A 72089-nucleotide genomic window follows, 5' to 3' on the forward strand; every position below is an offset into this window, starting at 1 on the left:
TGCTGGTCTAAATCTTCGTTTAAAATCTTACACGGCTACCTAAGCACAAAATAACTATCATACGCACAGCCCCTTAGTCACGCTAAACAGACGGATGGCCTTATTTTGATCTCACGGTCTCTCGTTCCAAATCCATTTGAAATAAACTGCATGTTTCATACACACACAAGCACACGCCGCTGCTGATCCGTTGTCTCAGTGCTCCTGGGGGTTTGTACTCATGTCCAGGATTAGTGGAGACACTAAAGAGGCTTAGCGCTCCTGCCAGTGAGAGCCACAGCAGACCTCAAACCGTTTCCTTCCTGCCCTCCTCTGCTGCCTTCGGCACACAGGATCTGGCCGGCAGGTCAGGACTGGGTCAATCCCGGGTTCACAGAGGTCAGGTGATGCCTAGACAGAGATTAGGATCACAGATCAGTCCTACATCCATTATGGCCTCTTCCTCATCCATCTCTACTTCTACACTTTGGTAATCCATGTCTCTCAGACAACACTCTTTATCCTTATTAAAATCTGGATAAAACTTATTTATTATTATTAATTAAGGTTGATTACAGTAAGGATTTCTTGAATCAAGCACCAATCGATTGTGCCTTCAGAATACCATCTGTTGGGTGAGTGGTGGCTTCTAGTGCTGTAATAGTCCTGTCTTCTCAATAAAAGAGCCGTTCAGCAATTGATAAAGTCATCACATCACTGAAGCTCAGACGCGCGCTTAGGACTATATGTTCACGTTGGTTTGCGTGGACTGAAAATACGCTTTTTAAACACTTATCATATGAAACAACATTCCTGGGACAGTTGCTGTCAGATTTCATTGCTGATTTTTATATATGAAATTTAATCATACGTTTGGTGAACAGTTTTGAAGAATTAGTTTCCCTGTTCAAAGAGATAGATGGGAGATGCACAAGAATGCCCGAGAGGCATATCAGTTTATTCTCATGGCAAAAGCTGGATTTTCAGCAGCTATTACTTTTTCCTCTCAATGGGCCATATGCTGCAGCCCCTAATCCGGTGGAATTACCCAGATGCCCCTCTGTTGCCAGAGCATTCTTCACACCTTGTGATGATATTGAGCTTCATTCCTGTGGCTTTCAGGGCCTGACCAACAGCGGCACTGAGCAGAGCGAGGAAAAGAGGCCTTCTGATTGTGGACTGGTGTGACTTTTGTCATGGGTTTGTTATCACTGAATCAGCTCTCCAGGTGAGACGGCTGTCGGTCTGTACAAAGGGTCCCTTCGCTCAGGAATCATGGGATATTTGGCTACTGATGTAAACACATTTTGTGAGGCAGTGTAGAGCTACTGCTTTGTTTTCAGCTGAATTTTGCTACATTTTTTATGAAGCCTGTGCAAAGTCAATTTAAATGTAATGCTTTTATTATACAACTGTTTGGGTTTTGAAACCATGCAAGCGAAATTGCTGCCCACTGAAAAAGGAAATGTGCAAGCAGCAGCACTCAACTTCATGTATCGTGTGTACAGCAGTGACTGACCTGCTGATACTGGTCCAGGAAGAAGCGTTTCATCTGCGTCTACCACAATGACCTCCAACAATGACCTCCAGAAGATCAGAGCTGGCATGAATAAAACATCCGATGAATGAGAGCGCCTCTGTAGGAGATCAGGCCTCTGGGCAGCGCATTAGAAAACCATTTCGACTCGCTCGGCGAGCACATGTTCTGTCACACATCTGCCATGCTCACCTTTTCCTTTATTATCTTTTCATAGCCGAGACCGAGTGTGAGAGGGACATGTCCTTTCAGCATGCGGGACGTGTCCTTGGGCACACGCTTTCGGTGAAATGACACGGAGTGTTTTTAGATGGCATCCGCTGGACAGACCTGTCAAAAGCACACATACTAAAAGCTTCCCCTCTGTGTCCTGACTTTTTCCACTGAAAGCCTTTGGGATTATTGTTTCTACACCAGAGAGGGACAAAATTTTTACTGGTATGCTTGTTTTTAAAATGGTAGCATGACTAGGGCACATTAAGATACCGTTCATGTGTAGTTTAGATAATCATACAAACATAGCACCAATCATAGTGATCACAATGCATCACTTATAAGTCAGTATTAGTTTTTTTTTTTGTTGGCTACATTTGGGGTATTTAATTCTGTATATTCTTCCCCTTTATTACGACTACCATAGTTAGCATTGAACGCTTATTTGGTCTTTAAAAATACAGATTTAATAAAAAATCATTAATCTTTAGCAATCTTTGTTGTTGTTTTTTCTACTGTAAATTGTAATGATTCAAATCACTTGTAGTATTATGTATCTAGTAACTGATTGCATGTAATCTAGATTAAGTAATCAGATTGCAAAAAATGTTATATATAAATATATATATATATATATATATATATATATATATATATATATATATATATATATATATATAATTAAAAAATGCAGATTACAGTGACTTTTTATTGATAACATTATTCATAATTTATTGATTCTCCCTGATTCTTATTTTTTCCTTTTAAATTTTTCCTTTCTAAACATCCTACTGTGTGTCATACCAGTTGCTTTGAGTATATTCACAAAGCCAGGAAAGAAGGAAATATTCCAATGAATATATTTTCTTTCTCTTTGCTTTTTTCAATATCAATATGATACATTTAATGGTAAATTTAAAGCAAATTTGTCTATCTAAAAGTAATCTAAAAAAGTAGTCCGAATACATTTACCTTAAAATAAGTAACCTAAATTGCTCTCATTAGTTTTCATCATGTAATGTGATCAGTAATTTAGCACAATTTGTAATTAATCTACACAGCTCTGTATTTATCCCTTTTAGTAACCTGTGAATGTGAATTTTATCAAATGTATTGACCTAATTTGTCAGGTATAAATCTGCAGCACAGAGTAATTCCTCTCATTTCGTGTTGACACTGAAGCGCTGGACCCATTGTGTTCCCGCTCAGCCCAGTCTGTGAATCCTGCAGAGCGCCGCTGATAACCCACGTGCCCAGCGGCAGTCACGAGTGAAGCTTTCACGGTTTAATCCTCAGCCAGAGAGCCGTGGTCGCAGCACAGCAGCTCAAATCCCTTTCACAAGCCCGCGCAATCACACTTGGGCGTCTGCTCTCTGATCTTTTGTGGCTTCGGCTGCATCTTTCCTGCCTTTGCCCTGTACGTTTGTGACCTAGGCCTGACTCTCTGCCCTCGAGAGTCTGACCAAGCAGTAATTAAGATCAGGAGAATAATGTAATGAATCTCTCTTTGGAAGCCCTTCGCTCGAGTATTATGTGGGTTAAGCCCTGCTGGGTATTAGCCAATGGGAACCTCTGGGCACTTCAACTGAGAGATAATACCCAGCAGCCTTAATACAGCCAAATCTAAACCGAGCTCAGCCAGCCACGTGTGTGTGTGTGAGAGAGAGAGCTGTATCTATGCCATGGTTGATTATTCGTGTTTTCATGTTTGTGTACAGTGACGATACGCATAATGCTGAATGGATGAATATCTGGTGAATCATTAGTGTTTTGAAATAACAGTTCTTCCTCAGTCTTGTCGACTTCTGTGGGCTGGTGTTAATTTGCTTCCAGCTATAGTAAACCTCTGTGTCTTGCTTGTCTCCTCAGGGCTTTTTTCCGAAGGAGCATTCAGAAGAACATGCTGTACACCTGCCACAGAGAGAAGAGCTGTATCATCAACAAGGTCACCCGAAACCGCTGCCAGTACTGCCGGCTGCAGAAGTGCCTGGAAGTGGGCATGTCTAAAGAATGTAAGTGTCTACATACACTAAAAGTCCCTTAATCATGAACGACTGGACAAGTCACGGAAGCTCATTTGTCAAAGGCTGATCTAGTGTACAGCAACAATACAGGTACCATGGTACCCCAAACATGATGGTCCACTTGCGAGAAACCTCCTTTCTAACGTATAAAGGCACCTATACAGTCGTCGGAGGCAAGAACACAGGTTGTAAGTTTAAGGATAACTTCGATGAAAGGTTTTGATCCATTTCAGATGTTGACAAGTGTGTACATTCTTCTGTAAAGGCACATTTAAAGTGTAAAAAATATATATTTTTAAATATTATCTGTACTTTACAGTACAGTATTTAAAGTACTGCACCCTTATATTTTTGTAATATCGCTATATTAATCAGCACAACTGTCTTCATTGTTTCTAAGAAATGTTTTGTGAGCAGTAAATCATCATATAAGAATGCATTCTGAAGGATCATGTGACACTGAAGAAAATGTATTGCAAACATTTTTAAAAATGTATTCAAGTAGTTATTTTAAATAGTAGTAATGGTATTTCACAGTATTGCTGTTTTCACTATGTTTGCTCAAATAAATGCAGCATATGTTTAATGCACTGTGCCAGGGAGACCTCTTGTCAGACATCTGTCTCTCTGGTCCTGCTGTCTCCATCTACTGGACCCAGTGCTCAAGTGCTCTGCACCATGACCACAGACAGGACATTTGCCAGTGTTATTTAACGCATTTATAGTAATGTCTGTGTGACAGGCTTGTGTACAAGCATTTAATAAGGAGTTGTGCTGCTTTGTGTTTTTGTGCTAGGACAAATGAACGTCATGATGAATACCTGCTATATTTTTAATTAATAGTTTTTTAATCTGTTTTACTGTAGTGCATTATTATTGCTTTATCTGATGTATCTGTTGCAGTAGTACACCATTTAGTTGCTTTCGCCTTTAAGTATGAATATGGATTTGTATGTACCTTTTGTTCTGTTATTAGCATGAAAGTGCAGATACTTTTCTTTCTGTGCTGTACTGAACTATAGTTTGCGTTTTCTATCACGAAACCTCTGCCCCAGATTTGTTATTTTACATATTTCATTCTCTCCTCCCGGATATGATGGCGCGCTCTTGTCATCATAAAGTTGTTTGCAAGCAGGTTTCGTCTTCTCGCACATGTCGTGTCGTGAAAGATTACCTCCCTGCGTTAATAGTTCTTTAATGGCTCCATTAGATTGTGTTTTCCGAGCCCACGCTGGCACCCAGCTCCCTCTGGAGAAATGAATATGTGGCTGTGGGGAGAAGTGAGGGAGAATCATCCTTTACCACCCTCTCTCTCTCTCTCGCTCGCTCGCTCTCTCGCTCCCCTGCGTGTATGTGGAGGAGGGAGAAGAAGAGCGAGGAGTTATCTTTAGACAAAGGAAGGAGTCCTAACCGAAAACAGCAAGAAAACATGAGATAAAGGAGTGATTGAGGCTGTGAGGACAAGAAAACCCAGAGATTGTGAGGTTCCAGGAAGAAGGGAAGAAGGGAAGGAGGGAGGAATGCAGGCGCAGAGGGAGAGCACGTTTAAAGCGGGCTGAGATTTGTCATGTGACGTGATTAGATTAGGCTGGATTTTAGTGAACGCAGAGGTCGTTTGTCACCGTTATTAACAACCACCAACATTCATTTCTCATCTCTGCACGCTGCACACCATCAGCACATCTGTGTGTGTGTGTGTGTGTGTGTGTGTGTGTGTGATGAAACACAATGAGTGCATTTACATGCACCATCTTACAGTCATTATTTTTTCCAGTGAAGTTTGCAATTCTTCAGTGTCATTAATATTTTCTCATCCCAGTTTAATGTGCAAAAACAACTAATTAAACCACGCACGGATTTCCCTGAAAAGTGTAAATACTGGGATGTGATCAAAAGATTGATTGATTCTGCAGCCCGAACACCTCGATACAGAAATGTGGATTCGACCGATGGCATGAGATATTAACATGGAGCTATGTTTTTGGCCCCTCAACGGCACAAGTGGGGCTTTATCGTCCTACATTTGGTTGCAGTTGGTGCTGAAATGACACACTTCATCTTTGAAAACAAACACTGCTGATCAGGAAGATATTTTAAAACACATCTGTACATGTTTTCAAAGTCTCATGCTCACCAAGGTTACATTTAATAATAGAGTAAAAACAATACATATTAATACGTCAATAATGACATCAATTTAATATGCTTGATTTGCTGCTCAAGAAACGTATTAATGTTGAAAATGCTTGTTTTAGGACTCTTTGAATAGAAATTTCAAATTGATTCATCTGAATTTAAACCTTTTAAGTTATAAATGGCATTACTGTCAGCTTTTTTCGATGTATTGTGTTTTTGCTAAATTAAGGTGCTCATTTCTAATTGATTTTTTGAATAGTGTTGTTGAATGGCTAAAACGGTCTCGTTCAGGAGTAGGTCACTGTTGGTTTTATGCAAAACCTAATTTTCCAGTTATCCTCATTTTGCTCCGCATGTAAACACTGTTAATGGCATTTTGGCGTATTGTTCACATTTATGTTTACATTGACGTCAAAGCCAAAAGGAAAAAGGCGTTTTCAAAATCTTGCTGTAAACACTTCTCTTGCATTGGTGTGTGTGTGTATAATGAGCTCGTCTGTGTGTTGTTGTGAAACACGTGTATATCGGATGCATGTATAATGCCCCTAAATATTCACAGCGGTTTTTTTTCTTCTCTATTATTGTGTAGTTTACTCTGTGTTTTTAAGGCAGTTGAATACACATTTTCAGTGTCACAGAAAGAGAAGGGAAGACCTCAGAGAATCCCATCCTTGGAGTTTTCCCTCTTTTTCTGCTTGTTTAGCGATTGAGACTCTCTTACCTAAAGCTCTTTTTGAACTGTCACATCAAAGCACTTGGTTTTTAATTCAGCTCTTTAACCCTGTGGAAATACTGCAAGAAATGTATTTCTATATGCATGTTCCTTTTCTCTCTCTTTCTCTATCTATCTATATATATATATGTGCTCTGATTGACCTACTTAATCCGTCTCCTCCTCTTTCATTCGTTGTTGTTTTGAAGTAGATTAGCTGCCAAAATGATTGAATCGCAAGAAGAACATGCATCTAAGGTTTAACGGTGTATGATCTACTGTTTTCTCTGGACTTTTACTGCCATCTTGTGGCACATGTGCATGATCAGTTAGATATTTCTTTCTTATTGCCACTTCTGGTATAAAGCATAGAAATCTACTTATATGTTTATGTATGATATTAATGAGTGGAGTGAGTAAATCTGATGGTTTGACCTGTTTTCTTCCTGTCGTCACAGCTGTTCGGAACGACCGGAACAAGAGGAAGAAGGAAGAGAAGAAGCAGGAGTGTTCGGAGAGTTACGTGTTAAGTCCTGATACGGTGCAGATGATCGAGCGGGTCAGGAAGGCCCATCAGGAAACCTTCCCCTCTCTGTGCCAGCTGGGCAAATACACCACCGTAAGTCAGACGCAAAGCAGCTTCTCGTTTTGGAATTGTGGGTAAATAAATTGCAAGCTAAGCAAACATTGTCTCTGTCCTCGACCAGAACAACAGTGCAGACCACAGGGTCGCTCTGGATGTGGACCTGTGGGATAAGTTCAGTGAACTCTCCACCAAATGCATTATTAAGACGGTGGAGTTCGCCAAGCAGCTGCCGGGCTTCACCACACTCACTATCGCGGATCAGATCACCCTGTTAAAGGCCGCCTGTCTCGACATCCTGGTAAGAGCACAACACACTTACATCTGTTCTTGTGTCTAAACAGTGCATGAATGAACACTGCAGCAGTGTCACCTTTCCTGTGTCTTTCGTTCTGGTCTACAGATTCTGCGAATATGTACACGCTACACACCGGATCAGGACACCATGACGTTTTCAGACGGTCTGACACTGAACCGCACGCAGATGCACAACGCCGGCTTCGGTCCACTGACGGATCTGGTTTTCGCTTTCGCCAACCAGCTCCTGCCTCTGGAGATGGATGATGCAGAGACGGGGCTCCTCAGCGCCATCTGTCTGCTGTGTGGAGGTACTGCAGCTCTTGAACCAAATCCAGTCAGAGACACTTACTGCCATATTTTGGTTTGTGAATGTCTTTACATAAATGTTTCACTTACTCAGTTCTCACATATAATTTTTTTTGTTTTGTATTTTATCTGTCAGTCCTTCTCTTGGGCTTTTACATCTCTTGTATTAGGGTTGTCAAAATGGCTGAAAAACTAAATTCAAACTTTGCACTTTAAATATTATCAATATTCAGATTATATCTTAATTTAAACGTTATAATTTCAGTTGGGGGGGGGGGTGTTTTGTCTTCTCTCCTGAGGCCACAAGAGAGCGCGTCAAGCTAAATATTACTAATGCACTTTTATTAAGTTCAACGTACACACATTTTATGCTTTTGAAGCATAAAACTCGCATTGTTGATAGAAGCCCCTTTAGAAAATGTGGAAATATGTGTTCTTTGTGAAAGGCTTAGTTTTAGTTTTGACTTAACATCATCTCCGTGTGGATGTCCTCTTTTTACAGTGTTTTTAATGAACATTGCAGCAGAGAGGGTTCAACTGGAAAGGCTTACAAAACATTAAAAAGCAACGACACTTGCATCGTCACTGCGTTTCGTGTTTAATTAAATTGCATTCAGTTTTTCAGGTGTCCATCAGGCAGCCTTATCAGTGGCACAAGAAATGTGTTTTGTTAGCCTATTTAATGTTTTGATAGTCTAAGATTTTTTTCTTAAATTTGGCGAATATTCAAATTTTTATTTGACAGCTCTAACTTGTATACCAAATTATATCGTCCAATTTTGACTGTTTAATAATGTTGGTTTTATTTTTTTATTTTTATTTTTTTTTTAATTGTGGGTTCATCTGCCTTTTCAAATTATATTTAACAACACATTTTTTTTATTCACAACAATTCATATTATTATAAATAATATTTTTATTCAATAAATATTTTAATAATATAATTTCTCCTAATTATAATTTGCCAACCTGAATTATAATTTAATAGTATTAAATCATTTTAAATCATTATCATTTTCTTCCATTTCGGAAGTCTTTTGAATGGAGTTAAAAAAAAAATTATTTCTTTATGAGTTCTAGAGCATTGATGCTCGTGTCATTCTCTGTGAGCTGATGTTATTAAACCCTGTGCACTTGTGCTCAGACCGGCAGGATCTGGAGCAGTCGGATAAGGTGGATGTGCTTCAGGAGCCACTGCTGGAGGCCCTGAAGATCTACGTGAGAAAGAGGAGGCCTCATAAACCACACATGTTCCCCAAGATGCTGATGAAGATCACAGACCTGAGGAGCATCAGCGCTAAAGGTGAGACTCACAGTCACTCTTTGAACATCAAGCTTGACTCATCCAGAATCCATTCTAACATTATTTTCTGTGTTTCTCCATCAGGAGCCGAGCGAGTAATAACTCTGAAAATGGAGATTCCCGGCTCCATGCCTCCACTCATTCAGGAGATGCTGGAGAATTCGGAGGGTCTGGAGGGCGGCGGGGCGAGAGGAGGAGGAGGAAAAGGAGCGCCACCAGGAAGCTGCAGCCCCAGTTTGTCTCCGAGCTCAACACACAGCAGCCCCTCAGCTCACTCCCCCTGAGTCTCACCTCCAGACAGGGCTCCGTACGGAACAAACTGGTTCCAAACCAGAAATAAGCCACAGCCGACCCGCGCCAGAAACCAGAATTCCGGTAGACTTTGATCCGGGATGACCGGACCCGAACAGTTAATCTGGCCGGCTTTCATTAGCTGAAGACCAATTGAGCTCCACACAGGCCGAGCCTGCTCAAAACTCACACCGTCAATAAAAGCAGCAGTGATTCAGTGACTAGCAGAGTCCTGCAGCTGTCCACATGGCTGTGATCTGTGGAGACGTCCTGTGTGTGCAGAAGCGGCTCTTTTCTGTGTCTTCCCAGCTCCGCTCCCATCACACAAACTGTGAAGGCCCAGATGAAGCTCTCTTTGTCTTGAGCCTGCGACTTTATTTTATAAATTTTAATCTCTTAAGAGCAAGCTAAAGGACATTAGGACTTCAAATGTCCGCAAGTCAGGGACATTTTGAACTTTCCAGCCGTTTTGGTTCGGTTTCTTTTGTTTTCTTACAAAAAGATATATGAATATATGAAATCTATATTGACAGAAAAATGAGATTTGAATCTTGTGTCTTAGGTGGAATGCAGAACAGTTCTTATCTTCTCTCTCTCTCACTTATCTCTCGAGGGTTAAACACGTTTCTGGTCGACCCACTGTCATACACAAGGGAACTGAAAATCACACTAGCACTGAAAATCATCTGATGGGGTTAAAACACAATTTTGTTCATGATTTCGAGACTTATTCACAATGATCAACTTGGCAGTTGTGGCAAAGAAATGAAGGATCTCATGTCAACAGCTTGTGATTATGACGATGTGTATGAGATCTCAGAGTGGGAAATGCCTTTGTGTAGCTTTTTAATATTGTTTCTTAATTTACTCTTAATTTTTGTAATTGTCAGCTGTCGAAAGACAGAGACGACCTCTACACAGTATTAGCAGATTACAAAATAAAAAAAGAGATTTCCAAACATAATGACTCACAAAGAATACAAAGTGTATTTTTAGTGCTCGAAGAAAAACGTGCCATTTCAAAAGTATTGAGAATGTTGTAACAGAACGTCATGCCTTTTTTTCTTTTTTTTACACCTCAGTTTGTGGTAGATTTGTTTCTAATCATCTGTCACGTGTCTCTTCTGTACCTTACACAACATCTCTGCCTCTGCTCTCCTGCAACAATCATTGAACAGTTGTGAACAACAACACTGCCTCTGTGTGACAATCACTTTAAGTAAAGCTCACAAACAACTCTGCCTCTGTAACACACACTGATCCGCGCCAGACCTCTGGGTTTATGACACCACTAGCCTTGTTTTTTTAGGTCTAAAAGCATCAAATAAGTACTGATTTCACAATTAGAGTTTCCTAGAAATGCTTTATTAAGAGCAAGATCTTGCATTGACGTTTCTGATAATGTAGCATTCTTTTGTTTTAAATGAAATTAAGTCTTATCTGAACCACCAGAGACATTTTGTCTTTATTTACTCATTTTATTCCAAATCATAGTGTGTGTGTGTGTGTATGTTCGTTCGTTCTGCAAAAGATAGTCATACAGGTTTTTTTTTTTTTTTTAGGTTTTTTTTTTTTTTTTTGACAGAAGTGTCCCTTTTAAACAAAACAATAGCTTGTTAAATGAATAGGATTAGTAGGCACCATACAACCCAGTTCTGGTGGATCAGTGTCAGCATATCATGATTTGTACCAGTTTACAACAGCTCTGCCTCTGCATCACATCTGCTGAACCTGGTGTCATGAAAGTTTGAACAGTGTGGTGGGTCGAAATGACTTCCTCTTTAACATGTTCCTCTGAGGGTGGAGTGTGAATTGCTTCACTGCAACTATGCACACAACATGCACAGAGCTACAGTCTATTCACTTCTGTCTACCTGTTTGAGAAAAAAAATCACAAGACTCTTCCACTGTCCGTTTCATTTGATTCTGCATTTGAAGGTTCACTGCTTTTGAGACGTACTGCATCACAGACCTCGACGGGCCTCTTCTCTCACTCGAAGTATGACAAACAGAGATCTACACGATGTACAGCACAAACCCTGTACTGCTTTAACAGTTGTTATACAGTCAACCGCACAAAATGTTTCTGTTGTGTCAGGTGATCATAATAAAGACTTCTGTTTTGTGTGTTTTTGAACATGCTGGGTTTTTGTGAAATTTATATATATATATATATATATATATATATATATATATATATATATATATATATATATATGTATATATGTATATAAAGGGTGTAACGGTACGTGTATTCGTTCCGCACCGTTTCGGTACAGGGCTTTCGGTACGGTGTACATGTGTACCGAATGCAATATTTTGTGTGTGGAACATGGGTACATTTTCGTGTTTCCAAACAAACATATTAAATGGCAGAAGTCTCCACGTTCAGCGCAAATCCCACCCTGCAGCTGATTCTAAGGCCGGTGACACACTGGCTGCGTGGAGTGAGCGTGGCGTTTCTGCTGTGTGTCAGTTGCGTGACGGCTGCTTCGCATTTTCGTGCCTGACGCGGCGCTGGTGCGCTGCTGCTACAGTTGGTGACATAGAGGGAGGCCGCCGACAGACCAGGATCTTGTCTTCACGACAACAATATCATGTTGAGCATAAATATAAAGAAATGTATTCTCAGGGTCTGGCCACATCAACACAGTTTGTTTAGATGTCACACAATTATTTATATTGCATATCACAAAATATAGTGTTTCTGTTTATTACATTACATTTAGTCATTTAGCAGATGATTTTATCCAAAGCAACTTACAAATGAAGACAGTGGAAGCAATCAAAAACAACAAAAGAGCAATGATATTTAAGTGCTATAACAAGTCTCAGTTAGGTTAACACAGTACAAGTAGCAAGAGCTTTTAAATAATATAATAAAAAGAAAACCGATAGACTAGAAAAAGAATAGAGCAAGTTAGTGTTAGAGGTCTTTTTTTTTATAATTGTAAAATAAATGAAAAGAAAATGGAACACAAATCGATTTAGAAAGGTAATTCGATTATTATTATTATTTTTAAAAATAGAATTTAGAATAGTGAGTGCTAAAGTTACAGGGTCAAATAAAGATGGAAGAGATGGGTTTTAAGTCAATTCTTGAAGATGGCTAAGGACTTAGCTGCTCAGATTGAGTTGGGGACGTCATTTCACCAGGAGGGAACATTTAATTTAAAAGTAGGCCTATGTAAAAGTGACTGTGCATCTTTGAGATGGCACAATCAAGCAACGTTCACTTGCAGAATGCAAGCTCCTAGAGGGCACATAAGTCTAAAAATAATACTTTTAGGTAAATGGGTGCAGAGCCAGTGGTGGTTTTGTAGGCAAACATCAATATTTTGAATTTTATGCGAGCATTTATTGGTAGCCAGTGCAAATTGATAAACAGATGTGTGACTTGTATTTTTTTTTTTTTTTTTGGCTCATTAAAAATGAATCTTGCTGCTGCATTCTGGATTAATTGTAATGGTTTAATAGAACTGTCAGGAAGACCTGCCAAGAGAGCATTGCTATAGTCCATTCTGGACAGAACAAGAGCTTGAACAAGGAGTTTGTGCAGCATGTTGCGAAAGAAAGGGCTTGATCTTCTTGATGTTGAATAAAGCAAATCTGCAGGACCGGACAGTTTTAGCAATGTGGTCTGAGAAAGTCAGCTGATCATCAATCATAAGGTTTCTGGCTGTTTTTGAAGGAGTCATGGTTGGTGTGCCAAACTTGACTGTGAAATTGTGATGAAACGATTGGTTTGCTGGAACCACGAGCAGTTCTGTCTTGGCAAGGTTCAGTTGAAGATGATGGTTCTTCATCGAGCAAGAAAGGTCTTTTAGACAAGCTGAGATGTGAATAGCTACTGACGGATCATCAGGATGGAATGAGAGGTAGAGTTGAGTGTCATCAGCATAGCAGTGGTATGAAAAGCCATGTTTCTGAATGAAAGAATGATGCCATGCAGACAGAGAAGAGAAGTGGTCCAAGAACTGAGCCCAGAGGCACCCCAGTTCTCAGATGTTGGACACCTCACCTCCCCAAGTTACTTTGAAGGACTTATCTGATAGGTGAGACTCAAACCACTGAAGTGCGGTTCATGAGATGCCCTTTGCCAGTAGGGTTGACAGGAGGATCTGGTGGTTAACCATCTCAAAAGAAGTGGACAGATCAAGCAGGATAAGTATTGAAGATTTGGATTCTGCTCTTGCCAGTTTTAGGGCTTCAACAACTGAAAGCAAGGCAGTCTCAGTTGAATGTCCACTTCTGAAGCCAGATTGGTTGTTGTCAAGGAGGTTGTTCTGTGTGAGAAATGCAGAGACTTAGTTGAACACAGCTCGTTGAAGTGTTTTGGCAATGAAAGGAAGAAGGGAAACTGCTCTGTAGTTCTCTAAAAGAGATGTGTTGAGAGTGGGTTTCTTAATTAGTGGAGTTATACGAGAAAAACACCAGTGTGGAGGGAAGTGTTGATGATCTGAGTGAGTGCAGGTACAATTGCAGGAGAAATGGCTTAAAGGAGATGAGATGGAATAGGATCAAGCAGGCAAGTTGTAGGGTGATTAGAAAGGATGAGTTTGGAGACTTCTGCCTCAGAGAGTGAAGAGAAGGATGTGAATGAGTGTATGTTTGCTGGTGATATGAGTTTGACGGATTGTGGTGTGGAAAATTTTGCACTGATGTTTTTAATTTTATTAATGAAAAATGTGGCAAAGTCGTCAACTATAAGGGATGAAGCAGGAGGGGGAGAAGGAGGACAAAGGAGTGAGGAAAATGTTTAATAAAGCATGCAAGAATTCTTAAAGGTCCCATGACATGGATTATTTCCTAAATGCTTTTTGATGTTTCCTTAGGTGTACTTATATTGTAAGTATGATTTTTACATTTAAAATTTAGAAATAAAAAGCATTTTTAGATCCTGATATTAGCCCTCTGGCTTGAATGCTCTGTTTGAAGGGGCGTGTCTGCTGTGAGACTCCGATACGAAATGCGTTCATGTGGAACCCCTCTCAAATATATATATATATATATATTTTTTTTTTTTTTTTTTACTATTACAGCTGTCGAGATTAATGAATCATGGAAGTGTTGATTATATAATTATTTTTTCGATCTTTTCCCATCACATGAAAGGCTGCAGTGATGAGCATTGAGTAGACAGAGTCTGTTTATCGCGTGGATGCAGTGATCTCGTCATTATTGCAACACGTTATCTCACAAAATGCTCTCACCACAGCTAACAGCAAAGACCTTTAACTTTGATGTGGTAGTATGTCATTTTAGCAGTGGAGAGATTAGCAGCTGTTAGCATCCAAAGATACAAATCGATAGACAAATACAAAATGTATTTTAAGAGGGCAAGTAACAGTAACTGAATGAGATTCAAAGGAGCTGTTGATACCCAAAGATGGTAAAGGATTACATTTACAATCATTAGAGATGAGCAGACCAGTACCTCTTCCAGTCAAACGGGGGGAGTGGTAAAATGAGAAATGATTGGAGAGTGCTGCAGTTGTACCAGTGTCCTTTGGTTTGATCCAGGTCTCTGTCAGGGCCATGAGATTAAGCTTTGAATGACTAATAATAGAAGTAATGAAATCGCCTTTGTTTACAGCAGACTGGCAATTCCAGAGACCAATAGAAAGAGAAAGTAGTGTTACAACCAAATTTAGTACAGTTATGAGTAATATTATAGGATAGACTGTTATTTCTTTTTTAGCTTTGTTGTAATCAGTTCCTAAAGCTAGATAAAATAAATGCATAAAATGACTAATAATGAACAGCTCTTCAACTAATTAATAATATACACTGTGTGGCCTACGCTAATTTGTGTGGTAGTAGTCTGGTTCAAACACATTTGTGGCTTGATTGATAATCTAGTTCATGAACATAAGGTGGAAAATTTCCAGTGGCTTTGTGGGCATTTTAAAAAATGGGAGAAATGTGAATAAATATGTCATATAACATATCTTGGTACACTAAAATTATCTTCTAATGATAACATCTTCCTGTTCTTCCTGTCTGCTTCCTTCCTTTCTGACACCCAAGTGTAAGATCACCTGCAGTCTTGTGTTGTTCAGCACTGAAGTATAACTCTTTTGGAAGTAAAGAGCAGACCAATGCTTCACTGGTAAATGTAACTATGGTGCATCTTTCACTTCTCTAATGTGCTCACCATAATACTGGCAACACTGTCAGTCTGTTGCTTTGTATCCTTGTCATTGCCTGGACAGGTCAGTGGATGACCTTTGTCTTCGTGTGTCTCTTGATACTGAAAGCATTTTTCCATTCCCACGTAAATTTAAGAAAAGGAAACATTGCAAATTGCAACCAGATAAGCAAAAAATGTGCAGCAACACATTATGAGCACAAGACCTTGAGGACATTTCAAGTGCATTTTCAGAAACCACTCGTGTAAACAAGGCCAAAGTCAGCTGACAGACAGCACTTTTTTAATTTAATTTAATTTATTTTTTTTATTTTTTTGCACAAATAAAAGTTTAGTGCTAACTGACTTGCATGTTAAAGTTTATTTCAGTGTGCAGAATGCTGAAAGGTTAAACTAAAAAAAGGGCTGTGTTATTGGTACAGGAGGTATTTTTAGTGCTTTTAGTCATCGCACACTGAGCATTATTAAAAAAAAAAAGTAATAAAATTCCCTGTTATTAGTTATAAATAGCAATTTAATGTCAGTATAGAAGCACCACTGAAACCCTAATACTACTAATAATGCTGAGTCATTAAAACTGAAAGAGAATAGTGAAATACATAAATTATTTATATCATTTGATCATAACTTAGAAGGAGAAAATGAATAAATATACTCCTTATTGATACTTTGAGAATTATTTACTTAATATGCATTACATATGATTGGGGTGCCTGCAAATATTTATGCTTAAAAATCTTACCACAATAGACAAAACACTTTTTTTATGTGCTGTAAAATAATTAATTTTAAGTTTAAACAAACAGCTTCCCATCTGCATGAAACATCTTTGCTTCTACAAAATGACACCTCCTCAAATCTTTCTCACAGTTTTATCAGTTAAAAAAGAAAACTGCAATTCTCAGAGTCAATACCACAAATTCAGAATGATTTCAATTAAACCCCATCTCCAAGTACTATGCATGTGAGCATATATGGTTAACTCTCAAACAGTTGAACAGTATCACGTTTGTTGCAGAAACCACTTGATATGCAGTAGTTATATTTATACAGAAGTGTCATTTGTTTTACAGATTTAAAAAAAAGGCAACATTTTGTGTGGCACATTAGTTTTATCAAATTTTTTCTCAATGAAGAAACATCCATTTTACCCAAAAAATAATGGTGGAGTAGTATCGTCTGAAAAGAGTTGATTAATGTCAGTTATAGCAGCAGTGCTAAACCCTGCTCCCTTCCTGAAGACTTTAGTTCCAGCTCTTCTCCAGCACACACGTCTGCTGTTTTCATGCAATCCACATAATTCATGAACATCTAGATTAGCTGGTTTGATTAGAGTTGGATCTAAACCACAGGATGGGAGTCCTCCAGGATCAGGGTTAGCTAGACCTGAACCAAACCAGAACTGAACCAGAACCATTCCAGATAAAAACAGTGAGGGTCACATCATTATTATCACTTATATACAAAATTATTTATGGTGTGTCTAGTTTAGGGGAAATAGACTGATGTATAGATCAGTTCCTAACATACACATAGTGTGTGTTTCTGTTCTTACCAAAAGGTCATCAGCTCCTCTCACTAATCAGGAAGTAACATCTTAATTCGTCCACATTTTGAAGGAACGCAAGCCAAGCATCACCATGCCAAGACCTTCTCTTCTCACTTTGATATTAGGTAAACTAAATTTTTAATTATTGCAATTTCTATTTCGCATAACAGATAGAGGTTATAGATGAAAATATAATTGATTATAGTATTCCCATATTACTGCACATTGCAATGTTAATATCACAATAATATTTCATCCATAAAACAGTTTAGTTAAAGACTGTGAACTGATTCTTTAGTTATGCAATCTTTTTTATCACTGTTGACTGTGAACTGAAACATATATATATATATATATATATATAACTTTAAGATATATTATGTATTATGCATTATGTACCGAACGGTTCGTTGGACTAATTAATTATATTTGGAAAAATATATATATATATGTAATCTTAATCTATGAAAAAAACATTATTATAAACTAGGTTAGTGGATAATACAGCAGCAAAAGTTATTCTAGAAAAATCATGGGTTCACAATAATTTGATTAAAAAAGATTAACTAAACTATACAAACAGATATATATATATATATAAAGAGAGAGAGAGAGAGAGAGAGAGAGAGTTATATGTGCAAATTAGAGACTGTGCAGTGTATTTATTTGTTGTGCATTTCATACAATCGAGAACACACAGTGTTAAAGGGTTAGTTCACACGAGAATGAAAAGTTGTCCATCTTCTACTCAGAAGAAATTATGTGACTTTCTTCTTTCAGAATAATCGAATCAGAGTTCCTTTCAATGTAAGCAGGTATTTGTTGTCAACAGTTCAGAAGATGTGAAATAAACACACGCTTAAACCCATTGAAAACTTGATCTGGTTCATTTTTTTAATTCAGATATTATTGGGTGTTGTGGACTAAACATCTGTTTCGTAAAAAAGGTTAATCAGGGCAGTACTGGGCTACATTACTCATTTACATGAGATCAGTTTGAGACAACAAGTTTTTAAAATATTTTATTTGGTGATTCTTTTCTAATTGTAAGAGTAAAATGTTTAAATGTCACTGTTTTTTTTTTTGTTTTTTTTCATCTCAACAGCCAGTGCTCTGACTTCAGTAACTGGTGAGTAACAGACTGTTAGTCACTCATTTTTACAACAGATATTATTCTAGCTGCATCATGACAAAACCAGTCACTGTGTTGGGTAATTTGCAAGTTTAGCATGTTTGTAAAATGTGAGATGTTGTTCTTTAGGTTATTATCAGTGTTGGGCAATATCGCGTAATTTGATTACTTTTTTAGTAACGCTTTACTGTAATTTGAATACTTTTTTTTTAAACTTTGTATGTGACATTGTGACCTCACACTGACCATCTCACATCCATTTGGTAACAGCACCACCTATTGATCGAAAGTGAAAAGCCAAGAAATCATATTACTAGTGAATGTATTTATGATTTTTTGAGCCATTTTGACTACAATATTATTTTAATAATGGTTTTAATAACCCATTCCTGCAGTTGCTTCTGTAGTGCTAGGCCCCATAATTAAGCTATATTTGGAAAATAGAGGTAGACAGACTGAATCAGTCAGTTAATTTTTTATGGGGGGGGGGGGGGGGTTGCAAATTAGAGACATTGTGCAGTGTATTTTTCTGGTGTGCATCACATACAACCAGGTAAGAACACAGTATTAAGAAAAAAGTTGAAAACTTGATCTGGTTCTTTTTTTAAATTCAGATAATATTGGGTCTTAAACATCTGTTAAGTAAAATATTTTACTCAGGGCAGTGCTAAATAAGTACTCATTTACATGAGATCGGTTTGAGACAACACATTTTTTAAATATTTTATTTGGTGAATTATATCTAATTGTAAGAGTAAAATATTTAAATGTCATTGTATTTTTTTTTTTTTATCTCAACAGCCAGTGCTCTGACTTCAGTAATTGGTGAGTAACAGACTGTTCGTCACTCATTTTTACAACAGATTTTATTCTAGCTGCATCATGACATAACCAGTCACTGTGTTGGCTAATCTGAAGTTTAGCATGTTGTAAAATGTGAGATGTTGTTTTTTAGGTTATTATCAGTGTTGGGCAATATCGCGTAATTTGATTACTTTTTTAGTAACGCGTTACTGTAATTAGATTTTTTTTTTTTTAGTAACGCGTTACTGTAATTTGATTACTTTTTTTAGTAACGCTTTACTGTAATTTGATTAGGCTACTTTCTTAGTAACAGAGTAATCTACGTTATAATTTTCAAAATAGCAATTAGTATAGTTACAAGCCAAGGTCTCTATACGTTACCGCCACGTTATATTGCTGACAGAATGCAGTGTTTTATAATCTAGAGATTGTAAAAGCATGTATCACATGCACTGTTGAGTCAAGTGCATTCAGCGGATGTGAGTCCTAATGCAACAGAGTGCAGCGCGTGGGATAAGACTTGATAGTCGAGTGCAGAGACTCGTGTGTGTGCAGGATTCTGGAGAAAAAAATGATTCACGTGACTCCCGTAAAATAGAAATATCTAAAACAAATAAATTGTTATTCATCTATTGCACAAAAGAAATATGGACTAATATAAAATATAAACGATAAACAGGTGTAAATATATGGAGTGTTTCTGTTTAGGCTATAACACAGGTTGAGCAAAGCAGTGCTGAAGTGTGTTCTCACGAATCCTCTCATTATAACACACAAATTGAAGACATTATGAAATATTCATTATGCATATATTTATTGTGTTATAACAGAGTTTTGTGAGATTGCGATGAATTGAGATGTCTTTTAGAGATTATAAATGCAGTACAAAGTAACGCGTTAGAGTACTCTAATTACTTTTTTCCTGAAATGTGTAACTTAACGCGTTAGTTTCGTGCGTAAGTAATCAGTAACTTCGTTATTTTTTAAAAAAAAGTAATCCGTTATTTTAAGGAAAGGAAAATCCCGACTGCAGCCTACTTTTTGTCAGACAGTAGGCCTAGGTCTATTGTGCCACCTGCGGATGTATCAGCGGAGCCGAAGCTCTGTGATCGTAAAGTCTATGGCTGTGATGCGTCGGTGCCCTGAGCCTGACCCTGTGTGTGTGTGTGTGTGTGTGTGGGTTTTTTTTTTTTTTTTTTCGAACTCTCGGCAAGATAGCAGAGAGGACAGCGTTTGGTTTATGGAAGTACGCACATTATTTTCAATTTGTCAACGAAAAAGAAAAGAACATAACGGTAAAATGCACACTCTGCTTTGGTGAAAAGCTTCTGTCGACCGCCAAAAATTCTAACGTTACCTCAAATTTAACGCTACGTTTTAGTCACTACATTGAAGAGTAAATGTAAGAGGACTGTGTTAAAGCGAATTTAGGCTGACTGTGAGTGACACTTTAATAATAATTAGTTCGGCTATTAAGCGATTTGTCATTTGCCTGTGTGGCAGTGAAGAATTTAATTCGGTTTGTTATCATTTTTGTTTGACAGGCAGCTGTTAATTTCTGTTAGATCATTGGCTGGCTGGTTGTTCATCATTTCTAAATGGATTTAAATCTGCAAGCCTGTTTAAGGTTGTGTTTACAAGTAAGCATACTTGTACTTTGATAACTGCATTATTTAAAGTTAAAGAAAAATCAGGAGTTATCTTGTGGTGCTCATACAGTAGCCTAGGCTACCCGGGCTGGGTAACGTTAGGTGCGAATTTTGATTAATAATATGTTCTGTGATAATAAATAAATAAAACGCCATGTGAAATAGCCGATTGCTGACTGTCTTTCCTGTTATTGTTATCCTGCAGTGTTAATTTAGTCGGATGACTGACGTTATTCATTGTCGGGAGTCACGACTTCTAGGTGCATTTAAAGGGGCCGGGGGCTATGTCTGTCATGTGTGAGCCGCTGCAGACGGATTTTAATTTTTGGTAACGCATGAGTACTCTAACGCGTTACTTTTATGAATAGGTAACGCTGTATCATAACTGATTACTTTTAACTGATGGTAACGTTGTAACCTAACTAACTACTTTCCAAAGTAACTATACCCAACACTGATTACTAATTACTTTTGAAATAAATTAATCAGAACAGTTATTAATTTTAAAACATGAGACATGGTGAATGGTAGTAATGACTGCTCTGGAAGAGTTGAGATCCTGTATAATGGCACATGGGGAACAGTGTGTGATGATCACTGGGACATGAATGATGCTGCTGTGGTGTGCAGACAGCTGGGATGTGGAAGACCTGTTACTGCACATGAGGAGGCTCATTTTGGCCAGGGTAGTGGTCAGATCTGGTTGGATAATGTGGGATGTTCAGGAAGTGAATCATTATTCGCACATTGTTCATAATTATTTTGCAAAACATAACTGTGGTCATAGTGAAGATGCAGGTGTCACCTGCATTGGTAAAAGTACATGTTTTCAAATTCTACATTTGCTGTTTTCAACTTGATTCCTTATGTTGTATTTTCCTAGGTTCATTTTTCTTTATTATTATTACTTTTTTGTTTGTTTGGTTGGTTGTCTAAGAAATTAGTGCTAAGCATTTAAAAATGCAGTGCTTGCTTGTGTGCCATTCCTGGGATTCTATAGCCTAATATTTCAGTCCCCCAGAGTTTTTAAAGTGATAGTTCACAGAAATTAATCATTAGAAGCTTCTTTTTTATATACGTTGATATGCCAATTATATTAATTAGTTGTTGCATTTTAATATTTTTTTTTAGCATGACATAATGTCTATAGGCTATATCAATCTTAAACCAAGCATTTTGTCATGCCACTGAGGTACTTCACTGAGTTTGTACTTTGGAAATTTTTTGCGAAATGTCCATAGTGTCTGTGATTTTTATCAATAATGTAAGCATTTATTTTGTCTCCTTCTCATGAAGTATATATTTTCTAAAAAGCTGCAAGATATTTTATAAAAAAGACTTGAAAGTTATGTCTCTCAGTCTGAACACAACCCCGTCGCACTAATCATTCTACGCCCAGAATAATTTAGACTCTGCTCATATGTGATTTACAAGAAATTACATCATTCCGGTCTCTTCAATAGTGGTGCAGAAAATCGTTAGCATCACATTTTTTGGTCATATCGTCCCCTTGGAATTATAAGGTTCTATCTGCGTTCTGAGTAGTTTTGATTGAGCTTTTTTTTTTTTTTTAAGTTTTTGTGTTCCATAGACTTCTGTAGATAGAACCTTTTTGTTTTTTTTTCAATAAAAAATCCCCAAATGTACACAACTTAAAACAAAACATCACATAATGTAAATAAATTGTCACAGAATAAGAATATGTGAATAACTCAATTTTGACAAAAATGTCAGATAGAACCTTATAATTCCAAGGGGACAATATTATAATCAAGGAGGGTACTGTCAAGCTCAACAACTCCAACCTGTCACATAAAATTAAGATGGAACATTGTTATTTTTCAACATTTTATTTTAATTCATAATTATAAATAGTCTACTTATTTTATTGCTGCCATATATGGTCTCCTAACTACATGAGGAGCTTTGGCTATTTTGAGTGAAAAACCACAACCCCGTCACAAATATATTTTTCGTAATCTTATGACAGAGTTGAGTTATATACTTAATTTATTAATAAAAATAAAATAAAAAAAGTATAAAATAATCAGGGTTTCAGTTAATATATACTTAGCAAAATCATGACAACTCATATTTTATGTTATGATTTATATATATATATATATATATATATATATATATATATACTCTCCTTTCTTGCTGATTACCATGTGACATGTTAAGGACTAAAACAATAAAATTGTGGTTTTAATTAAACTTCTAAATAACTATATATATATATATATATATATATGTATGTACTGTATATATATTGTTAAGAAGAGAGTCAGGGCGTTCGGATCCAAATGCAGTATTTATTTAGAGAATGGTCAGAAAGGAAGAAATCAGGAATGGCGTCAGGTGTGTCAGTGATAACCAGAATCGAAACAAGTAGAGATCAGGGCAGGCAGAAGAGAAATCAGAGTCGAATACACAGTCCAAAAGGTCAAACACGGGAATAACAAACACAGGGGGGAAAAACACTCGGAAATGTCAGACAAGCTAAACAAGACATCGCAGTAAGTTGGTGTGAGTGTGCTACTTATATGGGTGTGTTTGTATTAGCTGAAATGAAGTGCAGGTGTGAGTGCAGATGCAGGTGTGTGTGTGTGCAACCAGTACCAGGAATGAGGCAGGATGGGAAATGAAGTTCTGAATGAGTCCTGAGTCCTGAGTGGAGAGCCCCCACCCCCCCCCCCCCCTCTCTCTCTCTCTCTCTCTCTCTCTCTCTATATATATATATATATATAATTTTTTTTTTTAATAAAGACACCATAAACACAAAGTTTGTGTAGCCTGAGTCCTAAGTGAATCATTGCTCACACAGTGCTCACATCCCACATAACTGTGGTCATGTGAAGATGCAGGTGTCGCCTGCTTAGGTAAAAGTACATCTATTTTCAAAGTATTCTTCTGCTGTTTTCAACACCAAAACACCTAAGCATTTTGAAAATGCAGTGCTTGCTTGCTGGGATTCTGTAATATTTCAGTCCCTCAGAGTTTTTAAAGTGGTAGTTCACAAAAAATATTTGTTAGAAGCTTTTCACAATACTTTGGTATGCCCATTATAAATAATAAAACAATTGTTACATTTTACTTTTCTTTAGCATGACATAATTGCTATATCAATTTTAAACCAAGCATTTTGTCATGCCACTGAGGTACTTCACTTAGTTTGAACTTAGGAAATGATTAACAAAAAAACAGGGTCTGGCTGCAGACTTGCACTCTCAGACACTTGAACGTCCGGTAGTGACATCACTTGCCGTCTTTATTTTTAATTTTATATATATTTTTTTTTACTTTTTGTTTGAATTTCCCAACATTTTATAACAGTAGCCAGGTGGTGAAGACAAGAAAAAATAAACTAAATTACAATGTCACTTGCAATCACTACTTGCACTCTCCGCTACCTGCGACACTTGCAATCGACACAATCGTGCGTGTTGCCAATGGAGACAAGAAGCTGTGGTGGTGAATAAACGAAACCCGCAAAGTGTCACGTTAAGCATTTTTCCATATAGAATAAACTGTCCACGACTCGTTTATGTCACTGTCTTTGTCCATTTAGCTACATTATGTGTTTTATTTATAATGATTTTCTATAGGAGGAAAACGTTTAATGTAAAATATAACGCACTGCGTTCTGTACTCGTCTGCTTGCATGCACGGAGCTGATCCTTTTAAAATCACTTAATGCATTTCTTAATGCACGTTCATATTTGTTGGTCTGTATATACGTTGAGTCAACAACAAGAAATATAGGCTAGGGCTACTGAATTGTCTTTATCATCTTAGTCTGTTATTAGGCCACATTAAATGTTCGCAATGTGTTCATAGCCATCTGCTTGCCTTGTAGTACATTAAATAATAACTACATATCGAATTTGGTCTTTTTGAACTTATCTTCTAATTGAACTTAACGTATCCTAATACATTATGCCATATTAATGTGTTTGTTTTTTCTACAGGAGGAAAACGCTTAACGAAAGACTTTGTGCATTCATATTCTGCTGTTCTGTCACCACGGATTTGCCGGTCTTGTCTTTTTCTTGCAGAACCCTGTACATTATAGTAGTAGGCATACTAATTTAGTTTTAATCGTTTAATCACCACCACAGTGTCTTGTCTCCATTGGCAACAAGCACGATTTGTGTTAATTGCAAGTGACGTCATAGGTAGCGGAGAGTGCAAGTGATTGCAAGTGACATTGTAATTTAGTTTCTTTTTTCTTGTCTTCACCACCTGGCTACTGTTGTAAAGTGTTGAGAGATTCAAACAAAAAGTTATAAATAAATAGAACAAAAAAAATACAAATAAAAAAAATTAAGACTGCAAGTGACGTCGCTAGCGGAAGCATAAGTGTCTGAGAGTGCAAGGCTGAGAATGCAAGAAGCAATTGCAAGTGACATTGTAATTTAGTTTATTTTTTCTTTTCTTCACCACCTGGCTACTGTTGTAAAATGTTGAAAGATTCAAACAAAGTTATCAATAAACAGAACAAAAAAATAAATAAATAAAGACTGCAAGTGACGTCGCTAGCTGAAGCACAAGTGTCTGGGAGTGCAAGTGCAGGTCTGCAGCCAGACCCTTCTCGGAGCTATGGCCATTTTGGGTGAAAAACCACAACCCCATCACAAATATATTTTTCATAAACTTATTTATTAAACTGAAGGCAAAGTATCGCTTCAAATGTGTTACAGACTTCCACCACATCACACCATGTCATATTAATAGTTTGGAAAAATACAGGGAATACAAGTAAGAATGACAGCCTTTCTTGCTGATTACCATGTGACACTTTAAGGACTAAAACTATAAAATACCGGTTTTAGTTAAACTTCTAAACAACACCAAAAAAAAAAAAAAAATAAATAAATAAAATTACATATATATATATATATATATATATATATATATATATATATATATATATATATATATATAGAAATAGGAATCAGGTGTGTCAGAGATAACCAGAAACAAGCAGAGAAATCAGAGTCGAATACACAGTCCAAAAGGTCAAACACGGGAATAACAAACACAGGGGGGAAAAACACTCGGAAATGTCAGACAAGCTAAACAAGACATCGCAGTAAGTTGGTGTGAGTGTGCTACTTATATGGGTGTGTTTGTATTAGCTGAAATGAAGTGCAGGTGTGAGTGCAGATGCAGGTGTGTGTGTGTGCAACCAGTACCAGGAATGAGGCAGGATGGGAAATGAAGTTCTGAATGAGTCCTGAGTCCTGTGTGGAGTGCCCTCTATATATATATATATATATATATATATATTTTTTTTTTTTTTTTTTTTTTTTTCTAATAAAGACACCATAAACATAAAGTTTGTGTAGCCTCAGTCCTATAAATTGTGACAATTATGCTAAATGTTACCATTTGTTATCATCAATTTGTTATCAGTCCTGTGTAAAATCCTGTTTAAACCAATCCAAATCTGCCCATTAGGGGGTTGAGAAAAAAGGTGTCTAAAAAATAAAATAAACAATAAATTAAAGATGTGAGGTATTTATAAATCATGTTGACAAAATGACTGTATATTCCAAGTTGAAATGTTACCCAATCCCAGGAATGACCCTTGTAATTAAAAAATAGTATTAAAGGAATTAGTATAATAGGGACTATGAATGGTCGGTGATTGGCTTCCAAATATATCAAACACATATAAAATCCATACAGACTGCCAAAAAGTAACTTTTTTTAACACATTGTACTTTTATTTTTAATTCCAACTACCAGACATAAGGTTGGTCGGTGGGTCTGATTCATGCTGTGGGAGAGTGGAGATCCTATATAATGGCCAGTGGGGAACCGTGTGTGATGATCACTGGGACATGAATGATGCTGCTGTGGTGTGCAGACAGACACAGTGTGGATCAGCCATCAGTGCTCCTCATGGAGCTGCCTTTGGTCAAGGCAGTGGATCGATCTGGCTGGATTATGTTGGATGTTCAGGAAGTGAAAGAGCCCTCACACAATGTTCACACGGAGCAGGAGGAACAAATAACTGTAATCATGGTGAAGATGCTGGTGTTGTTTGCTCAGGTGTGTTAAATCTTTTTTTATTGTTTTTTATTTTATTTTGGAGGACATGAGCAGCAGAAATTAGATTAATTTTAATTTTTTATTTTTATTATGTCTTTACAAATTGTTTAAAATAAACACATTTATTTTGCAGGTGAGCTGCGGATGCCGACTCTTTCCCTGACCTCCACACATGCAGCTGTTTCTCCTGGAGAAAGTATCCAGTTCAGTTGCACAACACCTAAACCAAGATGCAAGGCTAAAGCTGAATTCCAGCTCTTCAGAAACGGACTATCTATATCCTCCCAGACACATGAATCTAGTGTGACTTTCAACCTTGTTAATGTAGCCGTCTCACATCAGGGCAGCTACAGCTGTTGTTACTCCTACCAAAACAACATCAAATCACCTTTGAGCAGCATTACTTTCATCACTGTGGGTGAGTGCAGTCAGTTTAGTATCATTATAAATAATACGCATTAGTAACATGCAAGTGGACTCATTTTGCCTTTGTACAATGCCTTGGGATTAATTGGGATCCTGACAAGATGCAGTTCTTGAAGTCATTTTTTTATTTATTTAACGAAGTTAGCTTAATTGTTTGAGTCTCTGTAATCATTTAAATTTATTATTCTTGTTTTCTAGTGAAATTGCAGCAGCCCAGTATTTCCCTCAGTGATCCTGATGGACTGTTTCACGTGGGGCCTCAGGGGCCAGTGATCACCAGGGGTCACAGTTTCACTATCATCTGTTCAGCTCAATCTCAGTTTCCTGGAGGATCTTTTCAACTGATCAGAGGGTCAAGCATCACCAGAACTGAGTCAGCTGTCAGTCACTCTGCCTCCTTCTTATTTCCTAAGGCAGATTTTTCCCACGAGGGAAACTACAGTTGTGTTTATGAAGTCAGTGTCTCCTCACGCTCCTTCCGTTCATCTGACTCTGAACTGCTGCTCATCACTATCACAGGTAATGATGTATAAGAGTCTAAAAACAATCTGAACTGCTGGTAATGGAAGTTTAACTCAAACACGTCTCTCTCAGCCTCCATTTATCGTGTCATTGGTGCTGCAGTGTCAGCTGTTCTGCTCTTGTTGTCTGTCCTTATAATCAGTGGCTTAAAAACGGGGTATGCAGTATATATACACATGTATGCAGTGCATAGGAGCGCCACAATTAGGGAGGCGCCATTGTGGCAAGGCAAGTTTATTTATATAGCGCATTCCGTACACAATGGTAATTCAAAGTGCTTTACATAAAAGAAAGTAAAATAATAATGAAGAAAAATAATAACAAGAATAAAACAAGCAATTTTAAAACTTTTAAAATTATTAAAAAATTTACTTATTTAAAATTAATTTTAAACAATTAGAAAATGATTTTACATAAAACAAAATAAAAAACTGAAAATATAGTGCAATCAGTTCGGACATTACACAGTGCTCATTCAATAAATGCACAGCTGAAAAGATGATTTTTAAGTCTAGATTTAAATGTGACTAGTGTTTTAGCACATCTGATCTCTTCTGGAAGCTGATTCCAGCTGCGGGCAGCATAGTAACTAAAGGAGGACTCCCCTTGTTTTGTGTGAACCCTTGGTATTTCTAACTGACTTGATCCTAGTGATCTGAGTGGTCTGTTAGGTTTATATTCAGTGAGCATATCTCAAATATATTTCGGTCCTAAGTCATTTAGTGACTTATATACGAGCAAAAGTACTTTAAAATCAATCCTAAATGTAACTGGAAGCCAGTGTAAGGACCTGAGGACTGGTGTGATATGCTCAGATTTTCTGGTTCTAGTCAGAAACCTGGCAGCAGCGTTCTGGATGAGCTGCAGCTGTCTAATGTTCTTTTTGGGAAGACCGGTTAGGAGCCCATTACAATAGTCCACCCTGCTGGTGATAACTGCTGGCATGAACAAGTTTCTCCAAGTCTTGGCTGGAAACAAAACATCTAATTCTTGCAATGTTTTTTAAATGATAGTATGCTGATGAATGATAGTATGCTGATGAAACTAAGGTCTGTCTTCAGAATCACACCAAGATTCCTGACTTGATTTTTAGTTGTTTGACCCCTAGAGTCAAAGTATGCATTCACCTTGAACACTTAATCTTTGTTTCCAAATGCAATGACTTCAGTTTTTTCTTTGTTTAACTGAAGAAAGTTCTGGCACATCCAACTATTAATTTCAGCAATGCATTGGCAGAGGGAATCAATGGGGTTGTAGTCATTGTCATGGACGTCCACTTAGACTTATTATCTCCTATACTCACATAATAGCCTCTCCCTTCTAAGTATAACATGAACCATTTGAGTACCATCCCAGAAAGCCCGACCCAGTTTTCCAGTCTCTCTAGTAGTATTTTATGATTGACAGTGTCAAACGCAGCACTGAGATCTAGCAATACCAGCACCGATATTTTGCCAGAGTCGCAATTTAAGCGAATATCATTTATTATCTTAATGAGTGCTGTCTCTGTGCTGTGATGCAGTAGAAAACCAGATTGAAAATTGTCCAGGTATCCATTTGAGTTTAAGTATTTGTTCAGCTGCTTAAAAACTACCTTTTCTATAATTTTGCCCATAAAAGGAACATAAGATATTGGTCTAAAATTGCTCAAAATGGTGTTATCAAGATTGGACTTTTTCAGGAGGGGCTTAACAACTGCATTTTTTAAGGAGTTTGGAAAGGTCCCAGAAAGAAGTGAGGTGTTCACCACTTCTAAAAGAAGCACACTTTTGAAAAAAGATGTGGGAAGTCTGTCAAGATAGCAGGTTGACGATTTTAGGTGCTGCACTATGTCTTCCAGAATTTTGCTATCAACTGCTTCAAAAATAGACATAGTATCTTTTTGATATTGTGGCCTAATCTGTGTGACCTCTGCATTACTTGAGGATATGCCTTCCTGATATTGATGATCTTCTCAGAAAAGAAGGATGCAATGCTATTTAAGTTACTGTTTATAAGGTTTGAGAAGAGATTCTGTCTAGCCGTAACTAGTTTCACAGTAAAATCATGAAGGCTGTCTTTATACATGCTATAGTGAATTTCAAGTTTTGACATCCGCCACATCCGCTCTGCTTTTCTGCATTGTGTTTTCATAGTCTGAACTGCTGTTGATCTTCTCCAAACTGATTTCTATCTGTTTGTTTTCTTACTGATTATTATTGTAGCAATATTGGAGCTGCTTCATTGAGGACTGTTGCATTGCAGCTGTCTTCAAGCCATGTTTTGGGACCACAGGCTTTGGTGGTTGGGGGGCCGCCATTTTTTTGTTGATATCTGTGGGCTTGCAGCAAATGAGTGAGAGAGTTTAGTCCCAGCATACACCAATTCCTCCATTTTCTGTGAAAAGCACAGAAGTGGAGATGCTGGAGAAAGGGATAATGTGTCTGGTGAGATGGGCTGTGTCTCTGGTGTTTCCGATGGCTGTGATCTGTTGTCCTGGCTTCCCTGGCTGTTTTCCAGAAAGTTGTCTTTGGGTGGTGAATCTTGTAGCTGTTTTGATGCATCCCAGTCTGTCTGTGAGCAGCTCTGTGGGCAGGGCTCAGCCGGGAAAGTGTCTATCAGCAGTGCTTGTTTTGGCTGCATGATGTTATTAGTGTCCTTGTGGGATATGTCAGCCACATGATGACTCGGACCCGGTGTGTGGGTGCTGAATGGATTGACACACTCTGCTGAAGGATGACGGAGGGAGAAGTAGATATTGTCCTTAAACACTCTAGCACCAAGTATGTTTGGGTGGAGGCCATCCGGTTTAAACAATTGTCTATGGCCCCAGAAAAGATTGAAGTTGTCGATGAAATTTACTCCTTTATATTACAAGATCTTTGTAGCCATGTGTTCAGCCCAAGCAACCATGAAAACATATTTGTTCCCCTTGCTGGGAGTGGCCCACTGATGAACGACTGAACTTTGAGTCTTTGAAGTGTATCAAAGAGTTCACTGAAGTCCTTCTTAAGGAGTTCTCACTGCTCTTTCCGAATATCATTCTTCCCCACATGGATGATGATTCGATTTGCAGTCTTGTGCTTCATCAGAATATTCTGAAGTTCCTTGTTCACATCAGAGACCGTTGCTTGAGGAAGGCAGCATGTTGTTGTAGTCCTGCTACAGATGTTTCTGATAACAGTCACCCACTATCAGAGTCCTTGGCTCGGCTGCACTCTGAGCTGAATGCCACTGTCTGCTGGACCTTGAGCGCCTGTTAGTAGCGCTGTTAGCTGCTGGCTGAACCAATAGATATTAAATCACATTTGGGGATTCCTCACCCACATTCATTAATGCTTCAAACCTCTTCTCAAGATGTATAGGGGGTGGTTGAATGCCTGTATTCACAAGCCTTGTCATAGTCGAATCTGGGGTAGAGGAAGCTATTGCAGCAATACGAGAAACTTGTGACAATACGATGTCTCGTGTTCCTTTGGGTCTCGCTCCCTGTTTGTGCCATCGATTAGTGTGGCGATCAGTTTCGGCTTGTTCCTCTACACTTGGTATAAACTGTTGAGATTCAGAAGATTCATGGGACTCACCAGCTGTATGTTGAGAGGGTCCATGACGATGGTCTGCTAAGTGTTCTGTCTGTTTTGGAAGTCCAGCAAGTAACTTTGTTTCAAGAAACACAATCCTTTGTAGAAGTTTGCAGCAGTTCATGCAACAAGTAGATCCAACAGGAGCCATTTTCTCTCTCTTGTGTTTGAATGTAGGCAGTTGTTTTCCCGTCTCTGGAATGTAAGCTGCTGGCAGTGGGAGGAAAAGTTTTCTTTTTGTAGTATTATTCCAGTCCCAAAGAGTTTTTAGTTTTAGCGTTTGTGCCAAAAATCTGTTGTTTGTACAGAGCTCTATTTAGGTATGACAAAAGTGCTGCAATGAATTCATTTTGAAAACTAATAGAATGTTAAACACGGACTGATATTTTCAGAGTCCATTGATTGTTTACAAATTCAGTGAAGGTTGACTATAGTTATCTTCATGTCTCATCCAAGATTTTGGGGGTGTTAAAACCCAGAACAAAGCTTACTGAGCAATAAAGTTATAGTGAGCCCTTTTATTAATATACCTGGAGTCTAGGTAATACCAAAAAAAAAAAAAAAAAAAATTTGTATCTATCTATCTAAATTACAGTTATACAAATTAATTGTATTTAGCTGTGTTTTAGGCACTAAAACAGTCCAGTACTTTTGTGCCACACCAGACTGGTTGCTGCCCCCTTCCTGTCTACCATGAAAACATCCTGGATCAGCCACTGATGGAGAGGGCAAATATCAGTTCATTTCGGAGAAAAATAAAAAAGAAAAAGAAAAAAAACCTGTTTGTGAATGGCTGTTTGATTTACATTTGAGATAAATTAAGATTGTAAAAAAGGTTACAGATCGGTGGTAGCAGCAAAAGCCAGGCAGATGAAGCGTGCTGTCCGGAAGAGTGTCATTCAGCCAGGTTTCTGTGAAACACAGAGCAGCAGAGTGTGAAAAATCCTTATTTGTCCAGGAGAGCCAAAAGAGTTTGTCAGTTTTGTTGGGTAGAGAACAGAGATTTGCCAGATGGATGCCAGGTAAATTTCTCCATTACACAATCTGAGAGATCAACTAACTTTTCCAAATGATTGATTAGAATGTCCATCTTTAGACACTTAAATCTAAGAGGGCAAGATCTGAGAGCTTATTTTCATCAGAATGTATTCTGAATTGAATGACTAATTATTTTTTATAAGGGCAATTTCGGTACTGCATTAAACAAAAACAAAAAACAAACAAAAAAAAAACAGACTGAATCTCTTAACTAATAAAATTATCTTGAAGGAGTGAAATGAGTTTTTTTTGTGCTGCAAATTCCCTTTTGAGTATCTTACAGAGTTTAGAAATCTGGCCAAGACACTACTTAACCTGTGAACCGTCTCTTGATAAATTACTTGAAAATAGTAACTATATGATATTATACCTTTAGTGTTTGGCCCATAGTATTTTAAAATAATAATAGAAGAAGAAAAACAATAAGGGCTGTGCACCTTTTTCCTTGCCTCCTAACAATATCAAACACTTACGATATAGGGCAAATTTACTAATTAGGCTCAAGTACCCATTAAGCACACTTCCATTTTTTTTTAACTCAGATTATAACAAGAAAAAATTATGTATTATTCTACTTCTACTATTATTCTGACCCAAATAGTCAACGTTTTGTTGCTTCGATAGGAGGAGCCAGATTCGACTACCAATCTCACAGTCGAATATTCGAGGGGTGTTATGATTATGCAATTTTTGCTATATGGTGCTCAAATGTCTGATTTCACATAGAACAACTGTCTTTTCCCAAAGTTAATATACAGCCTATTAAGATAATGCTGTAAATAAGAAAGGAGATTTAAATAAATATTTTTACATGCGTAAATAAATCCAATCAACGCTATAAGATGTTCTAGTAACAAGATTTTGTCACAGTGTCTGGGTTCTGTTCCCTGGGTATCCACTAGATGTCCTCCTTTCCCACGGTGTCTGTCACTTCATTAACCACATTCCTCACGTCCCTACCTAAATCATTGCACCCAGCTGTCACTGGTTATCAGTCATTACACTCTGTCAATTTCCCATTAGCGTTTGTCTCTCCCTGTGTATTTAACCCGGTCTGTCTTAGTATGTGTGACGGAGTCCTTGTTCATTCATGTCCGTCATCTTGTCGTGCTCTTGCCTTGTGTCCTTGTTTGTTTATGTTTGGTTTGGTTTGGTTTTGTTTGGTATCGCCCCCTGCCTTGACTGTTTATTCTCTTTGGATTGCCCCTTAAACAAAGACGTACTCGCATTTGGATCTCTCCCTGTGTCTCCTTGTATCACCGGTTGTGACAGATTTGGGAGTGCATCAGATACTTAGCCTAATCAACAGAGGTGGACCACAATTTAGTAATCAATATCACAGTATAAATATCTCTGACTTTCCTCTATCCATTGACGGTTTATCAGCATCCCTCCTCCACCCCATCTCCTCACTTCGAGTTTATAATTAGACGGGGAAGGGGTGGTACTCTAGGTTCAGCAAGCCAAATACACATACCATACCTCAACAAATTATATGTAAGCATGAACTCGTGAAAGATTTAAAGGCAAAATGTATTGTGATCCAAAAATGCGCCATGAAGGCCATCTCTATAGTGTCCAAGCTTGGTGCACCGCGCAGAAGCTTTGCTTCGAGTTTCTCATTTCTCCTGCATGTCATTGGATGTTTTAGCCATTGCCTCTTAGTGTAACGATGAGTCAGAGACATTCAGATCCATTTGCAGAACTTTAAGAGAATGGTCGGACAGACAGTAATCAGGAACGGTGTCCGGTATGTCAGGGATAACCAGAATCATTAACAGTAACAAGCAGAGGTCAGGGCAGGCAGCAGAGAATCAGAGTCTGTAAAAACAATCCAAGATCACACACGGGAAGAACAAACACAGGAAAAATGCTATGCATACTCTGCCAAAAGTTCGAGGATGCCTAGAAAATTTCCATTATGAGCTGAACTCAACAACTCATAATATCTTCCGAATGCCAGTCCTCTCTCCCCTTAAAACTTGACTGATACAACTATGCCATAATACTTGTTTACAGTATTCCTTCTCTGAGTCCATTTATTGAATTAAATCAATGGTCTCTGTGCCCTTTGAGCACCTATGTGACATTTGGCTATATGAAAGGCTGAGTGATGCATTGGTAAAACTCCTAGCGTTCCCACCGATTGCCCTATCACTCACAGATGCGGAGTATTTGCTGCTTTAATTTTGGAAAGGAGCTGCTCCTTTTCTGATAAGAATAGACTTCACTTTATCACTAGACATGTATTTCTATAAAGCGGGGTCTGTAACTTTGTCGCACTATATATATATATTGTCAAGGGGTGAAGAATCACTCGATAAGAGGTGCGTGAATTAAATGCCCCGGAGGGTGGATTTATTGATAAATGTAGGGTGCCTGGTGAATTGTGCTGATCCGCTTTCTGGTGGCTGGTGCTTCCCGTGTGCTCTCCGGTGCCAATCAAGGTGAAAGTGGGTGTCCTGACGTGCTCCAAAGTGGATGTTCGCTGTTTTCTGCGAAGAAATGAGAGAGGGATTAGACCAGCGTTGCATTCGGTTCAAGAGCGTCTTCTGAGTGCAGCATGTGCTCCTTTTGAGTGTGCTGGCTGATGGGGAGCAGCTGTGACCGATCAGCTGTGACCGATCAGCCGGTGACGAGGACATGCAGGTGTTTTGCTTTGGTTTCCAGGGCGACGCTGATTCCTCTGGGAGTGCTCGTCACAATATATATATAAATGAGAAGATAAAACAATAAAAGCTGAAATAGGCAATTATAAAGTGAAAATTAAATTAAAAAAAATAATAGATTTAATAAAAATGTATTTCAGTAATTAAACCCAAATTTTGAAACTCATGTATAAAATAAATTCAGTGAACATAGACTGAAGTAGTTTAAGTCTTTCGTTCTTTTAATTATGATGATTTTGGCTCACATTTAACAAAAACCCACCAATTCATCTAAATAAATTCCAATACTTCATAAGTATGTTCATTTACTGTACATGTTCTCAATATTCAATTCAATTCAATTCAAGTTTATTTGTATAGCGCTTTTTACAATACAAATCGTTACAAAGCAACTTTACAGAAAATTACGTTTCTACAATATTTAGTAGTAGCTAATAGTTTGTGCACATTTGACAGGATTTTAGAAAAAATAAAAATAATAATAATACTACAAGACGTAGTCAGCTAGACGATGAACTATCAATATTATTAATTAAGTTATTATATGATGCAGTCACACATTTAGCAATAATTGTTAGTTCTGTTTGTTGATTCAGGGTTAGCATCATCTGGGGTCCTCTGAGGGTCAGCATCATCTTTTCTCAGGTGTTCTGGATCCAGACTGGAGCTTGTGTAAATCCTAGTTACCACGGGATGTAAATAAACATAGAAACAAAATAGAGACATCATTAGCATAGCTGCTGATCCAACAAAGTAAAATTAGTTTAACCCAAGCTAATGAATAAAAATGCACCTTTGATCAGATGCAACTACACTCACAATTTAAAAGATACATTATTCGTATGCTTGGCGAAAGAGATGTGTTTTTAATCTAGATTTAAACAGTAGAGTTGGGTCCGAGTCAACCTTTGTCGAGTACGAGTCAAGACCAAGTCCACAAACATCGAGTCCAAGTCCGAGTCCGAGTCCAAAAGGGGCCGAGTTGGACTCAAGTCCGAGTTCTTAAAGGCCGAATCCGAGTCGAGTTCGCCCGAGTCTAGAAAGTAATTAAATTAAAAAAGAGTATAAATTGGTATTGTACATTTTTACATTCTATTAATATTTTAACCTTTCAACCCATTAAACCAATGGCAATATAAAAATGTAATAAAAAAAATACCACTGTTACATCTAGTCATTGCCATTGAACATTTTTATTTTATGTCAACCTAACTAGTTTCCTATCAAAAAAGTTTTCAAAGGTTTTATTGTATTACAAGTGCATGAAAATACAAATGAACCTATTTTATTATTGTATCACACTATATTGTCCTCCAGTTAAAGATGACATTTCAGTTATTTAATGCCTCTCCCCCACATTTGACAGAGGTAAAGTGCAGCCAATGAGGAGATCCTTAATGATGGCATTATGAATTTCTTGTTGTCTTGGAGAACTTGCATCATAAAGTTGCATTGCTTGTTTGGTCAGTTCTGGTCTTGCAAATCCTGCAATGCTGAGCTGTGCAGCATCTGTTGGTTGCTGCTGCTGTCTTTGGTACTCGGTTGCATCGGTTTTCGGATCACCAGTACACTGAACCGAAAACCGTTTCTTTCGGAGGCGTCCGATTTGAGAACCGATGAACTGATGATACTGCGCATGCGTGTAATTTTTCAAGTATTTTGTTAAACATCGGAAAGTGTGATAAAACTATAAAAAAAAAGAAAAAAAAATATATATATATTATATATATATATATATATATATATATATATATATATATATACGTTTTTTTTTTTTTTTTAAGATCGGGGCTACATGTTTCTAATCTGTATATTGTAGATTATGTATGGGCCAAAGGGGTTTTCAGGGAAGTTAGACAATAATTAAGACTCTAAAGACATGTTTAATATGAATAAGGGATGATTTATGAAATATCTGCACTGTATTTATAGTTAATGATGACAGATTCACAAACTGAGTTTGTAGTAAACAGAACATGAACATGAGTAGAGCAGCTGATGATACTGAACTGCAGCACGTGCCGGTGTCCTGACATTTTATCCTACCCTGTCAGATTTTCCTACCCGGGTTTTGAGCGATTCGCGTTCTCGAGTCAAGAACCGTTTGTATCAGTTTTCAGATCATCAGTAAACTGAACCGAAAACCGTTTCTTTCGGACGCGTCCGATTCGAGAACAGAGGAGCTGATGATACTGTTCATTCGTGATTCAGCATGAAGCCGAATGACTCACAGCGCGTCTGAACCGAACTGATTCTTTTGGTGATTGATTCTGAACTGATTTTGTGCTAATGTAATGAGTGCGGGTAAACCGAGGGCTTGAAGGAACGGCACTCTGACGAAACGTAAGTTCATTTAATAACAAATAAATCGCAATGGATTATGTATCCGGTGAACTGTTTTTTTTTTCAACCGGTTTATTGAATCAAACCGTCCGAAAGAACCGGTTCGCGGAAAAGAATCGAACTTCCCATCACTAATCCACATTGATATCCAGTGAGTGGTGCGTTTGTTTCGTCTGCAAGCAGGAGACTTCTGCCTGCCGGTGTGGTGCAGTAAAATGACAGAAGGGGAGACATTCATTAATTTATCATTTCAATTTTATGCTGGTTTTATTGTTACACGTGACGCGGACTCGACTGTACTCGGAATATTTTCCGAGTCCAAAATGTTCAAGTCCGTGTCAAGTCCGAGTAAAAATTCACCCGAGTGCGTGACAAGTCCGAGTTCATTCAAAATTGGACTCGAGTCCGGACTCGAGTCCGAGTCCAAGTTCGAGTACCCCAACTCTATTAAACAGAGAGAGTGTCTGAACCCCGAACATTATCAGGAAGGCTATTCCAGAGTTTGGGAGCCAAATGTGAGAAAGCTCTACCTCCTTTAGTGGACTTTGCTATCCTAGGAACTACCAAAAGTCCAGCGTTTTGTGACATTAGGGTGCGTGATGGGTTGTAGCGTGGTAGAAGGCTAGTTAGGTATGCAGGAGCTAAACCATTTAGGGCCTTATAGGTAAGTAATGATAATTTGTAACTGATACGGAACTTAATAGGTAGCCAGTGCAGAGACTGTAAAATTGGGGTAATATGATCATATTTTCTTGACCTCGTAAGGACTCAAGCTGCTGCATCTTGGACTACCTGTAGCTTGTTTATTGACGAAGCAGGACAACCACCTAGAAGTGCATTACAATAGTCCAGTCTAGAGGTCATGAATGCATGGAATGCATGAACTAGCTTTTCTGCATCAGAAACAGATAACATGTTTCGTAGCTTGGCAATGTTTCTAAGATGAAAGAATGCAGTTTTTGTAACATTGGAAATATGATTTTCAAAAGACAAATTGCTGTCTAATATAACACCCAGATTTCTGACTGTAGAGGAAGTAACAGTACATTCGTCTAGTTGCAGATTGTAATCTACAAGATTCTGTGTAGTGTTTTTTGGTCCAATAATTAATATCTCGGTCTTATTTAATTGGAGAAAATTATTTGTCATCCAATCTTTTACATTTTTAACACACTCTGTTAGCTTAGATAATTGGGAAGTTTCATCTGGTCTCATTGAGATATATAGCTGAGTATCATCAGCATAACAGTGGAAGCTAATTCCGTATTTTCTAATAATATTACCAAGGGGCAACATGTATATTGAAAATAGAAGGGGACCTAGGACGGACCCTGGTGGCACTCCATATTTTACTGATGATAAATGAGATGACTCCCCATTTAAGTAAACAAAATGGTAGCGATCGGACAGGTAGGATCTAAACCATCTTAGAGCCAGCCCTTGAATACCTGTATAGTTTTGTAATCGATCTATGAGTATGTCATGATCTATGGTGTAGAACGCAGCACTAAGATCAAGTAAGACTAGAAATGAGATGCAGCCTTGATCTGACGCAAGGAGCAGGTCATTTGTAATTTTAACAAGTGCAGTTTTTGTGCTATGGTGGGGCCTAAAACCTGACTGAAATTCTTCATACAGATCATTTTTATGCAGGAAGGTGCTCAATTGAGCAGACACAACTTTTTCTAAAATTTTAGACATAAATGGAAGATTTGAAATAGGCCTATAATTTTCCAGTACACTAGGATCTAGTTTTGGTTTCTTAATAAGAGGCTTGATAACCACCAGCTTGAATGGTTTTGGGATGTGACCTAAAGATAACGACGAGTTAATAATATTGAGAAGCGGTTCTTCGGCTACAGGTAACAGCTCTTTCAGTAATTTAGTGGGTACAGGATCTAATAAACATGTTGTTAGTTTAGATACAGTGATAAGTTTATTTAGCTCTTCCTGTCCTATATTTGTAAAGCACTGCAGTTTATCTTTGGATGCGATGGATGAAACTGAAGTGTTAGACGCTGTAGAATCTACATTCGCTATTGTATTTCTAATGTTATCTATTTTATCAGTGAAAAAATTCATAAAGTCATTACTATTTAACGTTGGTGGAATATTTGAATCAGGTGGTGTCTGGTAATTTGTTAACTTAGCCACTGTGCTAAATAGTTTGTTTTGGTTATTTTCTATGAGTTTGTGGATATGCTCCTGTCTATAGCTGGACATACTGTTTTTCCATGCAATTATAAAAACTTCTAAGTTAGTTTTTCTCCATTTGCGTTCAAGACTACGAGTTACTTTCTTGAGAGAGTGAGTATTACTGTTATACCATGGTACAGTACAATACTTGGTAGGGGCTCCTTTTGCTTTAATTACTGCCTCAATTCGCCGTGACATGGAGGTGATCAGTTTGTGGCACTGCTGAGGTGGTATGAGCTGGTCAGCAGAGGGAAGCAAGAAGTTAATAATAATAATAATAATACATTTTATTTATAATGTGCCTTTCACATGCTCAAAGTGCTACAACATACATACAAAAATAGTTAAACAATCAAACAAACATTGCAGTAAAAAATAAGTATAAAAAATTCACAATTTATAAATTAAAAGCTTGAGTAAAAAGATGTGTCTTAAGAAGCCTCTTAAAACAACCCACAGAAGCAGCATCCCTGATAGACGCAGGTAATGTATTCCATAACTTAGGCGCATTACAGGAAAAGGCCCTTCCACCCATAGTTCTTAATTTACAACGACGCTGACACAGAGAGAGAGAGCCAGCAGAGCGGAGAGAGCGAGCAGGAATGGATGGAGTAACCAAATCACAGATGTAATCTAGAGCCAGCCCATGTACTGCTTTATAAGTTAAAATCAGAACTTTAAAATCAATACGTGACTGAACTGGAAGCCAGTGCAGTTGCTGGAGCACCGGTGTAATGTGATGACGTGTTGAGGCGTGAGTCAAAACATGTGCAGCAGAGTTCTGAATATATTGCCACCTCTTAATAGAACTTGCTGGTAAGCCCGCAAAGAGAGAGTGTAACGCCACGCCAGCAGAGGGAGCCCTCTCCCGAGTACTGACTGTGTTCCGCTCCCTCTGCTTCACCTGTACTTCCTGTTTGTTGGATATTTAAGCATGGCCGCAACCTCTATCACGTTGCGAAGTATTGCCAGCCTGTCTGCCTTACCGAGCGTTTTTCCCATTGCCATAGTTTTCCTTATTGTGTATGATCTTTGCCTGGTTTCCTCGTTACTGCCTTTGGATTTGCCCACTGTCTTGTTGTTTGGATTGGACTGCCTATCTGTGTATGATTCTCTGCCTTCTACGATTACAACTCTCTGCCTACTGTTTGGATTTATCTGCTGTGGATATTATTAAACTGCACATGGATTCTAACGCCGCCTCCGCGTCATTACATAATACTTCGCCACCGAAGAATCCAGCAGAAGTAACAGATCTACAGGCCGCGTTGGCTTATCAGAACAACGTTCTCAAAGAGTACTGTGATCAACTGGCTAACGCTCCAGTGGCTAATGAGTATCTCACTCGATATCTACGATCACTACCACCACCTATGCCCACAAAGGTACAGTTTGCTCTTGCTGACAAATTCAATGGTTCTGCTGAACAATGTAAAGGTTTCATTCGGCAGATTGAGATCTTTTTCATTTATCAAGAGGGTAGCTTTGACTCTGATGAGAAGAAGTGTGCTTTCCTCAGAACAATTGCTGCTCAGAGTGGATGGAATGACGTAGTGCTTTAGGCCATGTTTCGTCGCAGTCTAAGTCTGGAGCTATAGGCAGAGCTCGCTTGCAAAGGTGAGGACTATTCTTTTTCTGATTATGTCACGTTGGCTATCAGGATCGATAACCTCATCCGCACTCACCGCCCTCAATCCAAGTCTATGAACATCATGCCTATCTCTCTAAATACACAGATGTCTGAATCAGGTCATGTCAATGTTCATGCCAATTCTGAGCCCATGCAACTAGGAGTTACCAGGCTGTCATCTGAAGAGAGATCCAGAAGATTCACCCAGAAATTATGTTTCTACTGCGGTAGTGCAGCTCACCACAACGCAATGTGTCCACTCAAAGCCCGGAGGGACTACACAGAGAACGGTTGGGTGAGTGTTTCCAAGGACAATATTAAAAATCTCACTACCATGGTTAAGATAACTACTGGAAACAACTCGTTTGAGTTCTCAGCACTGATTGACTCTGGCTCAGCACTAAACGTCATTCACCGGGACCTTGTTAATACATACCACATCCCCGTCCTACCATGTGACCCACCTATTGAAGTAAAAGCAGTGAACAATAAACCCATTGGAAGCGGTATCACCCAACAAACACACCCTTGGTGAAATAGGCAGATAGGCCTATTTCACCAAGAGACTATTATGTTCTATGTCATTGACTCACCATGCCACAAAATCATCCTTGGATATCCCTGGTTATCTGTTCATGACCCAGCCATCTCCTGGCAGAGTGAAGAGATCAAGCATTGGTCGCCATTCTGTTTTTCCACATGCCTTAATAACGTCCTTTCTAAGCCCTGTCTCACTACCAGTGTCGAAAGTCCAGAATGTAAGCTTGTCACCATACCACCCCATTATCAAGATCTTCAAGAGGTCTTCATCAAAACCAAGGCCACTCAACTACCATCTCATCGTCCGTGGGACTGCGCCATAGAACTATTACCCAACGCCATGCCACCCAAGAGTAAGATATATCCACTGTCACTTCCAGAAAGTCAAGCTATGGACGCATATATTGAGGAAGCTCTCAGCTCTGGGTTTATCCGTCCATCCAGCGGCAGCAGGATTCTTCTTCGTGGATAAAAAGAATGGAGGACTATGCCCTTGCATCGATTATCGAGGTTTGAACAATGTCACTGTCCAGTTCCGTTATCCATTGCCACTAGTTCCAGCAGCACTTGAACAACTTAGAGAAGCCAAGATTTACACCAAACTGGACTTGAGAAGTGCCTATAACCTCATTAGGATCAGGGTGGGTGACGAATGGAAGACTGCATTTCTGACCACTAGGGGGCACTATGAGTACCATGTTATGCCGTATGGGCTAGCCAATGCACCTGCGGTATTCCAGTCTTTTATGAATGAGATTTTCAAGGACCTCTTGAACAAATTTGTGATAGTCTACATAGATGATATCTTGATCTATTCCAAGTCCGAAGAGAAACACAAGGGTCATGTTAGGACAGTACTCACCAGGATATTAGAGAATCAACTCTATGTCAAGGCAGAGAAATGTGAGTTCCATGTATCAAGAACCTCCTTTTTAGGCTACAACGTCAACCATCAAGGTGTGGAAGTGGATCAATCCAAGATCAAGGCAGTCACTGAATGGCCACGACCTACCACCATGAAAGAACTTCAACGCTTTCTAGGATTTGCAAATTTCTACCAACGTTTCATAAGGAACTATAGCATCACAGCCGCACCTTTGACATCATTATTAAAGGGAAAGCCATCCAAGTTGAAATGGACTGATCAAGCTACACAGGCATTCACTAACCTCAAGAACAGCTTTTCCACTGCACCTATCCTGAAACACCCTGACCCCAACTTGCCATTCATACTGGAAGTTGATGCCTCCGATTGTGGGATCGGTGCAGTACTCTCTCAACGTCACGGACAACCAGGCAAGCTCTTCCCCTGTGCTTACTTTTCCAGGAAACTCACGGATGCTGAGCAAAACTATGATGTCGGAAACAAGGAACTACTGGCTATGAAGGCAGCCATTGAAGAATGGAGGCACTGGTTGGAGGGTTCCGCTCACCCCTTCCAGGTAATCACTGATCATAAGAACCTCGAATATATAAAAAGTGCTAAAAGGTTAAATCCTTGCCAGGCTCTCTGGTCCCTGTTTTTTGCCAGGTTCCAATTCGTCAGACGCCCTGTCCAGAAGACATGACCACCCATTGACTGATCACCAACCTGAGTCTATCCTACCACCATCCATCATCATAGCACCAGTTACGTGGGACATAATGGAGGAGATTCAAAGGGAACAACACAATGAACCCACACCTCAAGGTTGTCCTGCCAATAGACACTATGTTCCATCCAGGATTCGACCACGAGTCTTACAGTGGGTCCATACATCACTGTGTTCAGGGCATCCAGGTATCTCTCGCACACTACACCTCACGCAGAATTCCTTCTGGTGGCCTGCTATGGTTAAGGATGTAGCAAATTACGTCAAGTCATGTCCTGTGTGTGCACAGTCAAAAACCCCCAAGGAACTCCCATCAGGTCTGCTACAACCCTTACCCATACCACAGAGACCCTGGTCACACTTGTCTATTGACTTTGTCACCGATCTACCCCCATCTGATGGTTTCACCACTATCCTTGTAATTATTGACCGATCCTCTAAGGCATGTAGACTCATACCGCTGAAAGGTCTTCCCACAGCCATGGATACTGCTCAAGCGATGTTCCACCACGTCTTCAGGAATTACGGTATCCCCGAAGATATTGTCTCTGACCGTGGAACACAATTCACGTACCAGGTATGGAGAGCTTTCTGTAATCAACTGGATATTAATGTCAGTTTGACTTCAGGTTACCACCCTCAATCGAATGGACAAGTGGAGAGACTGAATCAGGAGATCGGCAGATACCTCAGATCCTACTGTGGACGTGAGCAGCATCGGTGGTCAGAGTTCCTTCCATGGGCAGAGTACGCTCAGAATTAATTGAGGCATTCATCCACAGGCCTTACACCGTTCCAGTGTGTGCTAGGATATCAGCCCCCCATGTTCCCGTGGTCTGGAGAACCGTAATTAGTACCATCAGTTGATGACTGGATTCGTCGGAGCAAGAGGGTATGGGATAGTGCTCATGTACGTCTGCAAAGAGCAATCAGGAGTCAGGAAATTCAGGCCAATAAAAGACGTCGTCCACATCCCCCCTATCAACCGGGACAAAGGGTCTGGCTCTCCACTCGGGACCTCAAGTTGCGGCGGCCCAGTAAGAAACTCAGCCCACGGTACGTAGGCCCATTTAAAATCTTGAAACAGATTAATGCGGTCACTTATGAACTGGAGCTGTCTGTTAACTACCGTATCTCTCCCTCCTTCCATGTTTCCCTCCTGAAACCGTTCCACCCGAATACTGACCCCAACGTCGAGAACCGGGAGCCACCTCCACCGCTGGACATTGATGGAACTCCGGCTTATGCGGTAAAGGAGTTGTTGGACTCCAGACGGAGAGGGGGTCAGCTTCAATACTTGGTGGACTGGGAGGGATACGGTCCAGAAGAGAGATCTTGGGTGGCCGCCCACGACATACTGGATCCCTCGTTAATTCAGGAATTTCATCGAGCCAGACCCGATCGTCTTGCACCGCAACCACGGGGACGTCCTCGTAGAGCGCCAGGAGAGGGAGCCCTCTCCCGAGTACTGACTGTGTTCCGCTCCCTCTGCTTCACCTGTACTTCCTGTTTGTTGGATATTTAAGCATGGCCGCAACCTCTATCACGTTGCGAAGTATTGCCAGCCTGTCTGCCTTTCCGAGCGTTTTTCCCATTGCCATAGTTTGCCTTATTGTGTATGATCTTTGCCTGGTTTCCTCGTTACTGCCTTTGGATTTGCCCACTGTCTTGTTGTTTGGATTGGACTGCCTATCTGTGTATGATTCTCTGCCTTCTACGATTATGACTCTCTGCCTACTGTTTGGATTTATCTGCTGTGGATATTATTAAACTGCACATGGATTCTAACGCTGCCTCCGCGTCATTACAGAGAGTTACAATAATCAAGCCTTGACGTGATGAAAGCATGGATAAGCTTCTCTGCATCAGGCCTAGAGAGAAATGGCCTAATGCGCGCAATGTTTCGCAAAGTTATCCAAGATTTCTTGGTAAACGGGTGCAATGACTTTGGTTTTCAAAAAAACACAATGGACCAACACCAGCAGATGACACTGCACCCCAAATCAATACAGACTGTGGAAACTTAACACTGGACTTCAAGCAACTTAGGCTATGAGCTTCTCCACCCTTCCTGCAGACTCTAGGACCTTGGTTTCCAAACGAAATAAATTAAACTTGCTCTCTTCTGAAAAGAGGACTTTTCTACCACTGAGCAACAGTCCAGTTCTTCTTCTCATTAGCCCAGGTAAGATGCCTCTGATGTTGTCTGTGGTTCAGCAAATTCATTGACACGTCTGTGTGTGGTGGCTCTTGATATCTTGACCTCAGTCCATTCCTTGTGAAGTTCACTCAAATTCTTGAATCAATTTTGCTTGACAGTCCTCATAAGGCTGCAGTTCTCTCAGATGGTTGTGCATCTTTTTCTTCCCCACTTTTTCCTTCCACTCAACTATCTGTAAACATTCTTGGATACAGAACCCTGTGAACAGCCAGCTTCTGTGGCACTGAATGTTTTTGATTTACACTCCTTTTAAAGGGTTTCAATGATTGTCTTCTGGACAACTGTCAGATAGCAGTCTTCCCCATGATTGTGTAGCTGAGTGCTCGACTGACTCCTCTATTTGGCAGTGTTCACACACTCCTGAAGGGTGCTTATTTATTAAGTGCAAAGTTTTATTAAGCCTAGTATGTCCTACCCTTAGCCTTGTCCAAATGTTCTCCTCTTTATTGTTTCTTCTGGCTATCCTTCCTGTACCCACATTTTGCTGTAATATATAGAGATGTCGCCCTGTGTTTCCTGTATCCCAACTGTTCTGCCACTCCTTAATGATGCTTCATTTAATTATTCCTTTTACTTCAGACTTACTGAGTGGAACGTACAAGACCACCTCCTGCATCAGTGCCTGTTTTGCTAATGTATCCACATCTTCATTTCCTTTAATCCCTCTGTGTGCCGGAATCCACATAAATGTTACCTGCATGTTCATATTTTTAATTCTGTACAATATTTCATAGATCTCATTTACTATATCTTGTCTGCTGTTAGATGTAAATGACTGCAGTGACATTCATGCAGAGCATGAATCAGTACATACAATAACTTTTTTAATTTGTAATTCTTCTACCTTCTCTAATGCTATTACAATTGCCAACATCTCAACTGTATACACTTATAGATGATCTGAAGTCCTTCTCTTACCAGAAACATGTAATGTAGGAATACTAAAACCAAAACCTGCTTTCCCTGTATTAGGATCCTTGGATCCATCTGTATATATTTGAACATATGTTTGATATAGTGTTTGTATTCTATCTTCCACCAGTACTGCTATATTTCCAAATCCTTTTTGCACCCTGCATTTTTTCCAGGAAATATAAATCTACTGACACTGGAGGAAACAACCAGGGTGGTGTCACTAATAATGGCACTGTCGGGATATATCCACCTTGATTTAATGTCATGTCTCAAGCTATTTCTTCACATCTCCATGCAAAGCATCCCCGTTTAGGTCTTTCACTCTCCCAACATGGGAGAAGTATCTTAGTTGTAGGATGTCGATCCCCAGAATGCCCCTGTAAATTTATCCAGTAGTGCATCATTAACTGCTTACGTCTAATGTGCAACGGCATCTCCCCCATCTCAACCTGAAGAGCAGCCACAGGAGTTGTTTTCATAGCCCCAGAGCATAGTCTTAGAGCTTGAGCTTACACCACATCCAACTTCATTAATGACGTTTTTGCTGCCGATCCATAAGCAATGCTCCCGTAATCTAATACTGATCTTTTCAATGCAATATACACATTTTTACTAGCAGGCCTACTTGCCCCCCATTCTGACCCTGTTAAGCATCTCATCACATTTAGTATCTTTTTACACTTGGTATTTACCCTTCTGATATGTTCATTCCATGTTAACTTGTCATCAAACCACATACCAAAAAACCTAAAAACTTTTACTTGCTCTATTTATTGCCCATACATCTTTACCTGAGCTTCAACCCCTCTGTTTCTAGTGAAAAATACTGTCTTGGTTTTCCCAATTGCAAACTTAAATCCCCATGCAATTGACCATCTCTCCACCACATTAATTGCCTCTTGTATTTTACCTTTAATATGATTAATGTTCCTTCCCCTTTTCAATAAGGCTCCATCATCAGCAAACAGTGACTGTCCGATATCCCTCTGTACTTGCGAAAAAACATCATTAATCATTATGGAAAAGAGTATAGGGCTAATAACACTGCCCTGAGGAGTACCATTATCTACCATGTATCTTCTTGAAACAGCTGTCCCAATTCTTACTTGTATACTTCTTTCATCCAAGAATCCCTTAATCCAATTATATGTCCTACCTCCTATTCCTATCATTTTTAATTTTATCATTACTCCCTATTATTTTAGCTCGTTGTACTTCCATTCCCTTTTCATCACCTCACATCCACCGTAAGCCACACTATGACTACCCCCACAATTACAACACTTTGGTTGCTCGTGATTACAATGACCATACTAATGATCATCTCCACATCTTGCACTCCTTCTTCTGCCTTTATATGTTATCGCTGTATGTCCAAACCTTTGACAGTTATAACACCTCATTGGCTTTGGAACATACTCTCTTACACTATAACTCAAAAAACCTAGTGTTACATTCTTTGGGAGCACTTCCTCCTCAAACTCCAGAATCACAAGCTCACTGTCCTTCCTCACTCCCTCCCGAGTTATCTGCATCCTTCGGACACCTTTTAGTAATCCTCCTTTAAGATTTGCTTTGATTTCCTCCATTGTAACCCCGACTGGTACCCCCCATATCACTCCCTTACTCCACATGTTTCCTTTTTCAATTTGACTTGTACTTATTACTTTAAACCTCCCAATTTCTTTAATCCTTCCAGCCCGCCCTCTCTGTTCTTCATTTTTACAACCGATCATTAGATTACCATCTCTCAAAACCTTGGCTACTATAATATCCCCGAACTGGTTTCTCAATACAATTGTTAATTTCACCGGACTTATTGACAAAATTCCCCTCTCCTCACCAAATCTCAATATGATTTTAAACTCTAGTCCTTCCATACAATTATCGTTTATTACTTTCCCATAATCCTCATTACTCCTTGCCCTCTTTGTACTGATCCCAGCAAAAGTATTTCCTCCTTTGTCCCTCTTTTTTTTACCTTCTTCACTTATATCCATACCCCCCTCACTATCACCCATATAAGTCCACTCTGACCCATTCTCAACATAGTTGTGCCTACCCGCTGCCTTCTCCCTCTTCTCCATTTTTAGTTGACTTCTTTCCAAACTCCCACTTCCATACGCTCCTTTCTCCCAGGATCATCCGTCAGTTATTTATTTGTTTATTTATTTAACACGTTTGAACCATTCACCCTAGCTCGCAAAGTTCCAGTGTCGTCAACAATCCAGCCGGCGTCCTCACTCGATCAGCGATACCGGAAGCGCGCCGAAGATCTTAGCCGAGTGAACCAAACTGAGAGACCATTTTGAAAGCTCAGGAAACCTTTGCAGGTGTTTTGAGTTGATTAGCTAATCGGCATGTCACCATATCCTAATTTGTTGAGATTAACGACATTAATCAGGAAATGCTTAATGACACATTCTCACAGAACATTCTTGCTTGGCTTTGATGCAAGGGGTGGAATGAATGTAAACCACATTTTAAGTCTAGAGGCAGGTTAAGTTTGCATGAGACTGCAAGACTGCAAGACGCAGGCACAATGGGTATACACGTATGTCTAGTGCTTTTTTACATAGAAAAACAATGTAAAAGTAGTGCATTGTTATGGAAAAATACGTTCTGTGGCCTCCAAGTGAGTTTAACCAAAATGTAAAATCTTTACCATGCTAAAACAGACTCATTTGCTCTCTCTGTGCCCTCCTTATTCACATATCTTTATTTTTTATGTTGTTGTCTCAAGAGTCTACACTATAAGATTTTTACATCACCAAAACAAATTGTGTGCAATGGCAATAAATATCTTTCTGATTCTGGCAAATAGTACTTTTTCCTGTACAATTTACACAAAGAAAGAAGCTCAAAGAGTGGTTCATATAAATATAATTTGAAACAGGACGGGACAGACAATTGTTCTACACAAGGCAGTTGCTAGCAGGGCAAAAGGCTGTGACATTTCTAGGGGCCCTGGGCTTGAAGGGTCCCCCCTTCCAGAACACATTTTCAAGGGGGCCCAAAGCAACAACCTGCACTGGGCCCTGGATACTCCAGCTACAGCCCTGGTTGTCACTAGTTAAAAATGCTTATTTAAACATCCTTTGAAACTTTTGGGATAATGTAAGTAAACAAGTCAGTGAAATATATAGCACTGTTCTAGTGGTTGGATATTTTAAATAAAAAAATCTTACATATTGTGCCTTTAAGTTTCACTATAAGCTCTAAGTGACAGAGATGCATTTTTGCGGCAGGGATTTAAAACTTTAACAAGTTAACTTAACAAGTTCAAGTTCATTTATTTATACTGCACATTTAAACACTCAAATTGAAAGACTAGATTTTTTAGATCATGTAGATAATAGTGAGCTTTACAACATTTCAGCCGGTTTATATATATTGTGTATTTATATATTATTTATCTTGTATAAGAAGCATATGGTTGAGTTGCGCTGCAGCGCTTAATTGTACAGTGATTCTCTTCAGCACACAGTGTGAGTAATATTAATAACTCATATACATAACATAAGAACACTGTTATAATAAAATGCTGTGAATTTTTAGAGTTGAGTTGCCGTGTTTCTGCATGTTGTTGTGTGAAAAGCACGTAGACAAAATTAGTTCATTCAGAGCCGCACAGACATTCGGGGCATTTTGTGTAGATAGCCTATACGTTGTGATATTAACGTTATGATGTTTATATAACCAAGCGTATTCTATATGAGAAATTATTATTTAAATCCCTTTGATTAAAAACCTGCTATCGAATAGGCAACTTCATTCTACTGGTCATCTTCAGCAAGCATTACATACCTCCTGTAATTCCAAATCAGTCAGATTATTGCACACTGAGATATGCTGCCCTACAAAGGCAAAGTGCAGTAACTACGCTAACACTGAAACTGAGAAAACTGCCAGTCAAACATGTTGTTGGTAGATTAGTGGCAATGCATTCATTAAAAGCCTTTTTAGGATGAAATTTTTATAGATAAAAACATGACCATTGATGTGACCTTTGACCACTTATACTACACTCTGCCTTTGGATGACCTTACACAATTTAACACTATTGCAAAAGCAAAGTGCAATATATATATATATATATATATATATATATATATATATATATATCAGATTTAAAAAAAAAAACTAGTTAATCCAGCTTTCGTTTTTTGTTTCTTACTACATGTTGATTGTTTTTAATAACTTTAATAGTTTTATTGGTGTATGCATATGTTAAAATTACAACGTAGTAAGCCTCAAGATCATCTTATCGCTATGCCACAAAGAGTTTTTCTTATTTTATTTAAAAAGTAATTAATTACAGACCAAGTAGTTAAAATTCACATAATTTACAAACAAGTTAAATATAATTAGGGATGCCATAAAGGAAAATAAGGGATAATTGTGATTCTCTATAGGAAAATAAGAGATGCTCAAAATATTTGTACTGTAGCACATCCATGTCTGCAGTTAAGTATATAAAAGGTGTATAAAATTTTCTCAGAAACAAAAAAAAAAACATAATATATATTTACATTTACATTTACATTTACATTTACATTTACGCTTTTATCCAAAGCGACTTACAAATGAGAACAATAGAAGCAGTCAGGTCAACAAGAGAACAACAACAGTATACAAGTGCCATGACAAGTCTCAGTTAGTCTAGTACAGAACTCTTTATTTTATTTTTTTATAAATGAAAAGACAAGAAAAGGAAAAGTGCTAGTATTAGTTGATATTAGTTGATTAAGTGCTGGCGAAAAAGATAAGTCTTTAGATGTTTCTTGAAAATGAGTAAAGCTGTACGAATTGAGACTGGGAGGTCATTTCACCAGCTGGGCACAGTCCAGGAAAAGGTCCTTGAGAGTGATTTTGAACTTCTTTGGGATAGCACCACAAGGCGTCATTCACTTATTCACAAACTTCTGTAGGGCACATAAGATGTAACCAGTGAGTTTAGGTATGTTGGTGCTTTGCCAGTGGTCGTCTTATAGGCAATCATCAGTACCTTGAATTTAATGCGAGCGTATATTTATGAAACAGAATCAGATCCCGAGGCTGAAATTGAACAAGAGCAGCAGCATCAACGACTACAGCAGGATGTCTCTATGTAGAATGTATTGAAACTGTATATATTTGCTTAGTGGTTTTGGAAAATGACTAAGTTCCACTTTATGTCGTCTTTTTTTTTTTTTTTTTTTTTTTTAAGGTGTACATTCGGAAAGTGCAGTTTTATGCCAACATTGCATGTTGTTTACTTGATGCGCTTACGCGCCGATAGCTAAGTTAACAACACAGAGATATTTGAAGCAGTTTTACTCACCGCCTGCGGTTCCAACACAAGATCGTGACCCTTTTTCGTTGGGACTGCATTATCCTTAAGAAATAAAAGATTTGCAAATCAGGTGTCAAACTGGGCCTTGTTTGTAAAACAAGCATCTTCAAAATGCAGGGAACAAACACAAACACTTGCACAACTCCGTTGATGCTCTGTAAAAATAAACTCCATCCACTGGTCCCTTAATGCTGTTTTTTTTTTGGGGGGGGGGGGTAATCTGTGCAGGGTTGTCTTGCCGTGGCAACCAAAAACACACCTCTTTTGTGACATTTCACTCTCGCTCTGATCAGTGAATGTCTGTTGTGCTTCCGGCAGAAGTGCCCTTAGGACCCATATAAGGACATTCCGCTCCATCTAACGTCACACAGAGCCATACTCGAAAAAAACTTTCCGAAACTTGTGACAAACCGGAAGGAGTATTTTTTTTGGAACAAAAATACTCCTTCAAACGTACAACTTAATTTTTTTAACTTTGTCCATGTTTAGCATGGGAATCCAACTCTTTAACAGTGTAAAAAACTCAGTATGCATGAAATAGCATTTCACCCCCCTTTAACATATTTATGTACAAATATTCTAAAGGGAATTTCAATGTCATACAAAAAATGTCACACACATTACACACAAACCATTGGCCTGTGAAATAGTGAAAGAAGTCATCGCTCAGGTAGATTTTCTTGCCTCGCTGGATGTTGTGTTCATGATAATCATGTTGTTTGCATTACCTCCAACTGATTTACTAAAATCAAAATGCGGTCGGTGAAGGGAATTGCAGGCAACGTGAGTCCCATTAGCTGTGAACCGGGAACGACCAGGCGGCAGAGGATTCTTAAAGCCTTCCTCGAATGTGTTAACAAATGAAACAGTGATTCATGCAAACTAATAATTATTTATCAGTTAAGAATTTGTTATTTGTATGGTCTGGTAGTCATATGGTATATGACTGAATAGGGGACAAACTGGATTCTGTAGGCTATAACTTTCATACAGAATGCTTTGATGAATTATATAACTTTACCGGAGCCAGCTAACTTGTCAATAAAATTGGATTAGCTACCAAAATTGTGGAGAGATGTCTGAAGCAACAAACATCAATGCGATTATAAGTCAGATTACTATTAGTTACTGCAGTTTGCATTTGGATGGCAGTATGGGTCTCTGTGTGTCCAACAGCCAATTTGAAAGCTGTCTAAAAAGTCATACGGCAGTGTCATACGTCAGCAGTGTTGTGAACGCCACTTCAAAAGGAGATATTTTATTTAACAGAAATCACGTTTTGAGAACTACAACGAACGACTCGTTTGGACTTCAATGAATATTTTCCAGGATTTTGTGACGAGACCTGGTTGTGCTGCAACAGACAATGCAACAAGTGTTATGATTATGTGGAAGACGCGCAAGCTTTTCAAGGCAGACAGAGTCATAACAATCATCCAGGTTTAAAACGTGCTCAAATTGATTTGAATTTGATGTAATTTTTACACTGAAGCTTGCAGGCAGCTATGGTAAGGGAATTACATTTCCCGACCAGGCGCCAAGTGCTGCCAATCACAACACACTCTGGCCCAGTCAACCAATCACTGCACATTACATATTTCAGAAGGTGGGCCTTCATTTGATACAAGCGATACAATACACTATACAATACATGCCAGACTGGGGAGAGAAGTGTTGTAATAATGTGACATAATAATAATATGTGAAAAATATGTGTTTTTCGAATAACCTATTATGAGAGCCTGTTCCAGTACACCCCCAAAACAAAATCAAGACTTTGTAAAAGAGCATAATAACTTATCTTTAATAATGTACATTTTAATTACAATGGTTTTGTCATTTAAAATAAAATTAAATATTTTTGTGTGAGAGATTAATATTTTATTTTAACATTACTTCTTGAAATAATATTGTGGACTTAAAATGTCTGTGTAGTTTTTGGAAAGCTTAAAAGGGACGTTTACATCCAGTACAAATACAAATACAGCATGTATGCAGAAAAAGGGCTATGGATTAAATCTTGATCTTGAAAAATTGCTGTTCTTGAAGCCATTTTTATTTGTTTACAACTGTTTGAATTTATTGTTTGAGTCTCTGTAATCATTTAAATGTATTCTTCTTGTTTTCTAGTGATCTTGCAGCAGCCCAGTATTTCCCTCAGTGATCCTGATGGATTGTTTCATGTGGGGCCTCAGGGGCCAGTGATCACCAGGGGTCACAGTTTCACTATCATCTGTAACGCTGATTCTCAGTATCCTGGAGGATCTTTTCACCTGTTCAGAGGATCAAGCATCACCAGGACTGAGTCAGCTGTCAGTCACTCTGCCTCATTCTTCTTTCCTGAAGCAGATTTTTCCCACGAGGGAAACTACAGTTGTGTTTATGTAGTCACTCTCTCCTCACGCTCCTTCCGTTCATCTGACTCTGAACTGCTGCTCATCACTATCACAGGTAATGATGTATAAGAGTCAAAAAACAATCTGATATGCTGGTAATGGAAGTTTAACTCAAACACGTGTCTCTCTCAGCCTCCCTGCTTCCTGTCATTGGTGCTGCAGTGTCAGCTGTTTTCAAAGTGCTTTACATAAAAGAAAGTAAAATGGTAATGAAGGAAAATAATAACAAGAATAAAACAAGCAATTTTAAAACTTTTAAAATGATTAAAAAATTACTTATTTAAAATAAATTTAAAACAATTAGAAAATGATTTTACATAAAACAAAATAAAAAACTGAAAATATAGTGCAATCAGTTCGAACATTGCACAGTGCTCATTCAATAAATGCACAGCTGAAAAGATTAGTTTTAAGTCTAGATTTAATCTCTGTTCTCTTCTGGAAGCTGATTCCAGCTGCAGGCAGCATAGTAACTAAAGGAGGACTCCCCTTGTTTTGTGTGAACCCTTGGCATTTCTAACTGACTCAATCCTAATGATCTGAGTGGTCTGTTAGGCTTATATTCAGTGAGCATATCTGAAATATATTTCGGTCCTAGGTCATTTAGTGACGTGTATACGAGTAAAAGTACATTAAAATCAATCCTAAATGTAACTGGAAGCCAGTGTAAGGACCTGAGGACTGGTGTGATATGCTCAGATTTTCTGGTTCTAGTCAGAAACCTGGCAGCAGCGTTCTGGATGAGCTGCAGCTGTCTAATGGTCTTTTTGGGAAGGCCGGTGAGGAGCCCATTACAATAGTCCACCCTGCTGGTGATAGTCTTGGCTGGAAACAAAACATCTAATTATTGCAATGTTTTTTAAATGATAGTATGCTGATTTAGTTATTGCTTTGACATGACTACTGAAACTGTTGTGTCAGTTCATGGTTAAAAGTTGTACTGAGCACTCCAGCCTAGATTCACCCAGGATACTCAGAGCACTCCCAAGCGGCAGGGGGCAACCATTCAACAGGAGGTGGAACCAACTTCTCGGAAGTGCTCTTGGGACCATATTTACCGGCACACCCACAGGGAGTGCATGGCATTGAAATGTTTGGTAAGAGCTCAGTTGGCCCTCTCACCCGTTCCTGGAAAAAGATACCCTAACCACAGCTCCTGATCATCCAAAGACGCAACTGGTTGGACAGAATGTGATTGTGTTGAATGTGTTGAGTTCAGGCTGTATGATTTTTTGCTTGGTTGTAATGTGCAGTTTAAAATAAATAGCGAAGACTTTATTATGTCAACATAGAACTTGGCAAAAGTAACATCTCTCTAAGCATGTGTATTGTTTAAATTAAATAAGTTTAATTATGGGATTGGTAATTTAATAATTAACTATTAGAGATCCTAGGTTAATCTAAATTACTTTGTTTGGTTTGGTTTGAGGATTCAGTAACATCTATTTATTATTACTTTGAGAAAGTGGTATTGAGATTTATTTGTTATCAACCTATTCTGTTCCATCCTAATCTATCAAACAATCTTTAAGAAAAGAAAAGAAAAGAAAGTGAACAGTTTTGAGTTTTCCTTTGCGTTCATCAGAGATAAAGCAGTTTTCAAGTTCGGGCAAAGCTGTGGTCAGTCATCAAACACACAGAACTTGACAGTTGATAACCAGCGTGGCAGTGAGAACAAGGATCAAAGGCCTGAAGTCAAGCTGTCGATGCAAAGGAAGAATTGACTGGAAACTCTTCCCCATGACAAAGGAAACTCTTGGGAAAACAGTCAAGCAACTGAAGCAAGAGCGGACCTTAGCTAAATCTGCTTTCACCAAGCAAGCAAACTACCTGAGCAAAACTGCAGATGGTATGATTAAGGATGAACTACAAGAGGAGTTCAGCAAACTCAGTTCCCTGGCAAGGTATGTCAGTGATTCAAATGATGAGGTCCAGAGCCTCAACCAACAGCAGTGCCACAACCAGTGGTGAGAATAAAGCCAACCAGTCTACCTAAATTCACTGGGTTTAAGAGGAGTTTCCATAGATGGAGGAGAGACTGGGAAAATCTGCAAAAGCAGAGAGAGCCGACTGGCTCAGTGGAAGTGAAGAAGTTCCAACTCCTTGACAGTGTGGACGAGAGAATATGTAGAGACCTGTGTCTGCCAACATACTACAGTGCTGATGAAATATTTAGAGTACTTCAAAACAGGTATGGAGATAAACCAACAATTGCCTTGGAGATAATTGAGGACCTAGAGAGGATCCCTCCTTTAAAGTCACACCAGCCAAGGAAGGTAATTGACCTAATTCAAGCTGTGGAAAAGGCCCTGAATGACCTCACGGAGCTCGAAAGTACTGGAGCCATAAAAAATCCCCTTGTGATCAAATCCATAGAGAGCAATCTGCCAGATAATATAAAGAGGGACTGGCTGACATTCATGGTCAATCCAAGAAATGGAGTCACACTTGACAATCACTTTGACATCCTTCTAACATTCTTAAAGACACAAGAACACATTCTAGAGAAACTAGACCAATTGGGTGTAGGTGAAAAACCTGAAAAGAGAGCCAAATACCTGGAGAAAAGGTATGCCTCCACAAAGTCCATGAGGAAAGGAGGATGTGTTGTCTGTGGAAATGAAAAGCACCGTGAGAAGATATTCTTTTGTAAGCAGTTCAAAGAACTAAAGCTTTGTGAGAAGCTGAATGCTGTCGAAAGGCTGGGAGCATGCAGAAGATGCCACAGATGTCATGCAGAGGATGATTAATGTACGGACACATACCTGTGCAGGAACAGAGACTGCAGGAGAGGAAGCTCTTCAGATCACCATTTCTTTCTCTGCCTAAAACGAGGATTCAAGGGGAAAGAAACGGTGAAAGTGGGAAAACCCAGCACTAGGAGGCAAACATTCACAGAGGAGCAAGAGGAATTACTATCTGAGCTTACCCCGGATATGGCAGAAAAATTCAGGAGAACCTTCACCAATATGGCTGCAAAATCACACTGCACTGGAAGAAGCCTTCCTGGAATGATGGACTCAAGCACACGTGAGTTACCAGTTATTCTTCTGCTTCTCGAAGTAACCACCAACGCAGGACAGAAAATTGGAACTCTCATTGACTAAGCATCCGATACCAACTACATCACTCATATAGCTGCCAGGAGACTGAAGCTTCAAAGTAAAAAGATAACGCTTGTCGTCCATGGAGTTGAAGGCATGGCCATGAAGGTAAAGACCAAAAGATACTTATTCAAGGTAAGAGTCAAGACACCTAGAGGCATGGAGAGAGCTCATGAGCTGATCTGTTATGGGTTGGATGAAATTGCAAAAGTTCACAGAGTAATCAAAGCACAGCAACTCAAGAAGTTCTTCCCTGATTCCAACCTGGAAGATCTTCACAGACCAGAACGCGTGGAGCTTCTCATAAGCCACCGTGAAGGAAGACTTGCTCCACAGAGAGTAAAGGTAGTAGGAGATGTCGCCCTGTGGGAAAGCCCTTTAGGAAAGACCATTGACAGAGCACATCCAGACCTCTGTGAAGTAGTGGACATGGCCTTGCACAATTCTGAGACTCACTTTGCATGATCGATGAGAATCACAGCAGTGAAGTTTCAAGAAATTGCTGAGATGCAGGAATCTAGAGCTGAAACCAAAACCACTGTTATTGGCAGAGAGTTCTTGGACTGGTGGAAGTGGGACAGCATTGGTGCGGCATGCGAACCCATGTGTGGAGGATGCCGGTGTGGTAACTGTCAACCAGGAGGCAAAGACATGACTCTGAGTGAAGAAAGAGAGCTTGAGATGATCAGGCAAGGCCTCAGTTATATAAAGTCAGATGCACATAGTCAGGAGCCTCATTGGGACACAAAATACCCCTGGATTGAAGATCCAAGTTCCCTGCCCAACAACAGAAGCGCAGTGGAAGCCACGTTTCTGAGGATGGAGAAACAGCTCAAGAAAGAACCAGAGTGGCGTGCAGCATACACAACTCAAGTCCACAAGATGGTGGAAAGGAAGGCAGCAAAGAAACTCACTAGAGAGACCATTGCTGACTGGAAAGGACCAGTATGGTACGTCAGTCATCTGGTGGCACCAAACCCACACTCTGTAACAACACCTGTTCGACTGGTATGGAACAGAAGCCAGAAGTTTAGAGGAATCGGCATGAATGACCTTCTCCTGAAAGGGCCTGATGTACTTAAACCCATCTGAGCAGTGATACTAAGGTTCAGGAGAGGAGTCCATGCTGCCCTCGGCGACATCAAGAAGATGTACAATTCTGTGTGGCTTGAAGACCTGGAGATGCACCTCCATAGATTTCTCTGGAGAAACAGTGAAGATGAAGAAATTGAGGAATATGCCATCACCAGGGTCAACATTGGCGATCGACCAGCAGGGTTCATCGCACAACTGGCCATAAGAGAGACGGCAAAGCTGCCAATGTTCACTCATCTGAAGGAGGAATGGAGAGTCCTTGAAGAGGATTCCTATGTAGATGATATCCTGACATCCTATAATGAGCAGGAAAAGCTAGATGAAACCAGGGGTCAAAGAAATTCTGAAGGCAGGTGGATTCTTCCTCAAGCCGTGGGTCCGATCAGGCCAAAGTGGGATCTACATCAGAACCTCCAGCATCTTCAGATCTTCGTCTTCATTCTCCCCAACCAAATGAGAGGAGACACCAAAGCCCTTGGAGTTGGTTACCTGGTTGAACGAACCAGACAACTGTATCTTATGACCTCGATAAACTTCTCAAAGAGAAAAAAGAAGATGAGAATCAGCCAAAATCTCGTCGGAGAAGAGGTAAGAAGAAAAACTCCAAACCCACCGACTAGAAGACAATTGCTTAGCCAAATAGCTAGTTTGTGTGACCCAATAGGCCTTGCAACACCTGCCAAACAGAAAGGAGCCATTCTAGTCAGAAAGGCATTTCAAGAAGCTGGAGGCAAAACTCTAACACAATACACATGGGACACACCTCTGTCTGAAAGACTTCGAGAAGAAGCCATCCACCTGTTCGAGGAATACACACGCCTCAACCAATTTACCTTCCATATAAGCCTCACACCACTCAAAAGGATTGGAGAACCCTGGGGAATAGCATTCTCAGATGGGAGCGACCAGAGCTATGGAGCTGTTGCATACTTCAGGTGGGAGATCGAGCAAGGCATCCTGGTCCGGCTTGTTGAGTCCAAAGCCAAGCTCACACCACTTGACCAAAAGGGAGAACCAGAAGGGTGAGGTCTGTGGTGCTGTGTTCACTGCAAGACTCAGGAAATACATTGAAAAGCACAGTCAGATGCAAGTTGATCGTTGGATCCATCTGTTGGACAGTCAAACTGTGCTGGGTGCAATTCAAAGGGACAGTTATGGGTACCAGACCTTTTTTGTGAACAGAGTGGTAGAGATCCAGAAGTCCACATCAGTTGAAGACTGGAGATGGATTCCAGGTGAGCAAAACATTGCTGACCTCACAACAAGAGGAGCAACCCCAGAAGACCTCAAAGAGAACTCTGTGTGGCAAAATGGCCCAGAGTTTCTGAAACGACCAGTGGAGGAGTGGCTGACAAAGTCAGCCAAAGATGTCGCTGCAGATGCCAAAGAAGGTATAAACAAGCTCCAAAGGAAATGTTTTACAGCAGCACTGACCCGAGCACAGGTGGGAAAAAAACAACATGCTCCATCTGCCACTGCAATGCCAATGTCTCCAACCTCTGACCAAAACAAGGACCTGCAAAGCAGCCCTAGCGGAAAAGGGCACCAAATCCAAGTCCGGAGGCCACCTTCTGGTTCTTCAGTGAGGAAAATCCTTAACACCAGTAAATTCAGCAGTTTAACCAGGTTGATGAGAGTGATTGCCTGGGTGTGGAGAGCTGCCACAAAGTGGAAAGAAATGCTGGCCAAGACCTCAACCACAAGCAAGCCAAAGAGGAAGGAGATTCCTTCAGGTCTTGAGATCAAGTCCAGAGTCAAGGAAGCTAAACTTACCATCATGGAGTGTGAAGATGCACTCAGGGATCTCTTCCTTGCAGCTCAAAAGAATGTAACCTTGCTAGACACCACACTCCGCAGGCTTGCTGTGGTCAAAGAGGAAAGCACTGGACTTTTGCTCTGTGGAGGAAGATTAAATGAATTTCTTTAATGAAGAAAAAACTGCAGCACCAATCTTGCCCTGCACATCCTGGGTATCCACTCTTCTACCTCAAGAAGCCCACAAGGCAAATCATAAAGAAATCGCAGGCACACTCCTCCGGATGAGAAGGAAAGCATGGGTGGTATGAGGCCAGAAATTAGCTCAGAAGATCGTTGATAATTGTGTAACATGCAGGAGACTTAGGGCCCGAAGATGCCAACAGATCATGAGTGACCTTCCATCGGAGCGTATAACACCAGCCAATCCATTTGAGTACACGACAGTGGACTTATTTGGACCTTACAAAGTGAAGGATGAGGTGAGAAAGAAGGTGAAGCTCAAAGTGTGGGGAATTGTCTTCTGTTGCATGGCGTCCAGAGCTATGCACACAGACCTTGTCAGTGACCAGTCAGCTGAAGGCTTCTTGTTAGCCTACCAAAGATTTACGGCACTGAGAGGACATCCGAGGAAATTGTGGTTGGATCCTGGAAAGAATTTTGTCTGAGCCAGACCTGCCCTCAAAGAGCTCCACATGTTTTTGGACCGACTGGAGAAATCAAAGCTTGAATATGAAGTCTCCAAGCATGGCACAGAATGGAACTGGAGGATCCATCCAGCAGACTCACTTCACAGGAACGGAGCTGCTGAAGCTGCTGTCCGGACTGTGAAGCAGGATTTGCACAATCTGGGGGGTAATGGAGTCTTCACATGGGGTGAGTTTCAGACTTTCCTTTATATGGCTTCCAACCTTGCCAATGAACGACCTATTGATGCCTGGACTCAGCTTTGTCCGGACAAAGTGGCACATAGCTCACAGGAATGTGGCAATTGGAGATGTCATCTGGCTGGCTGACCAGAATGCCTTGAAAGGTCAGTTCAGGCTTGCCAGAGTTCTTGACGTCAATACTGACAGAAAGGGAATTGTGAGGGATGTATATCTCCGATCCTTCCCCAGCTAACCAGTCGCAACTGTGAAGCCCACTAAAAAGTGGAAAAAACACTCAACCAAGATACCTGCAACAGTTCTTCACAGGGATGTCAGACAAATAGTTTCCAGTTGAAGAACAGCAGCAGCAACAGGATCAAAATATATAGTAACTAAATCCAACATATCACAGTACTGGTGTGACCTCCTTGGGTTGAAGAACCAGGAGGTCAAGTGGGAGGTGTTGTGTCAATTCATGGTTACATGTTGTACTGAGCACTCCAGCCTAGATTCACCCAGGATACTCAGAGCACTCCCAAACTGCAGGGGGCAACCATACAACAGGAGGTGGAACCAACTTCTCGGAAGTGCTCTTGGGACCATATTTACCGGCACACCCACAGGGAGTGCATGGCATTGAAATGTTTGGTAAGAGCTCAGTTGGCCCTCTCACCCGTTCCTGGAAAAAGATACCCTAACCACAGCTCCTGATCATCCAAAGACGCAACTGGTAGGTCAGAATGTGATTGTGTTTGAATGTGTTGAGTTCAGGCTATATGATTTTTTACTTGGTTGTAATGTGCAGTTTAAATTAAATAGTGAAGACTTTATTATGTGAACGTAGAACTTGGCAGAAGTAACGTTACTCTAAGCATGTGTATTGTTTAAATTAAATAAGTTTAATTATGGGATTGGTATTTTAATAATTAACTATTAGAGATCCTAGGTTAATCTAAATTACTTTGGTTTGGTTTGAGGATTCATTAACATCTATTTATTATTACTTTGAGAAAGTGGTATTGAGATTTATTTGTGATTTATATGTAATTAATTCATGGTTTTGGTTTGTGTATCTTAAAGGTTATCAACCTATTCTGTTCCATCCTAACCTATCAAACCATCTTTAAGAAAATAAAAGAAAGTGAACAGTTTTGAGTTTTCCTTTGCGTTCATTAGAGATAAAGCAGTTTTCAAGTTTGGGCAAAGCTGTGGTCAGTCATCAAACACACAGAACTTGACAAACTAAGGTCTGTCTTCAGAATAACACCAAGATTCCTGACTTGATTTTTAGTTGTTTGACCCCTAGAGTCAAGTTATGCATTCACCTTGAACAGTTCATCTTTGTTTCCAAATGCAATGACTTCAGTTTTTTCCTTGTTTAACTGAAGAAAGTTCTGGCACATCCAACTATTAATTTCTTCAATGCATTGGCAGAGGGAGTCAATGGGGCTGTAGTCATTTGGAGATAAGGCTAGGTAAATCTGGGTATCATCAGCATAGCTGTGATAGGCAATTTGGTTCTTTCACATTATTTGACTTAGTGGGAGCATATACAGGCTTAAACAAGAGCAGTGCAAGAATTGACCCTTGTGGGACTCTGCATGTCATGGACGTCCACTTAGACTTATGATCTCCTATACTCACATAATAGCCTCTCCCTTCTAAGTATAACCTGAACCATTTGAGTACCATCCCAGAAAGCCCGACCCAGTTTTCCAGTCTCTCTAGTAGTATTTTATGATCGACAGTGTCAAACGTAGCACTGAGATCTAGCAATACAAGCACCGATATTTTACCAGAGTCACAATACACAACGGCCCTGTGTATTAACAGCGGCTCTATGTGAAATCACGCACCTGATGGAATTAACCGCTGATTAGATAACCGGCTTTACTGACGAGATGCGCATTAACGATCGGCCGATTGTGATCGGAGCACCCCTATTAAAGATATAGCCTCCATAAATAGTACACTTGTGTTCTCGTTAATGCATTTCCAACTGACAGAGACCGATCTAGATTCAGTAGTAGCAGAAATCAAAATATCAAATAAAATACAGAAGTGATCAGATAGTGCTATGTCCTTAAGGGGGGGGGGGGTATGGGGGGTCCGAAGTCCTTCAATATCCTGTTAATCTTGAGTACCTATAGAGTAGTACTGCATCCTTCATAACTACACAAAGTCTTTTAGTTTTATTATATTTATAAGAGAAAGATAGTCTGTACCGTTTTTTCCCAGAAAAACACGAGCGGCTGGGGGCGTGACATGTGGGCGAAGCTAAAGAATCACGAGCGCGAGTAGGCTTTTGTGTTGAGCGTGTGGAAGCTGTGACATTACCGTGAGGGGAAAAACCAATATCCAAAACAAACCATGGCTAACAGTCAGATTCAGCCGTATATTTATGATCCAGAATCAGATCCAGAGGCTGAAAATAAATAAGAGCAGTGGGGACTACAGCAGGACGTCTCTATGTGGTATGTATTGAAACTGTATATATTTGCTTAGCGTTTTTGGAAAATGACTAAGTTCCAGTTTATGTCCAGTTTTTTTTTTTTTTTTTTTAGGGTATACATGTGGAAAGAGCAGTTTGATGACAACATGGCATGTTGTTTACTTGATGTGCTTACGCGCCAATAGCTGAGTTAACAACACAGAGATATCTGAAGCAGTTTTACTCACCGCCTGCGGTTCCAACACACGATCGTGACCCTTTTTCGTTGGGACTGCATTATCCTTAAGAAATAAACGATATGCAAATCCGGCGTCAAACTGGGCCTTGTTTGTAAAACAAGCATCTTCGAAATGCAGGGAACAAACAAAAACACTTGCACAACTCCGTTGATGCTCTGTAAAAATAAACTCCATCCACTGGTCCCTTAATGCTGTTTTTTTTTTTTTTTTTGGTAATCTGTGCAGGGTTGTCTTGCCCTGCCAACCAAAAACACACTTCTTTTATGACATTTCCCTCTCGCTCTGATCAGTGAATTGCTCTGCTCTACGGGAGCGCGCGCTCTTCCGGGAGAAGTGCCCTTAGGACCCATATAAGGAAATTCCGCTCCATCTAACGTCACACAGACCCATACTCGAATAAAAATTTCTGAAACTTGTGACAAACCGGAAGGAGTATTTTTGGAATAAAAATACTCCTTCAAACGTACAACTTAATTTTTGAAACTTTGTCCATGTTTAGCATGGGAATCCAACTCTTTAACAGTGTCAAAAATTCAGTATGCATGAAATAGCATTTCACCCCCCCCCCCCCCTCTTTAATAACAATGGATGAAATGTTTAGACCCCTACTGATGATTAAGTCTAGAGTGTGTCCACCTTTGTGTGTGGGTCCATGCACATGCTGAGTCAAGTCTAAAGTGTTTAGAACCGTTTTCATTTCTTTGGTAGTTTTGTTTTCCGCATTATCTATGTGAATATTAAAATCCCCTGCAATAGCAAAACAGTCAAACTCTGAGGAAATCATTGATAACATTTCTGTGACCTCTTCAACAAAGGCTGGAGAGTATTTTGGAAATAATGGGCCTGTAAATAATAATAAACAGAATGTGCGGAGCACCTTTCAGCACAATCCCTAGATATTCAAAAGACAAGTACTGACCAAATGACACTTGCTAGCATTGATAGACATCTTTAAATAGAGCAGCTCCACCTCCACCTCTCCTAACAGTCCTGCAGACACTCATGACAGTGAAGTTAGGAGGGGCTGCTTCATTGAGGACTGTTGCATTGCAGCTGTCTTCAAGCCATGTTTCGTTTAGAAACAAAATCCAGATTGTTTATGGTTATAAAGTCATTGATTAGAAATGATTTATTTTTTAGTGAGCGAATGTTTAAAGATGCTAACTTGATGGCAGTGCTTTGTGTCTTTACATCGATCTTAGTTTGATGCATAATAGGCCGCAGATTAGATGAGTTTGCCCTTCGGCTTGAGATGGCCTTACACTTTCTATCACGTGATAAAACTGAAATAGAGAAAGCTACAGGCACACTGGGTTCCCGCTTGTTCTGTAGGCATTTGTGAATGTTGCTGTTATCATAGTGGGGACCCAACACATATCACTGAGAGCTGCTATCAGTTGTTTTTGGTTCACCTTCAGCAGATAGAGGGTTTGGGCCCTGGCGTTGTGGCAGTGTTCAAAGAGCTCTCACAGGAGCAGGGACCACAGGCTTTGGTGGTTGGGGGGCCCGCCGTTTTTTTTGTTGATATCTGCGGGCTTGCAGCAAATGAGTGAGAGAGTTTAGTCCCAGCATACACCAATTCCTCCATTTTCTGTGAAAAGCACAGAAGTGGAGATGCTGGAGAAAGGGATAATGTGTCTGGTGTTTCCGATGGCTGTGATCTGTTGTCCTGGCTTCCCTGGCTGTTTTCCAGAAAGTTGTCTTTGGGTGGTGAATCTTGTAGCTGTTTTGATGCATCCCAGTCTGTCTGTGAGGAGCTCTGTGGGCAGGGCTCAGCCGGGAAAGTGTCTATCAGCAGTGCTGTTTTGGCTGCATGATGTTATTAGTGTCCTTGTGGGATATGTCAGCCACATGATGACTCGGACCCGGTGTGTGGGTGCTGAATGGATTGGCACACTCTGCTGAAGGATGATGGAGGGAGAAGTAGATATTGTCCTTAAACACTCTAGCACCAAGTATGTTTGGGTGGAGGCCATCCGGTTTAAACAATTGTCTATGGCCCCAGAAAAGATTGAAGTTGTCAATGAAATTCACTCCTTTTTATATTACAAGATCTTTGTAGCCATGTGTTCAGCCCAAGCAACCATGAAAACATATTTGTTCCCCTTGCTGGGAGTGGCCCACTGATGAACGACTGAACTTTGAGTCTTTGAAGTGTTTCAAAGAGTTCACTGAAGTCCTTCTCAAGGAGTTCTCACTGCTCTTTCCGAATATCATTCTTCCCCACATGGATGATGATTCGATTTGCAGTCTTGTGCTTCATCAGAATATTCTGAAGTTCCTTGTTCACATCAGAGACCGTTGCTTGAGGAAGGCAGCATGTTGTTGTAGTCCTGCTACAGATGTTTCTGATAACAGTCACCCACTATCAGAGTCCTTGGCTCGGCTGCACTCTGAGCTGAATGCCACTGTCTGCTGGACCTTGAGCGCCTGTTAGTAGCGCTGTTAGCTGCTGGCTGAACCAATAGATATTAAATCACATTTGGGGATTTCTCACCCACATTCATTAATGCTTCAAATCTGTTCTCAAGATGTATAGGGGGTGGTTGAATGCCTGTATTCACAAGCCTTGTCATAGTCGAATCTGGGGTAGAGGAAGCTATTGCAGCAATACGAGAAACTTGTGACAATACGATGTCTCGTGTTCCTTTTGGGTCTCGCTCCCTGTCTGTGCCATCGATTAGTGTGGCGATCAGTTTCGGCTTGTTCCTCTACACTTGGTATAAACTGTTGAGATTCAGAAGATTCATGGGACTCACCAGCTGTATGTTGAGAGGGTCCATGATGATGGTCTGCTAAGTGTTCCGTCTGTTTTGGAAGTCCAGCAAGTAACTTTGTTTCAAGAATCACAATCCTTTGTAGAAGTTTGCAGCAGTTCATGGAACAAGTAGATCCAGCAGGAGCCATTTTCTCTCTCTTCTGTTTGAATGTAGGCAGTTGTTTTTCCATCTCCAGAAAGTAAGCTGCTGGCAGTGGGAGGAAAAGTTTTCTTTTTGTAGTATTATTCCAGTCCCAAAGATTTTTTAGTTTTAGCGTTTGTGCCAAAAATCTGTTGTATCTCAGTATCTTACAGAGTTTAGAAATCTGGCCAAGACACTACTTAACCTGTGAACCGTCTCTTGATAAATCACTTGAAAATAGTAACTATATGATATTATACCTTTAGTGTTTGGCCCATAGTATTATAAAATAATAATAGAAGAAGAAAACTTATAAAAAACAATAAGGACTGTCCACTTTTTCCTTGCCTCCTAACAATATCAAACACTTACGATATAGGGCAAATGTACCTATTAGGCTCACGTACCCATTAAACACACTTCCATTTTTTTTATTCAGATTATAACAAGAAAAAAATTATGTATTATACTACTTAGGGGTGACCCAAATAGTCAACGTTTTGTTGCTTCGATAGGAGGAGCCAGATTCGACTACCAATCTCAGTCGAATATTCGAGGGGTGTTATGATCATGCCATTTTTGCTATATGGTGCTCAAATGTCTGATTTCACATAGAACAACTGGTTCTCTAGGTTCAGCAAGCAAAATACACATACTATACCTCAACTAATTATATGTAAGCATGAACTCGTGAAAGATTTAAAGGCAAAATGTATTGTGATCCAAAAATGCGCCATGAAGGCCATCTCTATAGTGTCCAAGCTTGGTGCACAGCGCAGAAGCTTCGCTTCGAGTTTCTCATTTCTCCTGCATGTCATTGAATGTTTTAGCCAATGCCTCTTAGTGTAACTAAGAGTCAGAGACATTCAGATCCATTTGCAGAACTTTAAGAGAATGGTCGGACAGGCAGTAATCAGGAACGGCGTCAGGTATGTCAGGGATAACCAGCTCAAAACACCTGCAAAGGTTTAACCAGAATCATTAACAGTAACAAGCAGAGGTCATGGCAGGCAGCAGAGAATCAGAGTCGGTAAAAACAATCCAAGATCACACACGGGAAGAACAAACACAGGAAAAATGCTATGCATACTCTGCCAAAAGTACGAGGATGCCTAGAAAATTTCCATTATGAGCTGAACACAACTCATAATTTCCTCCTAATGCCAGTCCTCTCTCCCCTTAAAAACTTCTGTGGCCTCCAAGTGAGTTTAGCCAAAATGTAAAATCTTTACCATGCTAAAACAGACTCATTTGCTCTCTCTGTGCCCTCTTTATTCACATATCTTTATTTTTTATGTTGTTGTCTCAAGAGCATGGGCGTAGGTTTAGGGGGGGACGCTAGGTTCTACCATTATTTAGCAAGCTCCTTTGAACTGCTATTTGGATATTTGCACTGCTATTTGGATCGATTCTACGGCCAGAATGATGACAGTACAAGAAAATCCGTAATATGATTGGCGGCGGGGTATCGGACAGGCTACACGCGTGGGCCGGGACTACTTTTGTGCTTGCAGCGAGCGGGTGTGCGCGCGCGCATGTTGACGAAGCCGACGTTACCAGGGCTGTCTCTCTGCCATATACAAAGGACAGAGTAAAAACATTTTAATATTCAGTTTTTTTGCCCTTTTTTGTACTTTGTAGAAAAAGCCACCCAAGAAGAAGAAAAGGGGACATAAGAAGCTTTTTCATAAAGCAGAGTCAGAGTGTAAGTAGGCAAAATAACTAGCTAGCCACACAAATAAACTAGCAGTAGTAACTGACCAGGCTTTCAAATGCAGATTATACTGTGGAAAATAGTATTAACTGGTGATAGTATGTGTTACCCAGGATGATAGAATACTATGTTAGCAAGTAACTAAATGTCAATTAGCCTGTATCTTAACTTAGAATCTTGCAGTCAACATAAACGATGGATCCGTATTCTGCTCCAAAAGTTTTTAAAGTCTACCTCTTGAAACAGTGTTTTTGTGCAAGTATAAATAGGCTGTTAACATAGTAAATTATGTTTGTTTGTTAATAAACCGTATGGTAACCGTGTACCGGAGGGTAACGTTATAGTGTTTATAATTGAAAACGTTTATTATATTTATTTACTTAGATTTGTTTCCTTGTGGCAGAGTATTTTTTTGTTAGTGTAAATACTAATGTACATAATTTATGTTAATAAAATTTTTGGTCATTCAGTTTTACACCGTCTCAGGTTTTTATTTTTATTTTTTGAGAGTGCATTTTTGAGATTATACAGTTATACTAGCTCTTTAGGGACGGTATACAGGCTGTGACATTTTCTAGTAGCCCTGGGCTTGAAGGGTCCCCCCTTCCAGAACACATTTTGAAGGGGGCCCACAGCAACAACCTGCACTGGGCCCTGGATACTCCAGCTACAGCCCTGGTTGTCACTAGTTAAAAATGCTTATTTAAACATCCTTTGAAACTTTTGGGATAATGTAAGTACATGAGTCAGTGAAATATATAGCACTGTTCTAGTGGTTGGATATTTTAAATAAAAAAAAATCTTACATATTGCGCCTTTTAAGTTTCACTATAAGCTCTAAGTGACAGAGATGCATTTTTGCGACAGGGATTTAAAACTTTAACAAGTTAACTTAACTTCAAGTTCATTTATTTATACTGCACATTTAAACACTCAAATTGAAAGACTAGATTTTTTCGATCAAGTAGATAACAGTGAGCTTTAAAACATTTCAGCTGGTTTATATATATTGTGTGTGTATATATTATTTATCTCATATAAGAAGCATATGGTTGAGTTGCGCTGCAGCGCTTAATTGTACAGTGATTCTCTTCAGCACACAGTGTGAGTAATATTAATAACTATGACTGTCATATACATAACATAAGAACACCATGCCTGGTCCTCTCTCCTTCACTGTTGTCGCTCCTGTTTTATATCCCTCCATCTCCTCCGTGGGACTCGAGACTGGTGAGTGTCGCAGGCATGGGCGTGGTAGTGGGGGGAAAAGTGGACCTGACTACCCAGGGCCCCGTCTAGGGAGAGGGCCCTTTGAAATCCCATCAATTTTTTTTTTTTTATTATTATTATTTTTTTTTTTTGTAGCCTAATTCGAATTAATTTGGCCCTCCAATTGATGTCATTATTCATTTCAAAATATATTGATAACACCAACTGAGAGAATGAACTCAGTGCCAGACACTCTGGACCCCCCCCCCCACCCCACCCCGCCCCGCCCCAAATGGTTTAGTCCGCCCATAGATGGCAGTCGGCGGCAAACAAGTAAAGCAGTGAGTCTAGAGCCTTGGAGCCTGATCATGCTGCGCAAAAAGCCAAAATCGGGCTTTCAAAAAAAGAAAGACAGGAAGGAAAAAGAAAGGAGGCAGAATGAGGGGAAGCAGCTGATGACTGCTTTCTTTCCAAAAGGTGAACTGAGTTTGCTTGTTATACACCTACATCCAATTAAAGTTAACGTAGTCAACTCCAGACAGCTGCTGCTAATATATGTATGCTAATGTTAAATCTTTAGCTTAGTTTGTCAACCAGGCTGCTTGTTGCTGTAAGTAAATTATGGGCCAGGCCAGCTAACGTCAGGTTGCCAACATTAACCAGTTTCAGAAACAACCAGTGGTTCTGACACACCAGCAGTAGCAGCACTGGCCAGTCCTGGCTGCTGTTCTGGAGATGAGGCTGAGACTGAGAGCAGAAATTAGGAAAGTATAGGTGAGATCATTGCTCAAAGGGCGAGCTCCCCCCTTGCTTCCTAATTGTGAGTTGTTTACCTTAAATAAGTAAGCCTTTCGATTCAATGTGTGTGCTATTGCCTAGAGCTATTGGAGTGGTGGAAAGAGTGGCAGCACAGTGTAAAGTTACTAACCCTACTATTGCTTATAATGTGTGATATATTCTCAAACTCCTTAATAAATTATCTGCCTATATTTCTGCACATGTAGATGTGCCTATAGGCTAGTGACAAATGGTCAAAAAGTGCTTTAGTTTTCGAGATACCCCTACCGGAGGTAGAACTAAACCCAACAATGTTTTTCTTCATCTCTAAGGTCTCCCATATATGAAATGGATTCTTGGCTAAAAATATTTTTTTGCTGAGATTGTTAAATTAACAGATATTGTTATACACCACAAAACCAATAAAGGACTAAAATATAGCCTGTCCGTATGGGAGTTAAGGCATATAAACTAATGCAGATCAATCACACAAGCTCTGAGAGCTTTGAAACTTGACATGTTTGTAGTCAGGAAGTTGATTTAACTTCTAGAAAAGACTGGATGTGAATATCTTGATGTATGGAATAAATAGACACATGTAAACACATATCTAAAATAAGCGGACATGCACAAATTTAATATCTATGCTGAATGTTTTCATTTACTTTGTGCTTGCTTTACCTGGCATTATCATAGAAACACATATGATGGCTTGTTGGAAAGGTGGGGTTGTGCTAAATCCAGCAATACCAAATATGTAAATATATAATAAAAGAGAAGTGTTCTGTCACTCAATGTATGAGGTGTCCAAAATGAAAGAACGCTGGACAAAATAGCCTCAAGTCCAAATCACATTATCAGTGGTGAGAAGAATGTTGACAAATTCATGGTTACTGCAAAGTAACTTACATTAGGTAAGTGCTGATCTATATTTATGATACATTTAATAATGATACATTTCATAAGGCACAGTATACTATACAATTCATATGAACCACAGATCCAATTGAATCAGGTTAACATTGGAATGGAACACCTTTATTAAAATATCGTCACTGACGGGCAGAATCCTCGCATGTCCAAATTTTGTCTATTTCATATTTTTTCACAATTCAATGCTATTGGTCAAACCCCACGTGGTAAACAATCTGAAGTGTTGAAAATAGATTGAGAGCAAATCTCTTAACTCCATTGGACACTTCAACTGTATGAGAATCCTCGTAACGCCACCTCTTCTTCACTCCGCGGCAGGAACTTCCATGGCATTTTGTGTCCTCAGGATTTAAAGTCGCAACGATTGAGAAATCCTCGTCGAGCAACACATAAAGCAAGCCTTAACTCTGATTTTATCTATTTTAAACTATGATATCAGTTATTGATGTATTTTAAATGTCTACTTATTACTGGGCAAGGCAAGTTTATTTATATAGCACATTTCATACACAATGGTAATTCAAAGTGCTTTACATAAAATAAAGTAAAATAATAATGAAAAAAAATAATAAAAATAAAGAAGCAATTTTAAAACTTTTAAAATAATGAAAAAAAACTACTTAACTAAAATGAATTTAAAAACAGTTAGAAAATGATTTTACATAAAAAATGTAATTTTAAAAAACAAAATAGTGCAATCAGTTCGGACATTGCACAGTGCTCATTCAATAAATGCACAGCTAAACAGATGATTTTTAAGTCTAGATTTAAATGTGACTAGTGTTTTAGCACATCTGATCTCTTCTGGAAGCTGATTCCAGCTGCAGGCAGCATAGTAACTAAAGGAGGACTCCCCTTGTTTTGTGTGAACCCTTGGTATTTCTAACTGACTTGATCCTAATGATCTGAGTGCTTTGTTAGGTTTATATT

The 72089-nt window shown here is 39.4% G+C and overlaps 3 protein-coding genes across 3 annotated transcripts in view; all 3 read left to right on the top strand.

Moving 5' to 3' along the window:
- Positions 1–3599: 3599 nt before the first annotated feature.
- LOC113082385 (retinoic acid receptor alpha-B-like) lies at positions 3600–10620 on the top strand. Its single transcript, XM_026254047.1, has 6 exons — positions 3600–3741; positions 7060–7220; positions 7309–7485; positions 7588–7792; positions 8935–9093; positions 9178–10620. The coding sequence occupies exons 1-6, from the start codon at positions 3630–3632 to the stop codon at positions 9375–9377; spliced, it is 1014 nt and encodes a 337-aa protein (XP_026109832.1). The 5' UTR covers positions 3600–3629; the 3' UTR covers positions 9378–10620.
- Positions 10621–27195: 16575 nt separating this feature from the next.
- On the top strand, positions 27196–54181 carry LOC113082386 (uncharacterized). The gene is made up of 3 exons (XM_026254048.1): positions 27196–27220; positions 27354–27674; positions 53847–54181. Exons 1-3 carry the CDS (start codon positions 27196–27198, stop codon positions 54179–54181), a joined length of 681 nt encoding a protein of 226 aa, XP_026109833.1.
- A 6274-nt stretch (positions 54182–60455) lies between these two features.
- LOC113082384 (uncharacterized) overlaps positions 60456–72089 on the top strand; it is a 44395-nt gene continuing 32761 nt past the window's right edge. The window contains exons 1-2 of the mRNA XM_026254045.1: positions 60456–60655; positions 60740–60942. Coding sequence (XP_026109830.1) covers positions 60456–60655; positions 60740–60942 — 403 coding nt within the window. The remainder of the gene's footprint in view (positions 60656–60739; positions 60943–72089) is intronic.

The sequence above is a fragment of the Carassius auratus genome, unplaced genomic scaffold (genome assembly GCF_003368295.1).
Source record: "Carassius auratus strain Wakin unplaced genomic scaffold, ASM336829v1 scaf_tig00035914, whole genome shotgun sequence".
Lineage (NCBI taxonomy): Eukaryota > Metazoa > Chordata > Actinopteri > Cypriniformes > Cyprinidae > Carassius > Carassius auratus.

Excerpts from the sequence above, each read along its gene's own strand:
- LOC113082385 (XM_026254047.1), top strand. The coding sequence starts at position 3,630 with ATGCTGTACACCTGCCACAGAGAGAAGAGCTGTATCATCAACAAGGTC. Across the intron at positions 3,742-7,059 it reads AGTGGGCATGTCTAAAGAAT|CTGTTCGGAACGACCGGAAC; the intron begins GTAAGTGTCTAC and ends CTGTCGTCACAG. Across the intron at positions 7,221-7,308 it reads AGCTGGGCAAATACACCACC|AACAACAGTGCAGACCACAG; the intron begins GTAAGTCAGACG and ends GTCCTCGACCAG.
- LOC113082386 (XM_026254048.1), top strand. The coding sequence starts at position 27,196 with ATGCAAGTGGACTCATTTTGCCTTT. Across the intron at positions 27,221-27,353 it reads AGTGGACTCATTTTGCCTTT|TGAAATTGCAGCAGCCCAGT; the intron begins GTACAATGCCTT and ends CTTGTTTTCTAG. Across the intron at positions 27,675-53,846 it reads GCTGCTCATCACTATCACAG|TGATCTTGCAGCAGCCCAGT; the intron begins GTAATGATGTAT and ends CTTGTTTTCTAG.